Source organism: Pseudochaenichthys georgianus, chromosome 8 (assembly GCF_902827115.2).
Source record: "Pseudochaenichthys georgianus chromosome 8, fPseGeo1.2, whole genome shotgun sequence".
NCBI classification, from domain to species: Eukaryota; Metazoa; Chordata; class Actinopteri; order Perciformes; family Channichthyidae; genus Pseudochaenichthys; species Pseudochaenichthys georgianus.
In genome coordinates, this window is record NC_047510.2 from 34,079,080 (window position 1) to 34,151,168 (window position 72,089).

Genomic DNA, 72,089 nt, shown 5'->3' on the forward strand with positions numbered 1-72,089 from the left:
GTCACTTTGGGTAACCGCACCACTGTCGGACGTCTCCCGAGAGTGGACGTCCATTGCTTCTATATAGGGGTAAAATTAGGTCTGTCACTTTGGGTAACCACACCACTGTCGGACGTCTCCCGAGAGTGGACGTCCATTGCCTCTATATTGGGTAAGGGTTAGGCATGTGTTGGTTATGGTTAAGGTTAGGATAAGTCTCCATGAAATGCATGTAAGTCAATGTAATGTCCCCTGAAGTGATGTATACATGGTATGTGTGTGTGTCTGCATCGCTCCCTCCACCTGTGTATTCTCCAAAGAGCCGTACTGCTTTCAGGATCTTCTCTCCTTTTCCATATTGTAAAAAAAAAATGCTGCTTTTTCAGGACTCTGCGACACAAAGATCTGCAGTCTGAAAAATATGTGCAATATACTGACCAAGTGCTCTGTTTGAGGGAATATAACGGGAGGAGCTGCAAACATATGCTCACACACTCCTTCCCATACGCTGGATAAATGAAGCTCCTTCACTATAACACAGGTTGATGCTCTGCAGGACGCCACCTGCTGGCAGAATCGCAGCATGACGAGAGGTGACGAGAGGGAATTATATTTGAGTGGTGATATACAAAGGTATTCAGATCCTTTACTTTGCTCTAGAAGTGATTAAATTTCCTTGAAAAAGTCAAAATTCTGAGAAAAGTCACAATTCTAAAAAGAAAAGTGAAAATATTGGAAGAAAGCTGGAAACCTATATAGAACAAATCTCAAATTTTAGAAGCAAAACAGAAAGAATAGCACAACAGTTAAAAGGAGAAATGTAAAAGAAAAAATATGTTTATTTGTTTTTGGGTGCACTGTCCCTTAAAGTCAAGATTTCTGAAAAAAAGTCAAGATTCTGAAGAAGTTTAACATTCTGAGATAAAAGTAAAAAAAAAAAAATAATCTGAAGAAAATCAATTACATTCTGAAAAAAGTCAACATTTCTGAAGAAATTCAACTTTGCTTGAACAAGCCAACATTCTGAAGTAATTCAAAATTCTGAGAAAAGTAAACATTTTGAAGAAATTCAATTTCAATTTTAAGGACTCATTCCCAACTTGGAGTGGACAGTCCATCGGTTTCCTGCTGAGAACCATGGCCTCAGATTTGGAGGTGCTGATCCTCATCCCAGCCGCTTCACACTCGGTTGCGAACCGATCCAGTGAGTGCTGAAGGTCGCGGACCGATTAAGCCATTAGAACCACATCATCTGCAAAAAGCAGTGGTGCAATCCTTAGTCCACCGAACTGCAGACCCCCTCCCCCACGACTACGCCTCGAAATCCGATCCATGTATAATATGAACAGGATTGGTGACAAAGCGCAACCCTGGCGGAGGCCAACCCTCACCGGAAATGGGTTCGACTTACTGCCGAGGACCCGGACACAGCTCTCGCTTTGGGAGTACAGAGATTGGATGGCCCTGAGTAGAGACCTTCTCCAAGTCCTGAGAATATTCTGAAGAAATTCAATTTCCCTTGAAAAAGTTGAAATTCTGTGAAAAATAGTAGAAAGGAAAAATGTAAAAGGAAAAATATGTTTATTTGTTTTTAGGTGCACTGTCCCTTTAAGACTATTTTATTTTCAACACACATCTCTAATGATTTCTAACACATAAAATACACCTTTTGACATGTGTCATGAAATTGAACTACAGGTTTGAAAAACAATTTCCGACTGCTCAAAAAACACATATCAGAACACATTTTCAATGACCACCCACTGTACACCCCCCCCCTACACATTTACATTACATACAGGATGTTCGGGTTCACTGGACCCGGGGCTAACAAAAGTGAGGAAGTTGTAGTTCCTGTGCACCTGTCTGAGCCTTTTGTGTGTGTGTGTGTGTGTGTGTGTGTGTGTGTGTGTGTGTGTGTGTGTGTGTGTGTGTGTGTGTGTGTGTGTGTGTGTGTGTGTGTGTGTGTGTGTGTGTGTGTGTGTGTGTGTGTGTGTGTGTGTGTGTGTGTGTGTGTGTGTGTGTGTGTGTGTGTGTGTGTGTGTGTGTGTGTGTGTGTGTGTGTGTGTGTGTGTGTGTGTGTGTGTGTGTGTGTGTGTGTGTGTGTGTGTGTGTGTGTGTGTGTGTGTGTGTGTGTGTGTGTGTGTGTGTGTGTGTGTGTATGTATGTGTGAGACTTTTGTGTTCCTGCCCCTGCCATTCCCGCACAAGGTTGCGACATTGTTGATCAATTCAAGCACCGACACCTGTCTGCTCTCACATTCCCACATTATGTTTTGCGGGAACCAATCTTTATTTACACTCTATCCCAGCTGCAAATTTGGGGCAAGACAATAAAAAAAACCTTCGCCAGTTTGGGTCCTTATCACAACTAATCAAGATGGCCAAATGATTCTCTGCTGAGAGGGCCTTGCAAATTATTTTGGAAGAGAGAGAACCATTTGATGATGATGTAGACAGGAAGAGAAAGAGGTTTCAGAATGTGAGGATAACATTTCTGAGAATTCTTTGAAGAAGAGGATGAGATTGAGCATCAGCTAGTTACAAAGAAAAGTGAGCCACAGGACCAGCCGGTCAGCGGGCAAAACAACAGGTAGCACTAATTCATTAATGTGATCTAACAAATGTAAACGTGCAAATATTAACCATATATGCTGTTTATATTGCTTGTAATTGAGATGAAGTAAACATCTGTTGAGTATTTTAACATAACATAGTTTGATTGTGTTGAATTGAAGCCCAAAAAGGCAGTGGGTCCACCAGAACCAAGAACACTGGCTGAGTAACAAAAATATGAACACCACACGGGTTACATTCTGCTGTGATTAAAGCCATCATGTTCCAAACCACATCAAGGATTATTTCTGAAATAGTATAGAGCTTAAATGCTTTTTCTCTTGCGAGTTTTTCACAAGGTGGGTTCCTTTTTTCACATTAAAGAAGCAGCACAACGGCAGTGTTTGTCCCCAGTTTGTACTCAGTTTGTACCTACACTGAAAACATTACCCAATACCCTAATTTAAAGACACTAAAAGCTAAAAGACTGGGGAAACAACTTTAAGCTCACCTATTAGGCTATATTTGAACAATATATTATTGGGCCATATCGATACAAAACATGTCTATGAAGTGTTTTGCTCAAAATACCAAACAGATCACCCATTGTAGCCATGCCTCATACACCTCTATGTCAGTCCTGTTACTAAAGTGCTGATTCTGGGTCTGTAGCTTCAAGTATAAACCTTGCTAATGTAAACACAGACCATATTACTTCCAAAACACGTCGCACATTGTTTCTGATACAGAGACGTTTCTGATAGGGAACGTTGCCAGGACTTCAATGTAAAGCCAGCAAATCTGGATCAGCTCCATGGTGCACCCGTATTTAGAGATGTGGGTACTGAGGAAAAGAGAGAGGGTTTTATTTTCTGACACGTAAGTCTCCTTACACACCGGGGACAAATATTTATTTAGAAAATACATCAAAAAGTGCATTTTGCATAATAGGTCACCTTAAACATTATAATACAATATTGACTGTCAAAGAACCAATCTATCTTCAAAACGTGTTATGTGTAGTGCTCTAAAGTGTCTGTTTATTGGGAAAGATTGATAATTTACAGAAAAAGAACATGGTTGAAAGGCAATACTTTGTGTAATATTAAGAGAAAACACTTTAATCGTGTAAAGCATTTCATTTATAATAAAAAAAACATTTATGAAAAACTAAAACAACTGTATATACACATCTATGAACTGTACACATATTTTAAAAGCAAAGTTCTTAATGGCGAGCATTTTCTTTGGGCAGGCCAATGATCATTACATTAGTTTCATTTCATTGCTGTTCTTACAACTGCTGCAGTTTAGCTAACATGCATTATTGAGCTACACTGTTACTAAACATCTATTTATCTCTTTACACATTTTTTAGGTTGTAGGTTTTGCTTTTAATGAAGTAAGTATTATGCTCTATTTCTCAGGAACATAGTCATGGTATTATCAATGTTATCATGAAACACCTAGAAGCTAGTAGGATATGATTCACTACGACTGTACATTAAGATAATAATTGATCATTGCACGCCATTGATTCAGAGCACCACTACATTTCACACTTCAAAATAAAATGTAACTTCAAAGTTTCATTCACAATGTTGTGTCACTCTTGCTTTCCTAGGGCTTTGAATAACGGAACAGTACCTTTACAATGCAAACGTCTTTTAATGCTGCCTGTAGGACCTAAACTATTCTGAATTCAAAACTAACCATGTCTGTTGCACCATCTCTTACAATATCATCCCAGTAAACTGCATCGTTTCTGATTATGTGCTGAAAATCCTATAATAACTGTCAGATATTTTGAATAAATAGCCCTAAAGAAATAAAGTGTACGGTTCCATGCATTGATTTAGATATTGGAGAATCACTCTGGCGCACCAGCACTGCCCGAGTTTGCAGCTTCTGACGTATGGTAGACGTCTGAAAGACAAATAACAAATTGTTAGTCGGGAAAATATATCTCAGTAAATGAAAATAACTGCTCAATTTAAAATTAAAACTTGCTTCTTCTTCCACGCAGTCGATGGAACCAGTTCAGTCCAGTGGATGAAATGCCACCACTTGTACTCTAAAGTAGAAAACAAATGTTATATGGTATAAATAGGTGATTGCAGGATGTCTTTGTTATGTAATGGGTAGAAACATTATGAACAAGAAAAACTGCATACACTTTAAAATGACTTACTCTGGTTGTATTGGAGCCTGTGCTTGTTGTAGGTGATTTTCTTGCGAGGATAGAACGGATCTACAGGAAAATCAAATTAATCTCCATCAACTTATGTGCGATTTAGAAAACATTCAGGAAGATTAACATTTTTAAACAACATTTTAGAGAAAATAAGCTTACTTGCTTTATAATTAGCAATAACACTCTAGTGAGCTTTAGAGCATATTCGCACAGCAGGCTACATTGTCTCCAGCACTGCCCTTGGTTACACTTTGTTATCTGAACTCTTTCCAACCAATCCATTACAGATATAAGTATTCAACAAATATGCCCTTAAATCCTCTATACACATGTAACAATTACCAGTTTACCTTAAAAACAATGGATTGCAAAACAAAGCTTGAAGCAGTAAAAACAAACTCCACCTATGCCGAACAACAACTGTAATAATATTGAGTTCTCTGAGGTTCTCTGAGTAGCATGAATGGATGTTTCAATTTGGCAACATCTACGGCGTCACCTCATCAGAATACTTTTTGCAAGTCACGATTGGCTGGAATACAGCATGTCATCATTGTCAAGGAACCATTTGGTGTGTTTTTAAGCTTTGAATTCTAGCTCTTAAGTGACATGAAGATAGTTTTAGTGATTCTAAAATGGCGTTTGTGCTCCAGTGAAGCTGATGCATGCTAAACCTGTGCCATCCTTCGTTCATAGCCCTTGAGACGGCATTACCTGTACACTTTTTTGTTAACAAAGTTGTCAACCTGCTAGTTTTATCTTGCTAACATAACAAATGCACACTCAACGTTATGGTGTAAATGTCAATTACAATCTTTAACTTGGGGCACTAAATCACAAAAGGTACAGAAATCTCTATCATTTTGTTTCAATGCTTCATGATAACCTCATTATGGAATATAAAATATGATAACAATAATGCTAAAACTGATATGACTAATCCTTTTTCATTGGATGATATTAAGTTATAATCTGGTATTTGAACCTTCTGGCAGGTTAAAGGATTTGAATACTTCTACTACTACTATAAAAAGAGGTATCAATCATCTATCCACAATTATTAGTTTAAAGACAACATACCTTTGAATCGAATAGTGTCCCAAACACTAAAAGGAAGAAACCCTGAGGAAAATGAAATAACACACATTTTTCTTTAACATCAAATAAATTGACAAAAGTAGGTATTACATAAAAATACTGCTATGTAAGAACAAGTTGTTATGTTGTTATTTTTAATGGTTGCAAATACCTGTAGTGAATTGAAGAGTGCAAAGACAATGTGGAGTCCTCTATTTGTCGAATCTAGCATGGTCCCCACTCCTAAAGACCAGGTCAGTCCAAATAAAGGAGTTAAAATGGCCACACACCTTAGAATGACCACCAGCGTGTGCCTTTCCTCTCTTTGGGTGGTGTCTCCCACGCCTCTTCTTAGCATTTTGAACAAGACCACGATTACGATAATGATGTTGATACAAACTATCGTTAAGGCAGGTATCACAAACGCCAACAGGGCCCTTGTTTGCTCCCAGTTAAGCCAACAAGCCTCTTTGCTCATGATGTATCCTTCTCCTGGTGCTGTGGCGGCAACAGTAACAACAGCTATGATCAGAGGGCAGCCGTAGCCTAATAAGAAGCCAATAGCCAGCATGACTGCCTTGGACATGTGGGAGAAGACCATGACTGTCCGGTAAAATAGCAGAAGGCCTGAAACTAGCATCCAAAAGAACACCGCAAGGTAAAACAAGTGCATAAAAAATGTTGCTGTGCTGCAAGACTCAACTGGAACATTATAGTTATTCTTCTCCGGGTTTTCAGCTGGGTTGTCGGCAATGGAGGCACCAATGATAAAACAGATGTCAGCGATCAACAGAGAGAGGGCAGTGTTAATGAGGGAAACATGACGCATGAAGGCAGTGCTGTTTTTAGTTATTGCTTTCCAAACGTATCCTTCAATAATTAAACATATAACTAAACTTGCCAAAGAGATCCCAACTCCAACGTAGGTGATTATATCCAAGAGTTCTGCGAATTCTTTAGGAATACCAGTTGACATCAGAATTGAAAATGAGGTGAGATGGTCGCATCTGCAGGTTACTGTGTCATCTATATCGGAAATAAACTGACACCCCTCACTATCCCAACCACCCCTGTAGTCAAACAGTTTAAAGTTCCAGAAGACACACTGAGGATCTTGCGTCGGAGTCGTGTTTAACTTGGTGTAGCTTAAAGTAACGTTCCGAATCGTTTCATTTACTTTTATCAGCACCACAGCTGCGTTGATGGCATTAACGGGGTCAGTGTTATTGGTGTTGAAGAGGCTGGTGTTAAAGCTGGAGCTCCGTACTGGCATAACAATATTTAGGGTGAAGAAAGTAATAGTGGTGATAGAGACGTTGCGAAAGCCGGTGTTAGGAATGTCCAGGACAACGCTGTTGTTCAGATTTGCATAGAACGAGTTGTCAAAAGTGCTTCTGTCGAAGAGGATTGCATCAGTCTCAAAGGTAAATGTCCCAACTATTTTATCAGAGAGGAGTTCCATCGAACCCAGTAAATCAGAGCTTGCGTTGTTGCTTTCGTTTGCATTCAGAGCTGTCCAGGACTCTCTTGAATCCTCACCAATAATGACATCAACTGTTTGAAGGACATCCTGCAGATGAAGACAGATTTCATTGTGAGGTTACATCCGCATCAAAAAAATATACGTGAACTGCTCTATAAAAATCAGTCACATCGACTCCGATACACATTTTGAGTTATGTACATAACTGGAAAGAGGAGATTCTTAGCTTTCCGAATATATACTTATTGTTTTAGTTTTGCAAATATTCAACGAAATATCAAGATTTTTTAAAAGGCCTTCAAAGTTTGCTGACAATATTTTAGCTATAGCTATTTAAAAGAGGGGGCTCAAGTTCAGGACAAAAGTGCGAACGAAAGTTGGTGTGTTTGTGTTTTCTGTATAAATGTATAAATAAATGTATTTATTGTATACATGTGTTATAAAAGATTGATATTCTGGAACAAAAGACATATCTAAACTAAGATAATGCTGATGCGACGGTTTAACCTACCTCTATGACACGTTGATTGACTTCCAGAGTAACATCTGCAATGTTGCCCAGGATTTCCACGATAGTTGATATGGTATTAGGTGACTTTGTTACATTGTTCTTTATCTCTTTGACCTCTTTACTCAGATTCCTCACAAAATCTGGGACATCGTCCACCTGCAACTCCTAAAGGAAATATTAAAAACACATACATTTATATAATGAGAGATTGTAAACCATGACAAATACAGAGATGTTTCTTTTCTGGCAACAGCTGCACATTTTAAGCCACAAAAGTACAGAAGAGGCTAAAAGAATGTGATTATGTGAGGGATGGCCGTGTGCTTTGAAACAGGGTACTACCATTTGGAGACCTATCCTATATTAACTTTAATGTTGTTTGTTTTGAAACATTGTAATAACAAAAATATAGTTTTAAAAATATTTTATCGATTTTTGTATTTTATATATTTATTATGCATAGTTGGAGTAGCCTGGCACTTAAGATGTTCATTGCCAAAACTACACTGTAGCTACTTTGCACATAACAATAAAGCCTTTGAATCTTTGAATCTTTAGTCTACTTAATCTGAGCCACCACAGTTTTGACAAGTTTGTCCATCTTTGTTGAAAAAGTATTGATATTTATGTGAATCCTGAAATGTATGATATACTAGAGGGGAGGCGTATTACTTTTAAACAGTTACAGCTGATATGCAGTGGTGTAAAGTTACTAAGTACATACTCAAGTACGAATTACTGTACTTAATTACCATTTTGAGATACTATTCTTTACATTTGATGCTACTTTGTACTTATACTTTTATTTGAGTAGAATATACTTGGAGTATATTGGAGAGAACTGAAGATAACATTAGGATTTAGCCTTTGCAGACCATTTACATGCACCAAAACTAGATAACACATTAAAGGAAAGGGAAACCCTCAAAAAGCATAATAGGGCTCCTTTAAAGATTAAAGAAGTGTTGCTGCACAGCCACACTTTATATAAAAGCAGTGGTCAGTTAGTTACAATAAGTTACTGGACAGCAGAAGCCGTGATGGAATGTGCTGATGTTGGTCGAAAACGTGGGTCTTTTACAACAATACAAAATATTATAACAAATTAGCTTAGTACATTTTTTCTCACTTTCTCACCCAAATGTACTTCAGTTGAAATAAAATACATACTAAATGAAACTTCTCACAATGTCAGTGGATTATTTTGAGCAACTGCACTCTAAAAACGAATTCAGGCGACCTTTCACCTCCACTTAATTAAATGCATGGTTACAAGATAAAAATGTGAGTTCATTGATTTAGATAAACATTTGAAGTTGCAAACATTAGTTTATAAGTTGTGTTGACGTAATAATGTTGGTAATTACATCAACTTAATTTCTTTCTGATTGTTTTGTAAAAAAAAAAAAGATTAACATGACAAACATGTCGCTGATGACGATGACCTAATGTTTTATAAGAAAAATATATGTTAGAGGGGGTAGGACCAGAAAAGTTTTTTTAAGCTTCTTCTTGCCCCTGTTGAACATAAACAGAGACTATCTGAACATTTTTTTTTTTTTTTTTTTTGGTTTGTTATTATTTTTTTGTTTGGTACTTTGTTATAATTATTAATCTGAGTGAAAAAAAGAGAATATATATATATATATATTATTGTTATATTTTTTTGTTTCTGACATGTTCAATACATTGAATTAAACTAAACTAAAAAAAAAAAAAACTTAATATTGTGTGTAATTTGAACTCTGATTTCTGCGTTAATTGACTTAAAACTAAATTCAAGTTGTAGTAAGTAATGCAATTGGCTTGATAACTTAATTGTTCTACACCTTGAGTTAAGGATTTCAAGTCCACTCCCACTTAACATGCCTGGACAAGTTCCCACAGTTAAGACAAATATAAATATACAAAGGACATTTTAAGGTGAGTGGCATCTTTTGTCATTCAAATACAGTAGATAGCCTTGTAGTTGCACTGTATAGGCAAATTGCTGTTTGACCAAAATTAGCAGCCTTTGAACTGTGAATAGTTCTGTGAGAGGATACAAAGTAGTAGAGGCTACTGTGAGAGTACAAACACTTTGGTTACTATTGTGATATGGCTTTTTATTCAAAATGAATCTCGTGAAGCAGATCAAGGATGCTTCTTGATGTAGGATCGTTATTTAGAGTTGTCATTGAAATGCAAGTTGTTGGCAGTCACCCATTCAGAATATATTCATTTAGGTCATTTCTCTTTTTTTCCTTTTTCAAAAATAGCACAATGCAATTGAAGTACGCAGAGAACCATAGCCATCCGCTGCCTTGTCGTGTACCTTGGAGAAAAGGAAGAGGACCTTTTCAAGTAGTTTAGGGATGTAATTAAAAATCTTGAAATAAAATAAAATCCACGGGCACAGGACAAAAGCACTGCTCTCTGTCAGTTACATTTTGAAGAATATTGCACTTTTGGCCACACCCCAATCAATAATATCTTAGCAACGTTCAGCATGGATAGGTGTTGACAGCAATGGCATGGGAAAAGGATTGTGTAACATTTGAAAAGTGGCTTCTGCTCTTCTGCTCCAGTTCACATATTGTATGGAACCTGCTAAAAAGATAAGAAGATACACTAAAACTTGCACGGTTGTGATTGACAAAATCTGTCCACATGCATTTAAACACTAGGCAAAGTACTCAAAACCACCTCTGTGTGTCTTCAGGACCACATTGCCATGACGACAGGGGTGTAACGGTATCCGTATTCGTCCCGTACCGTTACGGTTCGGACGTCACGGTTCGGCACATGCAGTCACACGACGAATACGCCTTTTTTTTACGAGTGGGAAAAATGTCTGTCCTTCAGGGCAGTATCCACTACACTATTTATAATACAGGGGCGGTATTGCGCCTAAAAGCTGTTTGCCAGCCGCCCTTAAACAACAAATGAAGAACAAGAAGAAACACAACAACAAAACGAACTAAATACAAGAAGAAGAAAAGTTAGTATGGCGATTTCAGATAACACACAGGAGCTAGAACCCACCTGCTTCTTTTAAATCAGCTGTGTGGGAACATTTCGGGTTCCCTGTGGACTACAATAACGATGAAGTGTGCGAGTGGTGGATCCGACGAGGACGGTGTGTCGGCGTTGTTCGATAGCGGTGCGGTATGCTAATGGGAACACACGCCAAAACATGCTAAATCATATCAGAATCAGCATCACCCAGATTTGCCAATCACCGGAGCCCGGCAAAAGACAACAGCAGTTCAACAGCTGATCCCCGCTGTTTTTAAGAAGCCAAGAGACATGAGAGCCGTGAAACCAAAATAAATAACGGAAGCTTTTGGCATATGTTTTTCAATGACTTTGCGCTCTGGAAACACTTATTATTCTTATTATTTATGATGTAAGACATTCTTTTTAGTTTTACAGCTTGATGAAACCTTTTTGTTTGACATCAGCCATTATAGATACTATGGCCATCTGAGTGTGTGTGGTACTGTTTGTGGTTTGTTTTTAACTGTTTAATACAGTTAATTATTCAAAATGTCAGAGTTCCTTATTTTTAAACTGAAACTTGCACTACTGTTCAAAAATAAATAACAACAAACCTGGAATTATGCATTTGGGACTTTTTTTTGCTTTTTCTTGTTGTACCGAACCGTACCGAACCGTGACCCCCAAACCGAGGTAAGAACCAAACCGTGACTTCTGTGAACCGTTACACCCCTACGACACACACATGCAGACTCAATAGGTGAAAACAATACCAGCGTAAGGCACTGCCTTTAGCAGCTGGTAATAATGGCTCTGAATTAGCTAAGAGTGACAGTTTAAACAGTATGCAGTTACCTAATTCATTATCTCTGATGCGCTAACCTATTATTTAATGTGCTTCAAAAGGACATGAATATCGCCTTCATCAGTGACCGGTCCACCCAGGATCTGATTATACGATGGCAACCATCGTGGTCGAGGGAAACAAATGAATGAGCAAGCATTCTGCGTTAAATGTGTTCATACTGTTTGAAATAACGACTGTCGGCAGTGCAAACATCTTCGTTACATCTTTTGTAAAATGGATGTGTATGATCTGCAGGTTGGTGGCCATTGAGAGTTTGTTTCTGTAGCTTTACAAAAACTTTACAGATTTGACATATTTGGCACTGGTTTTAAATATGCAAAGGCCTATAACTTCGTTGTGATGGCAGCATGTATTAGCTGTGTCCCCATGTCCGATGGTAATATGGCTAATGCGTTTATTTATTATTTGTGGGGCAATTTCAATTTGTGTTATTTATCTTTTTTTTCAAGATTTAAATGAAGCTCAGCGCAAGTTCTTTCAGTATGAGTGTGCATACATTCACTCCGCAGCTGCATATAACCAGCTCATCACAGACGTTCTCTTTAACCTATTACATTTCACCTCATTTTCCAGCAGCCAATCAACTTGCTGCAGCCAAACTATACAATGGTTCTCCTCTCTCCTGCAGTCAGCTGTGATTTCAGGTGTTCATGCACCTTATCATATGGCATGTGTCAATAAATGTTCAAACTAAATGAATTCTCTCCTGATTGAAACATCATGTGTTGAAATAAACAACTGCAGCTCAAAATAAAAAGTGAATTGCCTGATATTGTTGTTGTGGAATCAATTAATTTCTTTCTTTAAAGGCAAAAACATGAAAAAGCTAAGAAAAAAAACTATTGAATACAAAATATTTGGAGCAACTTAATTTATAAATGGTTGTCAACTTAATAAAGTGTGTTCACAATGATGGTAATTAAGTACATACAACTTAAAATTCCTTTTAAGTCATGCGGTAAAACTAGTTGGAACAACTTCATTTTTGGAGTAATCAACTTCAAAACTTGTGTTTATGCTACCAATTGTAAGTGGTAATTAAAAACACCTCTGATTGTAGAGGAAAAGCCTTCTCCCCTAACTCAAATAACTTTGTTGCTTTAAGACAATTTCATTAGAAGTTGTCTTAACTCAATAAACATCGATGCAAACTGTTGCGTTGATTTTCTTTGTTGAGCCAAGGCATTTTTTTTTAGAGTGTGGTAATGATTTCTGCTGTTGAGTTGATTTATAAGAAACGTGACGTTTAGATTTTCTTCATGCTTTTGTTGAACAGATGGTGTCTCAGAGTTGACAGGTGTAGTTTGTTAGAAAGAAAATAGTTCCTAGATTCAATTGTTGCACAACATGGAATGTCTGGTTACGTAGAACTAGTGAACATAGGAGAGTTTTTTGAATAACTTTATGGTATACTGTGTGTTTTATAGATTTAAAATGGGGATGAATTGTTATCCCCAGCTGATCACTTACCCCTGAAGAAACAAGAAAGTCCTTGATTACTCTGATAACGCAAGTGTCCTCTACCAATATCCACTTTCCATTTTCACACTTCGCCATCTTTTCCCCCACTTGACCTGGAGGACATTCTGTACTAGATTGTTCACCTTCTCTTCCATCCCCATACTCATCGTCTTCACATGTAAAAGCTTAGGAGATAAATAATAATCAATTAGTATTACACAAAATATTGGAGAAAAAGACTGCAAAGGAAAAGCATTGTCACTTTTGAAACATTGCACTTACATTCTTCGGAAATGCTCAATGTTGTTACCCGTCTATAATCTAAATCAACGACCTTACAAGTAAATGTTGGTGACGTTGGTTCACCGCAGGCTACTAGTGGGTATTCATATGTGAGACAGAATGAGGTTCCATTTTCAGTAACAACAGCATCTGCGAACATTTAACAGTGTTGTTAATAAAATAAACTGCTATTGGATGTGTGTTTTCTGTATGGTCGGATTGAGAAGTTTTCTGAAACATTGTAAACTTACCAAGAGTAAGTGAGTCTTCAAACCACTTCACCTTAAAACGGGACTGCACACAACACTTAAGTGGTACTGTTTGTCCCTCCGTCCCCAGACATCTAACAGGTATGTGAGACTTTGATACTATGATGGGAGCTTCTTGGATATCATCTCCAGTCACGTCCCTTTCTTGTCTGAACTGCAATACGTCGCCCATCAGAGTGCATTGGTAAATTCCTGTGATTAAGATAATAAAAACAATGATTACATTGGTATGCTGTAAAAAAAGTTAAAAGAATGATACCATTAGTATATTAAATAGTGAACATTCCAGTCCAAGCAGCAAATTAATCTGTCTATTAGCATCAATTAAAAAAGTTTTTTTTTGTTTTTACTTGTTTTTGCTTACCAGTATCCAGCACAACATCGGCCTTCTCTATTGTTAGAACAGACGTTGTGTTAGAATTTGTTATTTTTCTCCTTCCAGTCCCCTCAATTACCCTTTCACGAAATGTCCACTCGACACTACTTATTTGTCCCACATTAATGCTGGGTTCGCACACCAGTCTCATGCGATTTCCATTATAAATTGTGGCGTTAATCCTTAATTCATCTTCACCTTTGGAGAAAGAAGAACACTTCAGTTTTGTGTTTATACAAGTTAATCCAAATGTAATTACCTACTAGCTATGTTGGACTTACTGTTGTACAATGCAGTGACAGAGCCAATGACAGGGGCAATAGTAGAGGTTACTGCTTTTGAAAATGCTTTATTTGCTTCAGCCAATTCTGCAGTTTTAACCTCTGTAGTCTCAACAACAAATTCTGTAAATATGCTTCCTTCTCTGTAAGAACAAACACAAAACAAAATGGTGGTGTCAAATGTGTATGGATGTCCTGCCTCCATATGTCTTAAATGCCAGAATTACCATACCTGAATCCTGTCACAGAAACACCAATAAACCCTGTGATTCCTCCATACTCCGTGTTTAACTGTGGGAGAGATACGGTTCATAACATTACCAATTCAACTGAAAATACAAGTTACAATTTGATATGGTATTTATCAATGCACTTACCACTGCTTCCATGTTGTCTTTAAGATTGTTGTATTCAGCACTTGTTGGATCTTTCAATGCTTCTGTGAACGTCTCGTTTAATTGCACTGTCATTTCCAAATTGAACCCTGTTTATTTGAAAAGAGAATAAAAACAAGATCAAACAATTCAGTTTGTTGTGATTTAAAGAATATACTAGCTAGACACGAGAAGAGAGGAAAAATTGTGAATAATTTTTTTATTTGGTTTGCATGACTTGCAGATCAAGGGTATAAAACCATGTCTCTATACAATGCAAATATCCTTTTCAGAAACAGTGTTGAGATGTCATGTGGAAGGTAGCAATTAAATAGCCTGACCTATATTCAAGCAGAACTGCAATTTATAATTCATCAATTAATTTTTGAATGAATGACATATACGTCCATTTACACCCTGAGGTCAAAGCCTTTTAAAAAATGAACCCTGTGCTGCATATTAAAGTAATATCATAATTTAAGACAAGCTTACCTATCAGCATATGTAGGCTGCAGGGTTGTCACATGAATGTTATCATTCAGAAATATATTCAAAACCCACAGTGAAAAGTAGTTTACAAGACTGTTGACATCAGAAAATAGTTTATTTCAAGTCTTGGTGACCAAGGGGAAAAGATACAAATCTATATGTATTTACCAAAAAAAGGTAATGGAGATGTTATAAAGCAATGAGCTACATAGAGCCTGATAACTACATTTCTGTCAATAAAAAAGACCTTTCCCAGGAGCAGTCGTCGTCGTTGTTACTGCAGGTGTAGCCTTGGTAGCAGCAGCGCTTGTGAGTGCTTTGGTTGGAGCTGGAGTCGAGGTAACGTCTGATGTGGAGTTAAGGGTGGTATTGTGGCTGGTCACACTAGTAGTCCTTCTAGAAGCTGTATCTTTAAATGAGAATTGCAAGGTTTGGCAAGAACATTAACAACCCCTTTCAACCACAATTGTAACAATCACTCCATAATTATAATATGTAATTTTCGCAATTGTTGTCAGTGTTGCAGCAGAATATATTACAGTATAATTTGAAGTCATTCTAGTTAACAAAGGGTAATAATGGAAAAAACATGTGTATAAAACATATGTCCATTACTCCCATCCCAATGTAATTACTGAGCTGTTTCCCCATCACGTAAACCTGGTGGTAACAATAGTTGTTGGTTGAGTTATGAGTATTGTAAACATATTTGGTTTCTTTCATTTCGTCTGCTTTGTTATTTTGGTTGCATTGTTATTTTGGTTGCTTTGTTATTTTTAACTTAAATAAAATAAGATCATCTGTAGAGGGAAATACCTTACGTGAAAGTGAATTACAGAAAATGTTCTACAAATAACAACCAGCGACGAGTTATCAAAACGCTTATTGCTAAATACAGGTAATGATGGTGGTTGAAAGAGATGTTGGCGTTTGAAAGACTATTTTATAGAAGTGTGTTACTGTTGACATGATTCGAGTTATTATAGCCCTCATCACTTGCTTTAAGACATTTAAACTGCACCAAAAGTATGTGTATCTCAAATACAATATACCATGGTGTGACTACATTGTTATAAGCAAGAAGATCATTGGAAATATTCCTGGATTAGGTGAGGTGTTGCAGTGTTAAGATGTGTGTTGTCAATAGATGTTGGGTCAATTAATCAATTCAATTTTATGTTATTCTGATGACTCAGGATTCCAAATATTCTGATTAAACTTGTTAAACATTTTAACACTTTTTTTGGATCTGAAAAAATATAAATGCAACGTGTACGTTGAGATCTCCCATTAGGAGAGATTGTTGAGACTAAGAAAACTATTTTACAATCATTTGTTGTTAAAGGTGGGGTAGGTAAGTTTCAGAAACCGGCTCGAGTGCACTCAAATTTGAATGTACACAGCTGAAAAGAATCCGCCCCTTCCTTCAGACTTCCTTACAGAGCACCTCCTCCAACACAAACGAACGCGCACATGACGTCAGCAGACTGGTGAAAGTGGCCGCCTGTTGCTGGTGAGTCAATGAAGTACTGCTGCAATGCACGCCCAATGACGGCACGCCCAATGAGGGCACGCCCAATGAGAGCACGAGATACATTTGTGCGTGCACGAGATGGAAGGCTGACAGACAGGGCGGCAATCTGGCTAAACGGATTGGTTGTACTGTTTACAGTATCACGGGTTCCACAGATGACATTTTTTTATGGATTTTTTGTCAAAGCACTTCAGATATTCATTGCTATCGGGATGTTAAGAGCATTCCATGGAATATAACAAAAAGTGTATCACGAGCCGGTTTCTCAAACTTACCTACCCCACCTTTAAGCTGAAGAATGAATCTGACAAGACAACTACACTGAACAAAAATATAAACGCAACACTTTTGTTTTTGCTCCCATTTTTCATGAGATGAACTCAAAGATCTAAAACATTTTCTATAAACACAAAATAACCATTTCTCTCAAATATTGTTCACAAATCTGAAAGAATCTGTGATAGTGAGCACTCCTCCTTTGCCGAGATAATCCATCCCACCTCACAGGCGTGGCATATCAAGATGCTGATTAGACAGCATGATTATTGCACAGGTGTGCCTTAGGCTGGCCACAATAAAAGGCCACTCTGAAACGTGCAGTTTTGCTTTATTGGGGGGGTCCGAAAACTAGGCAGTATCTGGTGTGACCACCATTTGCCTCACGCAGTGCAACACATCTCCTTCACATAGAGTTTATCAGGCAAGCAAGCAACCGAATTGTTTTTTTATATTAGTTTTTCAATTTTATCTGAATAGTGAAAATAATAGGAGCAATGTGGGAACATCTGGGGCTAAGGCAATTATTGGCATAGCCTACAGTTCGTTCATTTATTTTTCGTTCCTCATTTATTTAAATACAGTTTACTGTATCGGTAACAAGTGTTACACTGTTAGGGCTATGTTATTAAAAGTATTATTGTTATAACAGAAATATGTGTTATAGACGGAATTTGGGTCCAGATTTGGTCCCCGGGCACTGCACTGCGGCTGGGTTAAATGCAGAGGACACATTTAGTTTTAATGTATGGGAGTACTGAGACAATACATAAATATAAATCGTAATAGTAGGCCTATGCTCTTTCTGCGCTTCTGCTTAACAGCGTGTTTTCAGGTGTCTCGGATTCGGAGCGTGTTATGAAACCTTTTTGGAAAAAAAATGTTTATTAAAAAAAAAAAAAATCTCTCAGCACCGAATATTCGCTGCTGATTACTACCGAATATCCGGAGCCCGAAAAATGGTATTCGGGACAGCCCTACAGGATACTAGCACTGAAACCTTACACCGTTTGCCGTAGACTGTTGAGGAAAGCATCATTGCACTCAGCAGATAATTCCTATTTAATTGGGGATTACATACTATTACTATAACATGGAATTCCATTACCACAGCGCCATTTTTAGACAATGGATATTCAACAAGAAGATGTTGTAACTTAAAGATACAATATCCAAACTGATCAAAATGAATAAATGAAATACTGTCTTTTAAGTCTTACTTGTTGGTGATGGAGTTGTTGAAGGAAGAGTTGTTGGTGTTGGAGTTGTTGAAGGAAGAGTTGTTGGTGATGGAGTTGTTGTAAGAGGACAAAGGGTAAAGTCTGTAAGAAGTAAAAGAGAGAGGAGCTCTTAGTTAATTGCTTCTGCATATGATAAGATGCATATTTTAAGAACTACAGCTATCAGAATTTTTGAAATTCCCCATACTGTACGATTGATGTGACCCAAAGGTGCTTTTCGTTTTAGTTTGAGAACAAAAGTTGTATATCATAATTGGGACCACCGGCACACAACAACAAAAAATCACTTTTGGTCATCATAAGTGGCCCTAATCCTTTTTACTTACATTTGAGTTAAAAACAATGAAATACAATTATAGATTCTCTACAACATATGGCAGTGTTTCCAAAGTTGTCCTTCTGACTCAGGCCAGCTCCTGTCTTTCGACAACCCAAAAGCAAGCAATAACATAGTGAGACACATGGATTGTCATGCAATTAAGGATAAAGATGTTGACTATAAGGCACATCAAATGCTGGCCAGAATGCAGTGATTACTGAGGACCAACTTACTGTTTTGACCAGAAGGCTGGCAGTATTGTCCATCAGGAGGAATGGCATTGATGCATCCACATGTGGGACCAGATATGTTGTAACAGGGTGTATACTGTAAACACTGGTCACATGACCAACGATGTAATGTAAAATGTAAAAGAAGTTCTTAGATAATTGCTTCTTTTTGTTGTATGATGCATATTTTAATAGCTTGAAAAAGGGCTATCAGAATATGAAAATATGTTATACTGTTCGATAAATGTGACCAAATGAATTAGTGATAATAATATCATGATACCTATAGACATTTAAAAAAAGAAATATAACAATATTGCGCTTTAGTGGAATCTATCTTTACATTTGATTATTGTGCTTTGTATCTGCTTTACTGCTAATAAAAATGGATGTACAAGAAAGATAAAGAAAAGTCTGTTCCCATAACCAAAGTGAAAAAGAAAAATGATGGATTGCTTACATGACATTATCATTTGTATTTATTAAGTAACCAGAAAGTTTGAATATCACTCACTTCATGTTCTGGATATAACAATTGAAAAGACTTGAGTCACCTTATATTTGTATGGAAGAGGACCAGGACCACATAAGAATGACAAGGCCATATATAATTTCTTTTTTAGATCTGACCAAAACTGAATTTGTTTTTGTTTTGAGAAAAAACTGTAATATAAGAATAGTGACTTTAATCGCAGTGATGTTGTTACAGGATGTATACTGTAAACACTGGTCACATGACCAACGATGCTGATCCTCACATCTGCACTGAGGACAAGCTGTTAAATCTGTCACATGGGAGAGAAAGTGGAGTTGCTGCTGAGTAGAAACAACTATAAAGGGTGAGGCTAATAAGATAGTTACTACTGTATATTGGCACACGCACATTTTAAAAATTTGAATTACGGCTGTCACAACTTTCGCAATAAAAATAAAGAACGCTGAATTATTTACATCATATTATAATGTGGTTTATTAACATGATATACATACTTACTTATATGTCGTGACATCGCTAGTCTGAACAAAACGTTCTATATATTTCTGAATATTATATTTAAAAGAGTCATCTTACATTTTTACATCTCACTATTGTGTTTTGTGGTTTCCCCTTTCCTTTAGTGTGTTATCCTGTTTAGCCCCACGGATCCGCCCACGGGGGCAAAAACACAACATCTGCAAGAAACAGCGTCTGAGGGCTTCTTAACATTTAAAATCCTATTAATGTGTCATACCCACTTAACAGGAAGAAACTCAGCTAACTGACGATATGAACATTTTTACCGAAAGTCTCACAAGAAGCGTCTAAATGAGCCCTGAGCGAAAACATGCTAACACACTTAGCACAGAACTCACGGTAAAATACCCTTATTACTTATCGGATCTGCACAAACAAGATATCGATTAGCAAGCTGAGATTTCACAGATTCGAGAAATATGAGTATCATCACTGAGCGATCAAAACACGGCACGGGAAGCAAAACCAGACATCACACAACGTAGCTTTACGGAGGAAACACAGGAAATATGTCTTGCCTTTTGCTGTCTCTGATCAAAAGTCGTGTTCAATGGCATTAAAACGATAAAAACTCTGCTGAAGGTTAATCCAATGTGTCTGTGTCACTTTGACCCCCCGCCTGAAACGTCTCCATTTGACTCCTTTGTTTGCTTCAGTAACACTTGTGCTTCTATAGGCTAGCGTTCTTACATTGTCCGTAAAAGGCTAAGGGGCGGGACATTTCAACCACATCTCCAAGCGCCTGACCAATCCCAAAAACGGCAAGCTAACCAATCAGAGCATACTGGGCTCTGGTTTCAGACAGAGGGTGAAAAGAGGTGCTGCAGCACAGGCAGTATGAGGTAAATAAAGAGCTTTTCTACATTAAAGCATGGAGACATGTTACAGTAGAGGCAGAAAATAGAAATACGATCCTAAAAGTAAACAAACCTGCAAACCAACTTACTGTTTTGATCAGCAGGCTGGCAGTATTGTCCATCAGGAGGAATGGCATTGATGCATCCACATGTGTTGACACATTTCCCACCATAGGTGTCACACTTATCACACGGCCAAAGATAGTCATTTTCACAGTGGCACTGAAACCCAGTGTTATCTTGGCTGCAAACTTTAAAGAGAATAACATATTTTCTCTTGTGAAAAAGGCAGAAGTTGGAAATAGATATTAAAAAAGGATATAATGCATTTGTTCTTACCTGTGGTGATATTGGCATCTAATATGTTAACTGAGGAGCTGATCTGGACAGGAAAAGTTAAACTGTTCAGGACGTTTCTCAGCTGTTCCTCATCGCTGGTATTCACCTCGATAATAATCTGGTATTCATAAAATACTAAAGGTACTGTAGAAAAAGAGAGTCGAATTAGAGACAATAATTTGTAAGTAATTTATTCAAATGCTCGGTCATGTCATGACATCTGGGAAAAATGGTGAAATGCAATTATGGTCATGAATAGGTATTCATATTTCTCTCATCCTCATTCTTTTCATCTTGTCATATTGTTTGATATTTTCTGTTTGCTCATTTAAATTTGCTCATGTTTGTAATCCTATAGTAGGCCTATTAAATATGAGGTCACCTTGAGTGAGAGAGAATTGAAAGGACACAAATACATTTTTTAAATATCCAAATAGAGATTACAGTGCCGAAAAAAATACCAGTAAATATTATATCCATATGTGTGATGTTACTTTAAATGTAAAAGTGTATCACCTGTCTGTGGCACGCAGTACTGTCCAGTGGTAGGAATATTGTTGATACACCCACACGTGTTGTCAATGATGTCATCACAGGCTCCGTATGTATCACAGTTGCTTAATGACCACACATACTGTTCCTCACATCTGCACTGGAAGTGTGTACCATTTGGGTAACAAACTACATTAAAAAGAAAAACAATTAAACAGACATTATAATCAGTTATAGTCTTACCACTACTCAACATTCCTCTGCCTTACATGTCAAGAAGATGTATCCATTCACACACATTTATAAACTGATAGCAGGGTTAACAAGTTGACAACCTGGACTCATGAGGATCTATCTAATGCTTATTTCCACATGTTGCTGTGCCTTGGGCGATACTTTGCTATGGTTTCTTTGCCCAATGACACTTCAATGGCATCCACATGTGTTGACACATTTCCCACCATAGGTGTCACACTTATCACACGGCCAAAGATAGTCATTTTCACAGTGGCACTGAAACCCAGTGTTATCTTGGCTGCAAACTTTAAAGAGAATAACATATTTTCTCTTGTGAAAAAGGCAGAAGTTGGAAATAGATATTAAAAAAGGATATAATGCATTTGTTCTTACCTGTGGTGATATTGGCATCTAATATGTTAACTGAGGAGCTGATCTGGACAGGAAAAGTTACACTGTTCAGGACGTTTCTCAGCTGTTCCTCATCGCTGGTATTCACCTCGATAATAATCTTGTATTCATAAAATACTAAAGGTACTGTAGAAAAAGTGAGTCGAATTAGAGACAATTATTTGTAAGTAATTTATTCAAAATCTCGGTCATGTCATGACATCTGGGAAAAATGGTGAAATGCAATTATGGTCATGAATAGGTATTCATATTTCTCTCATCCTCATTCTTTTCATCTTGTCATATTGTTTGATATTTTCTGTTTGCTCATTTAAATTTGCTCATGTTTGTAATCCTATAGTAGGCCTATTAAATACGAGGTCACCTTGAGTGAGAGAGAATTGAAAGGACACAAATACATTTTTTAAATAACCAAATGTATTACAGTGCCGAAAAAAATACCAGTAAATATTATATCCATATGTGTGATGTTACTTTAAATGTAAAAGTGTATCACCTGTCTGTGGCACGCAGTACTGTCCAGTGGTAGGAATATTGTTGATACACCCACACGTGTTGTCAATGATGTCATCACAGGCTCCGTATGTATCACAGTTGCTTAATGACCACACATACTGTTCCTCACATCTGCACTGGAAGTGTGTACCATTTGGGTAACAAACTACATTAAAAAGAAAAACAATTAAACAGACATTATAATCAGTTATAGTCTTACCACTACTCAACGTTCCTCTGCCTTACATGTCAAGATGTATCCATTCACACACATTTATAAACTGATAGCAGGGTTAACAAGTTGACAAACTGGACTCATGAGGATCTATCTAATGCTTATTTCCACATGTTGCTGTGCCTTGGGCGATACTTTGCTATGGTTTCTTTGCCCAATGACACTTCAATGCAGACAGAAGGAGCAGGACCATTGATCTTCGGATTAGTTGACGACCAACTTTACATCCTGAGCCACAGCCAACCACGTAAATGATATGCAGCAGTTTTTTACATCCATAGACTAATTAATTTATAGCGTAGTGCTTATTGTATTGAAGGCCAGTCATTCCAGAACGCTGCATTCTCATGATACACGGGAAAACGACTGACATTGTGTTTCTATGGAGAGAGCGATGCAACCTGAATAGGCGGAATAACTGCCTTCTGTGTTGTGCATGGCTCCAAATTGTTGCTAGGTTGAAATTATTTAGAGTTTTACCTGGTTTGTCATCTGATTGACCTTTGGACTCACAACCAATCAGATGACAGCTGTATGTAGCGGCATAAGCTAGCACGGGAGGTCACCATACTGGCTGTTTTCACTGCAAGGCTCTGCGCCCAACCACGTGGTGAGAAAAGAGCAGATTTATTCCTGCTAGCATAGCACAGCTGGCATTTGATTGGTTGCGAAGGTCAGCGTTAAACAAGGTCGAAATTTAAATGATTTGACCTTTGAGCGCCGTGTTTGGCGACAATTTGAGTGATGTGCTTCCGCCTAGTCGGGCAGCACTGCTCTCTCCAAAAAATACACCACGTGAGCGCAGAGCCGTTTCTACGTGAATCATGTGAAAGCAGCTTAATGGTCAGAAAGATGTCCATGACCAATATTTCCAACAGCACATTACCCCCAAAAACCAACCACCTATTGTTTGAAGGCCCCTTCGCTCCGAAGATAAACCCTCCCTGCGCAACAAACAGAAGCAAATAGATTATTGTTATGCAGACTGATGGACCTTCATGATATGTTTCCTGTTGGGAAAGGCATGACCTGCTCTACTCCACCCTTTGCCAAAGTAAACTTGCCAACATAAAAAACTCTTCGCAGGCCCAATCTGATGACACCACTCTGCCTAATAATTAGCCATGTACTTCTGTTCCTTGGACTGAGACCAGGTGTTTGGTTTCTAGGTAACAGGCTGCTGGACGAATAGGCATTAGGTCCAATGGGACATATTTTAGATGATATTGTGTTGAGGAGTAATGGTCTATTCAAACATTCCTTACTCTGGACATACTGTCAACCAGGCCCGTGAGACCATTTCATAAGGCATTCGAGGTAATTTATAAACACAGGCAAAAAAGAAAAGAATTAAAGAAATCTAGACCGCAAAATAATTAAACAAGCGAGTGCCTGTTTTTCCTGGCCAAAGTCAGGGTCCTTGAACACAACACGAGCCTAACGTGTCATCACGTGGTATATGTCTCGTCTGACAGGGGTGCAGTTCTGATGGAGAGCATCTCTGGCACTTCACAAATTGCAGTACCCATAAGGCAACCCAGTCTCACGGCATTTCGTGTTCACCAACACGATTTTTAATCTATTGATTCGTGTTCACCATCACGATTTGCCCCTTTTTTTCGTGTTGCACAGCACGATTTTAAAAGCAATGTATTTCTACTGGTAACGTGTTTCATGCCTGCAGGCTGCAGCACGTCTTTTTCTACGGTCGGGTCGTGGAAGACCGGAAGCTGTGTGGTTCATAAAAACATGTTCTTACTCAATATCAAGCCACAGTTATTGCTTTTATTTTAAATCGTATAATTTCGGACTTATGATGTAGTCTGTGAGGAAAATAAATGGGGCTCAGAGCCTCAGGATACTGAAATCTGTATTTTTTAAATCTTTTTTTCCTTCTAATTTGTTATTCTTTTCAAAATAACACACTGTTATTTACTCACCAATAACACACAATTATCCTTGCTTTTATTTATTGGTTTGATTCCATAATCTCGGGCTTTTTTGGCGTCCGTCAGGAACTGAATTTAAAAATAAATATAACCGGAAACAGACGTAGGCATTTTGAGCGATTACCCAAGATCCTCAGCTATGGTTTTAAGCTCGCTGATTGGATGTGTTAGCCGCAATGCATGCTGGGAGTTGGTGTTTATATTATATGAAATCCGGAAAACATTTTAAAAGTATAAAATAATACTTAATTCCGAGTGCTCTTGCTTTTCTCTTTGAAAGTCATCACATAACGGCATTGTAATACACGGTTCGGATGCATTACATATTACAGATCTGCCGTAGTTCTTTATTTAGAGAGCCCTGATGAGAAGACCTTTGGAAAAACTGGAAGAAATGGCGCCGAAACTGAATACTTGACGTGGATCATAAATATATCAACAATTAAACAACATCTTCAATTTCTCTTCACACAATACGTCTCCTTGCAGTATCAACACTAATTCGGCTGACTTTTACATTTGATCTAATTCATAGATAGGTTATATTTACACCATAACGGTGCACAGCTGATAGAAAAGGACTGTAGTTTTTAAAGATATTACTGATTTTCTTTGAATGTAAGAATGTAAATACTGAGTCTGAAATAGTATAGCAATATGCTGTAAAATGATGTGAAAGCATGCATAAAACTATACATCTTCAGATGTTGTACATACACACTAATAATACAAAGTTACTATGGCTGTGTGTACCTTGTGTGCACCTCCTAGTGGTTAAAGCACGTTATTGAATTATTGTTTTTATGTGTTATATTTGATTACAAAAATATTAAGAGTACATACTTTCATAGGGGGAAAGTAGAAATATAGAATATAAAAAATCAAGAAGATACTATAAGTGATCTCTACAATAAAACAGTTTAGTGCAGGATGTACAAAGATATTAATAGGAGGAGGTGCAAAACAGAAAAACGGATTAACCTTTATTTAAACATTAAATATTAAATATTTAGCCTGACAAAGTAATTAACGTCTAATATATTGCTTTCCTGCAATGTTAACTATGTTGAAGCACTTATTTTAACTGATATTATACACATTAATTATACTCTTATGTATGTAGATAGAATAAGAAATGTGCAGAATATGACAGTTTAATGGTGGAGGTACACACATATTGATAGATGTCTTGTAATGCACTGTTGAGGAACCTGTGACCCAAGTTTTTCATTCATTGCATAACTACACCGTAGTTGTGTATGATATGTCAATAAACCTTTGAAAATCTTGAAAGGGATGTGCAAAATAGCCATAATATACAGTCTTTAATGAACTATTAGTAGAGAATAACGAGTAATGAATATACTTTATTACTTGTTTCCATTCATGTCAATTGCAGATACATGTTTAGTCTTCTCAAGCACCAACTATCAAATATCTCTCCTGATTGTTGGCACTTGACAATCACCTTACCTGAATTTTACTCAGGTGTAACTAAAGTCTGATTTAAGGGTTGTTTATATATTTCACATAATTAATCAGAATCTGCAAAGTAACTCAAATAAATGCAGTGGAGTAAAAATACCAGGTTAACCTCTGAATTGTAGTGGAGTAGAATTACAAAGTAGCAATGAGCTGTCATGTGGGTATATATTAATGCTGCGCATTATGGACACAAGTGATTTTCACCCATTTATTAATTATATGTTTTACATTTGATAACACCAATGTGTTTAATAATGGCAACTTCTAATTGTGGGAAAAACGAAAACGTTCAGTAGAGACGTCCCATAGAACATTTTGCGAAACACAATAGCCAGCATGTGTAGTTCTGGGGGGGTGTTCGATTCCAGTTTTGGATAATCTGGCGTGGTTTCATTCCATTTCACACAGCTGTTTGACGCTCTGCGTAAGGACTGTAGTCCTAAACGATAGCTGGGGATTATGGGTAGTGTAGTGTCTTCGGCCATCCTAAACTCAGAAATGTTGACAATCGCAATGATGTTCAAAATGTCCCTTATAGGCCTACGTCTGTTTCCGGTTATTTTTATTTTGAAATTCAGTTCCTGACGGACACCAAAAAAGCCCGAGATTATGGAATTAAACCAATAAATAAAAGCAAGGATAATTGTATGTTATTGGTGAGTAAATAACACTGTGTTATTTTGAAAAGAATAACAAATTAGAAGGAAAGAAATATTTAAAAATACAGATTTCAGTATACAGATTTGAGGCTCTGAGCCCCATTTATTTTCCTCACAGACGGCAACAAAAGTCCGAAATTATACGATTTAAAATAAAAGCAATAATTGTGGCTTGATATTGAGTAAGAACAAGTTTTTATGAACCACACAGCTTCCGGTCTTCCACGACCCGACCGGAGAAAAAGACGTGCTGCAGCCTGCAGGCACGAAACACGTTACCAGTAGAAATACATTGCTTTTAAAATCGTGCTGTACAACACGAAAAAAAGGGGCAAATCGTGATGGTGAACACGAATCAATAGATTAAAAATCGTGTTGGTGAACACGAAATGCCGTGAGACTGGGTTGCATAAGGAGCTGTACACATGCCGGCAGTTTCTGCGTGGCTGTGTCTCTAGCTGAAAGCCCAGTGGTGATCTGTTCATCTGTCATACTGATCATACAGTCAATAACTTTGTTGTTATTAGCATCTGGTTAGCTAGCTATGCTAACGAATATAATGCCCCTTTCACACCAATGCGTTTTCAGCTCCGGCTCGGAGCTGGAGCCTGAAAAGTACCGTTTTTTCCTGTTCACACCGCAGAGGCGCCGCAGAGGCGCCGCCTCTTAGCTCCGGAATCCGGTTCACTTCCAGCCATACTTGCCAACCCTCCCGATTTTCGCGGGACACTCCCGATTTCATTGCCCTCTCCCGGTTTCCTCCCGGGGTCATATTTCTCCTGCAATTCTCCCGATTTCTGACCAAATCAGATTTACTCAGGACTGTTTCCACTCGGACTTTAATACAGCTACACCATTGTTTGGTTTCCATGGTAGCGCGTCTCTTTAGTAACGTGCGCAACTGAAAGTCTGAGAGGGTGAGGCAGATAGTCACATAAAACAGAACAAGAATCGACAACTCTACCCTCTGCTCACTCATTTCCTGTAAAATACAGGTCCAGCCCGCACATATGCTCCATCAAGGATGGTGCTACAGGCCGCAAGGCAGTGCACTTACCACTACAATAAGCATGTTAATGTTAATCTAATACAGCTCCGGCGATCCACTACCACCCCCACCCCCCCACCCCCGCGGTGGTTTTCAAATGCTCCCGATTTCTGAGGTCTCAAGGTTGCCAGCTCCAACATTTTTTCGGTCTAGAGGCAAGAGCTTCAGAGATAAGAGACGGCGTCGCTTACGTCTCTCTTACGTCGAGGTGGGGGCAGGGGCATGTGATGTTTGTAAAGTTCCAAGTAAAGTCGTCCCTTGTAAAGTCGTTCGTTGCCTTCCATTTCGTTTCGTAAGTGGATAACCAAAGCGAACAGCGCTTCAATACAATCGGCCATTGTTGTCGATGTGAGGGATTTCCGCGCGGTTTGGATTTTATGAAGCAGGCACGTAAACGGTGACGTCATGATGTAGCAGCGGCAGCTCTGGGCGGTGTGAACAGAGCGGGAGCAGAAATGGGAAACCGGAGCTGAACCAGAAAAGCTCCCGCTCAGAGCTAGAAAGGGTAAAGCGCTGGTGTGAAAGCGGCATAAGAAGCTTTTTCTCCAACCAGTGAGGTAAAGGCACATCTTTATATGATCATTATAGTTATAAAACAATAAGAGAATAAAGTAAACAGGTATAAAATACTATATGACAGTAAAAAAAGTTGTTATCAATAAACAAGAATACAGTTTGAAAGGGGAGTGATTTGTAAAATATCCATAAAGAAAAAGTAAATCTGCTTCCAGTTCTGTTTCATCTGGGTGTTGAGAGATGTCTCCATAGATCTCCTAATGTTGCTCTCAAAGTGCACCAGATTGATGCTTTTAACTTCAACATTTAAAAACAAATCTTCCCGGGAGAGCATGCAGGTTAGGTCCCCCCCCCCCACACTTAAATCATGTTCACATGGATAGGGAACTAATTTGCACACATCTTCTGTCCATATCTTTCTGTTTTGGTGGTCATGCCACAACCGTGCACGTGCATGCATGCGCGAGTCATGGACAGATATCTGGATTCAGAGGTTGCTTTTTCTTTGCACAGCATGAAAGAAAGGTCAAATGAATGGGCTGTGATTGTAGTTGTTTTAAGTAGAGGTCAATCATTTGTACAGCCCTCAGAGGATGTTGAGAAAATTGAAATAGCCCTTGAGAGGAAAAATGTTCCCCACCCCTGCTGTAAACAGTATGTATTTCAGACTTGGAATTCTAAAAAATGAAACTTGTATTAGATTAATAATTGTAAAGAATATTATTGTTTAACTTGTGCACACGCCTTTCTAGTGCCCTGTCTGAGAAGCCCTGGTGGATTTTTTTTGTTTACACTCAAAAGTATGTGGACATTCTTGAACTTTCCAAACTTGCTTCACCTCAATGAGAAGGGAAAGTCCCAATTTTAGAGAAGGACTATATAGTAGTTTATAATAGGGCTGCACGATTTTGGGAAAAATCTAATTGCGATTTTTCTGACAAATATTGCGATTGCGATTCGAATTGCGATATTTGTTTTTAAGCAACCCAACAGAAGTTTATTGTAGAATGCGGCCATATCTCCGGCTAGGAAGGTCGTATCAACGTGCTCCCGTCTCTAGCACCCCCGCAGCCCGAGCTACGAGTGAAAGAACTAAGCTTACATGAAACTTCCGTTGGGTTGCTTTAAAGTCAAGCTTCAGTTTAAGATTCACCCTGTGATAGAAACATGTGATGGAGCGTCACTACCCTGACTCAGAAACCATCTAGGAAAGCTCCATTGGAAGCCATTTGGAAAGGGCAGGCACTTTCAAAAGCACTTGGCAGGTGATTGGATCAATCTGTCTATCACCTTCTATCATGGGCTACTTCTGATTGATTAACAATGGCTGGTACATGTGGAGCACTTATGATTGGTGTGGATGACTGACATATAATACAAAAAATAATAATAATGTTAAAAAAAAAAAAAATGTAAAAAAAAAAATCGTGATTTCGATTTAAAATCGATTAATCGTTCAGCCCTAGTTTATAATGGTTTAGTGATATGAAGGTCACGAGAGCATATTCTCGCATTGCACTTTGTCCACAGTTAATAAGTGAGCCATTACTCTGTAAACACTTGAAAGAAAATATAATTGATTTAATTGAATGTATCACATAGTCAAATGTGGGGAAAAGGACACAGTACACTTTAATACCCAGACGCCCTTTGTCTTGTCTAACAACATTTCCCCCCCATGCTTTTACCACCATGCTTACCTGTGGTGATGTTAATGTGTGTGACGTTCACAGTTGGACCCAAGGCTAGGGAAAAGCCACCTGCATCCAGGATGCTTCTAAGGGCGTCCACGGCCCCAATATCAGTCAAATTCAGGTCAACATCCACATCGTACTCAACCTGAGCCAGAAGCGCTGTAGTAAAAAAAAAAACATGATTTAGGGTCTCTTTTGGTTAAAGGACATATCAATGTAGAGAAATCACAGAAATTAAGCTGTAGTCATTTAAAGTAATACTTAATAATGTGTTCTATCTTAGAGCTAATGGTCTATTTAACAAAATATGAATGTTGTTTTAAATCATTCACACACAATATACATGTTATTAATAGTTGGTATTTGGGGAACTACATTTTTGAGTTCAATGAGATGAGTCACTGTTCTGTTACAGCTAAGTTTAGTATTGTTTGCATTTTCTGGGCTATAGGGTTAGGGTTAGGGTTAGGGTTAGGGTTAAGCGTAAAGCTTGTACTCACAGACATTTCAATGATCTGTTCGACAAAGTTAGGTTTGGAAACTATATCATTATTACTCTCTCAACCTTCAAATCCTGCCTGAAACCCCATCTTTTAAAATGAACGTATTCTATATCATAATTCCTCTAAACTGATTGTTGTTAAGACTTTGTTTTTTAAGTCTCGAATTACTGTTTGGCCTTCTTTGTTGCTTGTTTTTAATTATCCTCTGTAAGGTGTCCTTGAGAGCTTTGAAAATAGTGCAAGATAATGTTGCAAATGACCATCATATATCATCGGCATGCATAATAACACGGCATAATAACACCGGAACCCCGCAGCGGGGAAACTTTGGTGCTGTTCTGAGTTTATTCTAATCTGTCAAAATGACGGATGGCTTTCAGATTTTTCCGTCATTGTTAAAAAAAAAATGTCATAGACGGAAAATATTCAGTTAACGTGACCTCTGGTGTCAGGTGATCATTAGAGAGGAAATAGGCAAAGCATGGCTCTGTGAGCAATGTGCTATTGTTTGTAAAGAAATCTAGCTACATCTGCATACGTCTTCATGCCTTTGATTGCATCGTAGGAGGCGTGTGGGTTGTGCGTTGGTGTTTGGATCAGGGGGTCACAGGTTCAAACCCCAAGTAAGTTCGAGTCACTTCACCCCAAATGTCTCCTGTGGGGATTGTCCACAGTATTGTGTATGTAAGTCGCTTTGGTGAAAAGCGTCTAATAAGTGACATGTAATGTAATCGTATGTATTGTTATTGGTGGGTGCTAGTGGAGCCTCAGTTGAGGCTCCCTCCGCAAGATGAGGCTCCCTCCGCAAGATGAGACTCCCTCCGCAAGGTGAGACTCCCTCTGCAAGGTGAGACTCCCTCCGCAAGGTGAGACTCCCTCCGCAAAGTGAGACTCCCTCCGCAAGGTGAGACTCCCTCCGCAAGGTGAGGCCCCACACAGTCTGGGTGATCTGCCTGTAGGGAGGGTTGGCCCTGCATTTTAAACACCAAGGCCCTTTCTCATTTCATCAAATCCCCCTCCTCGACTCCTCGGTCCTCCGGTAGTGACCCGGAAATGAATTTTAGCGTGCCATGTTGAAGGACATCTCATTTCTCTTAATGCACTTCGAGGAACGAGGATCGAGCGCCGAGGAGGCTCTCTGGAGGAGCTCTAACCGAGGAGACACTGATGGTTCCTCCACGGCTCCTTCGTGGATGCATTTCCGGGAACAGAGATGTGACGCATGGCCAGACTTATCTCAGCCAATGACAGCTCTGCATGCATCCCCTGGATATTATTTTATTAACTGCTTTCATCGCGACGCGATGTTTACAGTGAGAACAGCTGTGAGGTCCGTGCAGAAAGCAGAGCAGTGTCTATACTCTATATCACTCAGTATAACAGGCCTACTCTCTGTATTTGCTTTAGTTTAGTAGATAACTACAAACAAAGAGTCGATATTTTTCTAAAACCATTTAGTGCTTCACATAATAAAATACACAACGGCTGTAGCCTGTTTTAGGAACTGTATGTGCATGTGTGTGGTGTAGGTGCGTGTGGTACAGTGTGTAGGTGTGTGTGGTGTAGGTATGTGTGGTGTAGGTGCGTGTGGTACAGTGTGTAGGTGTGTGTGGTACAGTGTGTGTGTAGATGCAGCGGACAGACAGGTCTCAGTTGGTTTGGTGTCCTCTGCTTACTTTTAATACTTGTAAATAAAACTTTTGGCCCGTAATTTATTTTCCTCATTGTAGCGACCAGAGAGGGGGGGATATATCCAGTCTCTGATAGTGTTACGTTATTATGAGAGTGCTCTGTTTGATTCTGAAATTGTATATATTTATGTGTGTTTGTGTGTGTATGTGTGTGTCCGCATCTGTAGCCTGTTGTCTCATTATACCGCACTGAGAATGAATCAAAGTAAATATATAAGTCGTCATGAACACATCTGTCCATCAGACAGAGGGCTGCTGTGCCTCCTGTGTCTCTTTAAAATGACCGCTCAGAGGAGAGGAGTTCTCATTTCTCTAACCGCCTGCTGATCCCCTCCTCTCTCCTCGGCTCCCCTCCTCGGCTCCTCCGCGCGCATCTCCTGTGGGCGGAACTAAGTCTCGAGGATAGGAGTCGAGGATAGGAGTCGAGGAGGGGAGTTCGAGAAATGAGAAAGGGCCCAAGAGTCTAAATCAACACTTAGTGAAACGTGCTAACGGGGCTAAATGGGCTAACAGCTACTTTAGCCCATAAAGTTCTGGTAAAATCGATCTTTTCTACGGCATGTTATCTGCACAAACTACATATCACATGAAAGCTGAGATTCCACAGATTCCATTGGTATAAGTCTCATCACTGTACGACCACAACTCACTGAACTAGCAACCAGGAAATAGCAAGAAAACGACTTCACTTTACGTAGCCATGATGATAATTAAGTCTTACCTGTGCTGTGTTGTGATCAAAGGTTGTGTTCAAGGGCATAACAACGGTTAATCCAATGTCTCTGTGTAACTTTAAAATGATTACTGATAATCCATCATTACAATTATAAATAATAAACGCAATAAACGGATCGTAATGATTAGCCAACCGGAGCTTCTGGTTTAGGAGGTGTGCACGCAGCGTCTCGTTGTAACTGAATAATGGTCATATTTACATGGATTTATGATATTACCGCCCCCCTTCTAGAGACACACTGACAAACCAGCCTGTCCTCCTACAAAAAAAGACCATATAGGTCGATTGTTCAGCAGCTAAATACGACCCAGAGTCACGTTTTAAAGTGTAGCACCTCTAGTGGTCGTGTAAGAAACAACATGCTCCTGTCGATTGCAAACGCTCCGGAGGTTCGTTTATTCACAAATAACCCTCTCTGGAAAATCTTAAATTGTGGAATAGTTTGGCCATTAAAATGCTTTTTTATTAGATTTCTAGCGAGAAGTGTATATTGTACTATTATAATCTACGTCCAGTGGATGTGTAGGATCTACAGTTTGATAGATATACGAAGATGATTTGAAGTCTCGCCAGGAGAACGTGTGGGGCAGCTTCCATGTAAAGTTAGCGTGGGTGAAAACAGTATTTCCGGTCTCGAAGTTTTCATAATAAAACCGGAAGTATTCCCCACACTGTCAAATGATTACACAGTGATATCTGCATTACTCATCCACTAACAAACATCAGTTTATCCTTGTTAATTACACAATATTGATTGGTTTAAATTGTGTACAATGCTTTTGTGTTTTTAATAAGTCGTAATAAGGGCTTGAACAATCGACCCATTTGGTCGTATGAGTTGGAGGATTTGTTGTGTCAAACACACTCATACCTGCTTGGTATGACATTGAAAAAGTTACATTAAATAATAAATAAAAATAAATTACAATAAAATGACTGTTGTTTAATCTTCACATCTTGTAATCATGTCTAACATTTTGAGCACCAAATTATTGAAAAGTATAGAAAAATACCGGTATCGAAAAGCAGTATCGGTATCGGTATTGATAAAATCCTAACGATACCCATCCCTAATTAAAGATGATTTTTTTTTTGAAAAGGTTGTATTCTGTGGTGTCTAATGCTGGAGATCTTCCGAGTTGTCTCAATATTCTGCAAGGTTAATGCAAGGAGAGTTAAATGAATAAATGTACAAATGGTTGATTAGATGTTTAAAATATGATGCCATTTATAACTGTTTAAGTTCTAGAATTAAAATAATTACATTAAAAAGCTTACAGTAAATATAACGAGGCAATTGTATTCATGTTAAAGCTGTGTTGATATATATCCATTGTGCATATTTGTGCGTTGAAAAATGATAATAGAATTGATTACATTTTGTCTTGTTTATTTTTGTTTCACACCATCCTAATACCAATACACCTGTGGGCAAAGGATTCACGTCTTCGGAGTCTTGGTGTACGGAGGGAGTTTATCTGGCTGTTAAGCTATGTACACTACATATTCCGGGGAAAGCACAGTCACACCTCTCATGTTTTAAATCTTTTAAACTAGCTATCAGTTATAAAGTGTTATTATTCCAATATTCTTTAATATTTAATAATGAGACTTACCACTCCTTTTCCCCCTGGTGTGAGGTATACATGATTCTTCTTCATTGTGTTCCTGAGACAACAGATAGGGTTCAGGTTCAAATAATTGCTTTGTGTATTGAAGGCTGTGATCCCATATGTTCTGTACAGTATTGTAATCACCGTTGACCTACCGGTAAAACCTGACTTGAAGATTCAATGAAGTTCCCTGTTTCCAAAATGGTTAGTGTCAGGAGAAGGGCACAGGTGGAAAAGCATGTCTTAAATATTGCCATTCCTTTTAAGAAAGTGGGACAGAAAAGAAAAAAACATTATATAATCATACCACCCAGCTTTACATTGTTTATTACATAGATATTGAACACTGTCATAATTATACCTTGTTCTTATACCACAGAACAAATAAAGGTCAAGCACATTGTTGAGGGTTTCTTAACCTAATAATTATCTTATTACATCATTGGATTCATCTGTATAGGCCTATAAAGATGCATTTCCAATCATGGCTTAGGTTTGGCCACCATTTTAAGAAATGTGTACAAGGTATATTTAAGAAGAACTATATTTACTTAGCCAAATAAAGTTTAGCTGGGAAACCAACAGATTTATATGGGTGTTTGTTTGACTTTTTTTTTTATCAATTATATAAATTACATTTGATGAATTTATATGTAATGAATTTCCAAAATGTATTTGTCTGGGGGATTGAATTTCTGGTTACTATTGGAAAAATTGGTACCGTAATTTGATTGGTGCAATATCTGTGAGGACAGGTTCTTTTTTTGTTTTACAAGTTAAAACACTTTGCCCATGTTACGGTTGAGTGAAGGAAGCAGGACCCAAATGCAGATAACTCTGATTAACCTTTATTTCAAGGATAAATGAAACTAACTCAGACAAAACAGAACAGTCACCAGTGAACTCAGTCACCAACAAAAGACGAACCAACACTGAACACAGGAAGAGACAAGACTAAATACAGGGAGGGGTAATCACGAGACGAGAAACAGCCGGGTAGGGGAGGAGAAACACAAGGGCAACAGGTGAACACAATCAGACAAACCAGGGAAACTAACGACAGGGAGGAAAAACACAGAGAGAGGGACCAGACAATACACAAGGGAGACAGGGAGAACCGAACAGCAAAATAAACCCAAACTTAGACATACAAAAGTAAAAACGTGACATAACATGAGAATCGTGACAGCCCAGCTACTGTTAAACCCCTGGGTTTTTTTTTCACGACACTGTGTCTCAGGGGATCTTAATATTTAAGATCCTATTAATGTGTTTTACCAGATTAACGGGAATAATCTCAGCTAACTGACGATACAAACCATTTTTACCAAAACAGAACACAAGTCTCATAAGAAGCATATAAATGACCCCTTAGCGAAAAAAACGGACATTGGCACAGAACTCAAGATAAAAGTACCCTTATTACTTATCGTAGCTGAACATACAAGATATCTGATTAAAGCTGAGGTTCCACAGATTATGTAGGTATATAGTATCATCACTGAGTGATCCGAACTCGGACAGGGGAAGCAAACACAGACACGTACCTTTACAGAGCTTCTAGGGAGATCGTCTCACCGTAGCTGTCAATCTGATCAAAAGATGTGTTCAATGACATTAAAACGAGAAAAAACGCGGCAGAATCGGTTACTCCATAGTTTTTAACGTCTCTCTATAATAAAATTATTTCATTTATAATCCATAATTCCATTTTTATGTAAAAATCGCAGAGCAAAGGTTAGCTGCTAATGGTAGCCACCAGAGTGGCTGCTGCTTCCGGTCTTGGCTATGCGGCAGTCTAACACACACACATTACCAAATAAGGACTATGTGTGAGTTTCCCTCGATTCCATTGGCTCTGACGGTCAGAAAGAGATGTCACATGTCAAAATCGAGCAAGGGGGGCCAGAGATATGGAAAATCCACCCAAATGGCCCCAGAAGAGGTTTTTTGCTAAATCTGTCTAAAAAGGTCAAATATCACTTGTTTTGCATCAATCTTGATACAGGGTACTTAGTATATGTTTTACTTTGGATTCCTAAAGCTTTTAGTCTACATCAGGGGTGTCAAACTCAAGGCCCGGGGGCCAAATCCGGCCTGCGACTTCATTTCATGTGGCCCCACAAGAGCTAGCAAATAATATAATATGTTTGTTATACGGTTACATTCCGATTTACAGAAGCACGTTGCCCATAAACTACATGTCCCACAATACTTCTAAATATACCTTATTTCTCAGAATTTACTTTTTTTCAAAATGTTACTTTCTTTTTCAAAATGTCACTTTTTTTTAATTGTGCTTATCTTTTAGAATCATTTTGTGACATGCGTACTGCAGAGACTTGCCATTATTTGCCCTAGACTTCTGCTTCCAGACGTAGTTAATTATGAAGTTATTACCCTATCCGATAATAATCCAATGCAGAGGCAATAATGTAATATAAAACATTATTTTAAATATATTAAATATTTATATATGTATTTTTATATAGTCTTAAAGTTACACCCGGCCCTTTGAGTGCAACCATAATGCGAATGTGGCCTGTGATGAAATTGAGTTTGACACCCCTGGTCTACATCATCCAAGGTTAGTTTTCACTATAAGTACAAAATATGTTTTGGACAGACACTAGAATTTACAGTTTTTTACTATGTTCAATCTGGATTTTCTTTAAAATAAAAAACATCTATAGCCTATTGATTCTGACTTTTCTACATCCAACTCACAGGTTTATCATTACTTTGAGGAAAAAGATTATTAATTTAACCCTTTTAGAAGGGAAGATATGGTCATTTGTTCTGGGAATGTCATTTTCGAGCCTGAAACCTGAAAAACAGGTTCGGATTTAACAGGCTTTAACATGATGGTTGTTGTTGCTCTGTTGCGTGTGTAATTAAAGTACTTGTTCGTGATATTAGTTACTCATGATTCAAATCTCAGGTCGCTTTATTGCTGAAGTTAGAGCTCTACTGACAGGCTGGTTATTTGCCATTCCCCCAAATAAAAGCCAACTAATGGAAAATGTTAACAGTGAGGTGACATGTTATCTACCTGCTATACTATGTCATGTCAAAAGTGAAATAGATAGTGTAGTTTTTATTCACAGACAATTTGACACAACTTCACGTTGTTTTCAAGTAAACATACCTTTAATGACTTGTCCTCTTCAAGTTAACTGCATTGGACAGAGACACTCCCACATAGTGTTGGCTGGCAGTCAACAAGATCCAGTGTTGCTGGATGGCACAACAACAGAAGATTTATTAATTGTAAGAAGATTAAGAGACTAGTTCAGAATTTGAAGAGTGTGAAATATATTGAAGCATTTTAACAACAAGGGGAAAAAAGCAGGAAAAGGAATCTAATCGTGTGTGTATTTCCAGTGGCACACTAACTAAGAATTACCGATTTCTGATTTCAACATGCTGATTTTGGACAATATGGTTGAAATGGGTATGGAGTAATTTAAATTGACACAAATGTACTCAGAATTTCCTAGTATATAGAACAGTAGGTAGCTAGCTATTACATATACTGTGTATACAATGCCCAAGAAGTGGTATGGGGTCAGATGCCTTGCTCAAAAGCATGTAGACAGTGCCAAGGATATGAAACTTTAAATATAAATTGACGATGGAAGTTCCACACAATCATAGTTATTTCTGGTATTCCATTTCAATAACTTCCCTGTCATTTTAGATCCTGCCTTCCTCCTGGTTCTTGCAATCCGCTCGTTGCACTCACCTGGTTTGTCCGGCCCCTCACCTGAAACTCACCTCATTTGACCCACAGTATATACACCCGCTCACTCTCACATGTTCCCTGTCAGACTGTCTGGTGTGGACAGCCAAGGTCTCCGAGGTCTGTTTGTATTTACTCAGTTATCTGATCTACCCATTTCTGCATTCTACATCTGCAGAAAGAAGTCCGGTCGATTGCACTGTATACAGTTTGGCCTTCAAGAAAACCTTCAAACTGGGACAAGAACACAGCGGAGAAATAACGGGGCAGAAACCCTCCTTTTTACGCAACGGTCATGTAATAAGCAGGATATTCCTGATCAAGATCCCTCCGCTTTGCGTCGGGCTCCTGATCTGCCTGTCGGGTGTTCATGAAAGCCTCGCTGCACATTATCCCTTACACAGCTGTCTCTAAATTGCACACACATGCACTGAACCAAGCCATATCCATATAAGGAGACCTCCATCATAATGAGCATTTGAAAAACGGGATATTCGGTGGGGAAAATACGAAATATTGATTTGAAAAAATACAAAAGAAAAAAGAAGTGCGGGAAAACGTATGCTCGCAAAGCTTAACAGCCTGATAATAGCTCGGCCTGACAGGAATGAGAAAAGGTGTCATTTTGTTCAATTTTTGTCTTTTTAGGTCAATCATGTTGCTGCATTCTTTACTAAATTCCCCTGAAGGAAATAGATCTTGAAGCTTAATGGTATGAAACAGGTACTTATAGGTAAGTAAAAACTATAACTTATTCCCATAGCACAATTGCTTTCCGATATCACAATAAAACATCTTCATAATAAAGAGTTAAATAAGACAAGTTGCTAAGAATACAGAAGGTATGCCTTTCTCTTTGGCTCTATGTTTCCTTTTTAGTGCCTACAGCTCTTTTCATTAGTCAATGTTGATGTTGGTGGTTTGGAATTAAAAAAATATTTTCAACTTCTGTTGATTATTCAAATAAATGTATACATTGTTTTATTCATGAATAACAATTTTGCAGAAGATAAAAGAGCCATCAAGTTTTAAAAGTACAGATGTTAATACTATGAAAATGGCACCTTTTTTGTTTATGCAAATGAACATTTTACATATTAATATGTTCATATAAAACAAATCTTGATCCCTAAAGATGGATAAATGTGATATATGTTGACAGACTTAATGTGAAGGAATAATTGTATCTGATTCGTATTTTCTTTTCAGTCATTAAGAGAACATCATGTCACAGAAAACACTCAGCAAATACAGCAGCCTGAGCAAAACACAGATGCAGATCAGCCAAACCAAACAGAACTCAGGGGACGTGATTTCACCGCAACCGAAATCCTTTCACACTAACACACACATTTACTAAGCTATGATCTGTTTAAAAGGCTTAGAAAAGCACAGAAAAGAGGTGAAACAGTGAAATTCAAGCTCAGATCAGTCCTGTGAAACACTAAAAAAATGTGTACAATAAAGTCTCAACAAATATGCATTTTCAAAGTCATGGATAGCTTCTTACCATGCTCTTTCTCTTCTTGCTGTGTGTCTGTTAAAGATTAGACAATACCCAAAACACCAGAAGTGACTCAGTGCTCAGCACAGTAACACCTATTTAAATCTAATTTAATTCACTGTAGGAGGTGCAGTAGCAGCTGCCGGTAAATACACAGGTGACTCACTTTTATTGTGTACAAACATAAATATGGATTATCAGAAAGGAATTACAACATAATGCCTGCACCAAGTGGACACAGCCAACAATATTGTCGATTATGTTTGGATGAACAAAAAGTCAGTATTTGTACTTAAACGGCACTAGCTTTATGATTACATCTTAGGGTAGTAATTGTTTCCCACTCAGATACCTAAGAAAGGCGTATCCCTAATTTGTAAAAACATGTTCACATCAGAACTGGATCTAAGTGCCCAACCCTTAATTATCAAGCACAAGTACGGGCACGAGCAAACAATAGGATTCAAGAGCACAACCAGGCAATAAGGTCTTTAGTCAAGCGTTTAATCCAAAAGGTAAAAATAAAACAGGCAATGATCAGTACGTATCAATACGTATCCAATGAGACCCTGCAAGTCATTCTCAAACCTTGTGGAGACAAAAATGTCCAGGTGCTCATATGAACTCTACTTATTTAACTTGTTAAATGTCCACCGTTATGGGACTGTAGCTCAGGCCAGCTTTGTCCCTCAGCCTTGTTTCATACATCACTGCAAAGCTCAGACTGAGACCTTTCCATAGACACCATGAATATCAATGTCAGACCTTGTTTAGAGAAACAGTGACCAATAAAGAGATGTGAATTATGTTTTAAACGCCTATTGCAAAAAACACAACTGGTGGTTTCTAAGTTTTGACCTGCTTCAAAATGTCCATCGCTGTTCATTTCACCATTAATTAGTACAGGCCAAATGTAAGGGGAGAGAAACACAGCAGAATCACTGCAGAATCATGTCTGTGTGCAGGCTCTCACACTCACAGACACCCAGGCTGATGCAGCTGGCTTCTGGAGCCAGCAACACATTCATGTGCGTTGATATCTGGTAATAACTAACACGTGTGTCAGTTAACCCGAGATCTCAACATTCACACACAGTCGGGGTATATTAGTTGTTGTACTTCATTATTGGATGAACATGGTTCAAATTGAACATATTATACATTTCCCGAAAGCTTGGATCCTCAGCAGTCATGGAAGCTCGGTTTCATATTTTCAAAACAAAGTTAGGGCTATGAAAATCCTCTTTGAACATTTTTAATATTCAACCTTTCATAAGAGCAGGAATATGTTCACTGGCTCTGGCCCGTTATCTCAGGATGAGAAGGGCTCTCATAGATGATGCACATATCAATGCAGAGCTTGGATCCACGTTAGCCAACGTTTCAATAACAGATATTTTAGTAGTTTAATATATATAATATTCCTCATATTTGCATGTGTAAGAGAGAGACACTGATTTAGTTGTAGAACATGTTCAACTTAAACCATGTTCATCTAATAATTAAGTCAAAACACGAATACACGCAGACTGTCTGTGGAGGGTGAGATTTCAGGTAAACAAACACATGTGTTAGTTATTGCAAGATGTCAACGCACATTAATGTGTGTTCAAAACAAGTATTTACAGCTTTATTTTAGCAGAACAAGCAACATGTAATGTAATGTAATATGACAAACATGATATTATATAATATGAATATATTGTGGAGTTGGTTTAACCTGACTTTCTGTGTGTTTATTGTCTCACAAACACTGTCGTTTAGTCAACGTTTCAATAACATCTCTGTGCCTACAGCTCAGTGTGACTGAGATACAGACATGAACATATCTCCTCTCCTCACACACCAGAGTGGGGGGTGGGACACTCAGGATACTGAGAGGACAGAGGAGAGAAGCTGAACAGATATTTTAGTAGTTTAATATAATATTCCTCTGCACTGTTGTTTATACATGGTTAGGTACAGCAAATAATATGTTCAATCTGAACCATTAGGAAGGAGAAGAAACATATAACTATCAATTCCAATGAATACTTTGTAACCTTCACTTTGATTGTGTGTCTTGTTACTCTGTGATTAAAATTAATACATATATTAATCTAATATCCTGTTGCAGGCATCAAGCCTTTAAGTATATCAAGTACTTTTCAATATTGTGGAGATTGTTTAACTTGACTTTCTGTCTGTTTATGGCTTTAGTCAAACTCTCTCTCTGTGTGACTTTCCTCCCCCTCTCAGGTAAGGGTGTGCATTGTGGGTGGGGGTCCATGAGCTCTCTGAGAAGTCACTCACATGCAAATATCCTCCAATCAGTGTGGTGATCAACACACACTAAGGGTTATGCATTGTGGGTGGGGGTCCATGAACTCTCTGAGAGAGTGAAAGACAATGGAAGTCACTCACATGCAAATATCCTCCAATCCCCATCTCAGGTGTTGTGGGGGTTCTGGATTTGGAGGTATCAGGTATGTTCTGAAAGTATTGGACCTTGTTGATGCAGCTGGCTTCTGTAGCCAGTAACACATTCATGTCGTTGATATCTGGTAATAACTAACACATGTGTCAGTTAACCCGAGATCTCAACATTCACAGACAGTCTGTGTATATTAGTTTGTGTACTTCATTATTGGATGAACATGGTTCAAATTGAACATATTATACATTTCCCGAAAGCTTGGATCCTCAGCAGTCATGGAAGCTTGGTTTCATATTTTCAAAACAAAGTTAGGGCTATGAAAATCCTCTTTGAACATTTTTAATATTTAACGATGAATCTTCCACGCAAACCAAAGTTAGCCATGGAGTGCCACAGGGCTCAGTGCTCGGACCTATTTTGTTCACATTATATATGCTTCCGTTAGGCAATATTATAAGGAATAATTCTGTAAACTTTCATTGTTATGCGGATGATACTCAACTATATTTATCAATCAAGCCTGATGAAATTAATCATCTAAATAAAATTCAAGACTGCCTTAAGGACTTAAAAACGTGGATGACCTTAAACTTTTTGATGTTAAACATGACCAAAACTGAAGTTATTGTACTTGGCCCAAAGAATCTACTAAACAAACTATCTAAAGATATACTAACTATCGATGGCATTAATTTGGCCTCCAGTGAGACTGTAAGGAATCTTGGTGTTATATTTGATCAGGATTTATCCTTTAACGCCCACATAAAATCAATTTCAAGGACCGCCTACTTCCATCTACGTAACATTGCAAAAATCAGGCATATCTTGCCTCAAAACGATGCAGAGAAACTAGTCCATGCATTTGTTACTTATAGGCTGGATTATTGTAACTCTTTATTATCAGGGAGTACCAAGAAGTCAGTCAAGTCGCTTCAGCTGATTCAAAATGCTGCAGCTCGTGTACTAACCAGAGTTAGGAAAAGGGACCACATTACTCCTGTTCTGGCTGCCTTACACTGGCTCCCTATAGAACACAGGATAGAATTTAAAATTCTTCTTCTCGCCTACAAAGCCCTTAATGGGCAGGCCCCATCTTACCTTAAAGAACTCATTATACCCTACTGTCCTACTAGGGCATTGTGTTCCAAGAATGCAGGGTTGTTGGTTGTTCCTAGAGTCTCTAAAAGTACAATGGGAGCCAGAGCCTTTTCTTATCAAGCTCCACATTTGTGGAATCAGCTTCCAGTTTGTGTTCGGGCGGCAGACACCCTATCCGTTTTTAAGAGTGCGCTTAAAGAGCCTGTGACACGGTTTTCCCCCATCATCCAAACCCATCAATTTGAGTACATATTGTCCCCTTGAAAACCGTTACTGAACTGATTTTGGATATTTGTACTTTGATAACCATTAATCTGCCTTCAATGTTGACAATTTTCTGGATCTTCTCGCGGATTCTTCAAGTCCCGCCAAATGATGGGTGACGTCATTGCGGGCACAGCGCTCCAGCTGCACCGTCCAGGATCCCAGCATCTGCATGTAAACCTTTATATATATACAGTCAGATGTAAACGCATGACGGCGCACACAGCAGCAAGCTCAGACAGCGATGACAGGTTAATGTTGAACGTGTCTGAGAGCTCATATGAGGCTGAAGGATCGGTTTATGTTGTATCTTCTAAGTTTAGGAATGAGGTGCGTCAATATGGGCGATCATATGGTCATGTAGCCAGTGGTGGAATGGGACTACAAATCATCCCGGGACTCTCGACCGGCCCACTTCGGTACCGCTAGTAAGCTGAGTGGGGGGTGTAAAATACAAATATAATGTATAATGTCTGTGTCTTTGACATTAGCGCTGCTAGCCACCTGTGCCCTGTACTACGAAGCCAGTTCAACAGACCCTGGATATGTTTGAGTAACAAACAAACTAACAACAACAAACTAACAAACGAGATCTCGCTAAGCGGTCCTACGACGCTGGTTATCAACTCGGTAAATCAAGCCAGGGTTTCTCTCTCCAGCTGAGAGCGCGTTCACGTCTAAGACACGAGTGGATCTGACTTTAATTACATTTGTCTCGAGTGTTTCGTCAACATAATGTGTTAAATAATACTTCTGCATCCAGTCTGTGACACTGTGAGTGTTGCACGGCCAGATGAGGCTGGAGAAGCTGACTCAGATAAGGAAAGATATGATATATTATGATATTATCTGATCGATGATCTGATTGATGATGTAATATGAATGATAAGTGCGACACGTCGGCGTCTTCTCTGCATACGGCAGTTTAAACTGTATTTCCTTTATCCTGTAATATGACTTGAGAGATTTAAACTCCGCACACTGAGTGGATCTCTTTTCTATAGACGCCGGAGGCGGGCAGCGTCAGGTAAAAGAAGTTATTTAGCCTTCTCAAACCTGAGCCTCACGCGCCGCCTATGGGGGATGTGCTAGTTACTTATCTGACCGGCCCACTTCGGTACCGGCCCATCGGGATTCGTCCCGATGGCCAGTCCGCCACTGCACCCAGCCCACGTAAACTGTCAACGGGGGGAGCCTCGCTGCGGGGAAACGGTGGACCTAGTGTCCCGATCGGAGTGGGAATAATAATAATAATCCGTGCATTTTATCCATTAATTTCCCCAACATTGTGGTAAAAAACCACACGTTTAATCCACGTTGTTGGTGTACTACAACTACAAAAAGCATCGGTTTGTTTTCTCATCAGTAAATGCAGACCGGCTCAAACAAACGATTTTTAATCATCATCCTCACTCATCATTTAATGTATCATATGTTCGCCGAATTGACATGAAAGCACTAATAAATGTAGTTTCATCCACTTGAGTTTATAACCACAAAAATAATCGATTTATTTTTATATCACATCCGACGGGAGGAAATTCAGCAGCTCTCACTCCCGATTTTTAATCCTAATGTAATCATCATCTTCACCACGATAATTTATGTTTATGTCACCGAATTGACATGAAAGCACTGACAAATATGAATATACTGTAGTCAACTTCATTAAAACGTTATTAACGTGCCTAAACTCAGTAATTCACCATTTCTACGCATGACACAACACACTTTGTCCGTGTTTGGCTCTCGAAGCGTTCCCGCATTGACGTCACTTCCGGCTTCCCCCAAAACTTCAAAATGAGTGAAGGAATTTCCCCGCGATGTTCGAAATTATTGATATTTAACGAAACGGTATCGCTTTTTCTTTTTTAAACTGACGGTTCGAGATTACTAGTAGCCCAATATTTCATTGCACAACAGTTGTTGGGATGGTGTCACAGGCTCTTTAAGACCTTCCTTTTTGATAAAGCTTATAGTTAGGGCTGATTAGATTCAGCCCCTAGTTTTGCTGATATAGGCTTAGTTTGTCGGGGGACATCTTACTTCTTCCTTCTCTCTGTCTGTACCCGTGTACTCTCATGTTCCGATTAACCCAGCGTCCCCAAATGTCTTTCTTTTTGGTGTCTATATACGCCGGGATCCGGAGTCATGGATGATCCTGCGGTCCTGTGTCCTGGATCGCGAGCCCTGGATCGTGAGTCGTGGCTGTGGTCCTGGATCATCGGTCCTGGATGGATATCCTCGTGGATTCATCTTCCTATTATACACACATGCATTTCCAAACATTTGGACTACCTATGTTGCAAATGTATTATCTTTTCAATTTACACACGGCATCTATTGCACGTCTGTCCGTCCTGGGAGAGGGATCCCTCCTCTGTTGCTCTCCCTGACGTTTCTCCCATTTTTCCCTTTAAACTGTGGGTTTTCTCTGGAAGTGTTTCCTTGTACGATGTGAGGGTCTAAGGACAGAGGGTGTCGTATTGTCATACTGATATTCTGTACACACTGTGAAGACCACTGAGCCAAAGGTAACATTTGTGATATTGGGCTATATAAATAAACATTGATTGATTGATTGATTAATATTCAACCTTTCATGAAAGCAGGAATATGTTCACTGGTTCTGGCCCGTTATCTCAGGATGAGAAGGGCTCTCATAGATGATGCACATATCAATGCAGAGCTTAGATCCACGTTAGCCAACGTTTCAATAACAGATATTTTAGTAATTTAATATATATAATATTCCTCATATGTGCATGTGTAAGAGAGAGACACTGATTTAGTTGTAGAACATGTTCAACTTAAACCATGTTCATCTAATAATTAAGTCAAAAAACGAATACACGCAGACTGTCTGTGGAGGTTGAGATTTCGGGTAAACAAACACATGTGTTAGTTATTGCAAGATGTCAACGCACATTAATGTGTGTTCAAAACAAGTATTTACAGCTTTATTTTAGCTAAACAAGCAACATGTAATGTAATGTAATATGACAAACATGATATTATATAATATGAATATATTGTGGAGTTGGTTTAACCTGACTTTCTGTGTGTTTATTGTCTCACAAACACTGTCGTTTATGTCAACGTTTCAATAACATCTCTGTGCCTACAGCTCAGTGTGACTGAGATACAGACATGAACATATCTCCTCTCCTCACACACCAGAGTGGGGGGTGGGACGACTCAGGATACTGAGATGACAGAGGAGAAAGTAGCTGAACAGATATTTTAGTAGTTTAATATAATATTCCTCTGCACTGTTGTTTATACATGGTTAGGTACAGCAAATAATATGTTCAATTTGAACCATTAGGAAGGAGAAGAAACTATAACTATCAATTCCAATGAATACTTTGTAACCTTCACTTTGATTGTGTGTCTTGTTACTCTGTGATTAACATTAATACATATATTAATCTAATATCCTGTTGCAGGCATCAAGTATATCAAGTACTTTTCAATATTGTGGAGATTGTTTAACTTGACTTTCTGTCTGTTTATGGCTTTAGTAAAACTTTCTCTCTGTGTGACTTTCCTCCCCCTCTCAGGTAAGGGTGTGCATTGTCTTTCATTGTTATGCGGATGATACTCAACTATATTTATCAATCAAGCCTGATGAAATTAATCATCTAAATAAAATTCAAGACTGCCTTAAGGACTTAAAAACGTGGATGACCTTAAACTTTTTGATGTTAAACACGACCAAAACTGAAGTTATTGTACTTGGCCCGAAGATCTACGAAACAAATGATCTAAAGACATACTAACTATGGATGGCATTAATTTGGCCTCCAGTGAGACTGTAAGGAATCTTGGTGTTATATTTGATCAGGATTTTCCTTTAACGCCCACATAAAATCAATTTCAAGGACCGCCTACTTCCATCTACGTAACATTGCAAAAAGGATTGTGGGTGGGGGTCCATGAGCTCTCTGAGAAGTCACTCACATGCAAATATCCTCCAATCAGTGTGGTGATCAACACACACTAAGGGTTATGCATTGTGGGTGGGGGTCCATGAACTCTCTGAGAGAGTGAAAGACAATGGAAGTCACTCACATGCAAATATCCTCCAATCCCCATCTCAGGTGTTGTGGGGGTTCTGGATTTGGAGGTATCAGGTATGTTCTGAAAGTATTGGACCTTGTTGATGCAGCTGGCTTCTGTAGCCAGCAACCAACCTGATCTCACCAGAATGCGTGACTCCACCACCAGGGCCGTATCCAGGATTTCCTAAATACCGAGGTCCAAACATGCTAGGGGGGTTCGGGGGATACCCCCTGAGATTTTTGGGATTTTAATGATTTAGGTGCTTTTTAAGTCCTGTGGGGGGTCACACATTGGATAATATATTGATTTCAACCCATGTCAGTGGGCTGACAATGTCAGCATAAATAATTTTAAAAGTGTAATACATAATAATCAGTTGATTGTTACTATTAATGATCTGGACATGCAGAAGAGGCTAAAATGATCACAACACATTGTAACATTCATTTTCCATGTCTCTCTCCTTTCCATAACCTGCAGCCTCTCTTCCATCGTCTTTAGTCTCTCTGTCTTCTTCCTGTTCTTTACTCTTTCTCTTTGTTCAATCTCTCCCTCGTTGCTCACTTTTTGCTCCTCCTCACTTGTCTCCTCCTCACCTGTCTCCTCCTCACTTGTCGCTCCTGCCAGTGAATTAAAAGCAATTCAGCAATTTAGTTCATTTCACTTGTTTGTTTGCATTCTTTTTTTTTTATTTAAATCTGTTTTGTTTGATTCTCAAAAGAGAACAAAGATGTAAGCAAATTGTGTTTTATACAATTGTATGTTATTATGACATCATAAAGATGTATGTTTTAAAATTATGCCTATTGTAAATGAAGACTATTGTTATAGATACATACATAGATAAATAGATGGGCTCTCTCTCTCTCTCTCTCTCTCAGTGTAAAAAGAAAACAATACAATGTTATATCTTCAATGTTTTACTCAAATTGAAATGAAAGAAAAGCATTACAACGTAATCCTTCTGACATTGGATGAACGTAATTAACTTTAGCTCTCCAGCTAGTTTATTCACGCAATTTAAACCAAAGTATAGCCTATAGCTGCAATATAAGTAGGGTTGGGTACCGAGAACCGGTTCCGGTTCGGAACCGGTTCCAACATTTCGATTCCAACGGTATCATTTAGAAATGTGAATTTCGGTTCCGCTTTTCGATTCCTGAGGAAATGTTTCTCGCCGCTCTCCGTAGCCTACTGCATGACTGCAGCGGGGCGGGAAATGTAGCGTTGTACCTACACTTCCTACAGTGTAACTTGAGACCAGGGCCGGCCCGTCGCACTGGCATTATAAATGTTCGCCTAGGGCGCCAGATCTGTGGAGGCGCTGCGCTGACAGCTCTGGGAGAAAAAATAAATGTTTTGACCGTTGGTGCTCATCCTAATTTTCGGCCTTGATGTAACAACATTCATAATTAAGTAAATGTAACACCCTTTTCATCCCGGTTACACTTTTCATTTGCCCTGTACGATGGGCGCTGCAAGTGATGAAAATGGGGGATGTTGGCTTATCTGGCAACCGCAGCTCACGAGGGTGCACTGGAACCGGCGCTGTTGTTATTAGCATCTGGTGCTAGCTGCTCTAACGGAAGAAGAAGAAGATGTTTCTACAATGATGTGGAGGGAGAGTCCTCTCCAGTCAGACTGAGAGGCTGATAACTTCAGCTCAGTGAGGTAAAGGACTCTCAGTGTTTAGATAGTTCACTTTAGTCTAAGTTATCTCAGTGGGTCTCAAACGTTTTGATCACAATTTATGTAAACACATATTTCCAAGGCACTCCTTTATAATTATTGGGATAAAACAGGTTTGAAATCATTCCAATGTAAACTATAGGACAGTAAACCAGACATATCGTTTTAAACTGGAGAGATAAAAAAATATGCATAAATAAAATAGTAAAATAAGATATGAATGAACAACAAAAATAAAATGCATTACATGTAGGCTATTTGTTATTTAATTATTCAAATGTAAACCGATCTTTTTCATATGGGTGTTTGGAGTTGTACCCCCTAGATCTAGTCTCTAGTAATTCTGCGTGTGCACCAGATTGAAGCATTTTACTTCAAAATGTTCAAACATTTCTTCCCGGTATGCCTGAGAGGCAGATATGCTTGTTTTTCTCAACAAGAACTGTTTTTAAAAGTTGGACTGTTGTAGCTTCAGTGGTTCTCAGGTTAAAGTTACATAGCAGTGAATATAAACAGACTGATTAATGTGAATATTACTTTAAACTAACCTGTGTAAAAGTTTCTCGAATAAATGTAATTTTTTTGGTGGAAGAAGCATGTATCATTTTTTTACCCTGCCCCTCAAAGAATCGGAATCGAGAACCGTTAAGAACCGGAATCGAAAAGTAGAATCGGAATCGGAATCGGAATCGTGGAAATTCAAACGATACCCAACCCTAAATATAAGTGAGTGTGCATGTTGTCGGACGTCCACTGACTAACGTAGAGCGTTCACACAGGATCTGCTGGTCATAGATGTCCTGATGAACAGAAACACAAGCAGCCGCTGGACTCAGATCTCTAAATACCTCATCACTCCTCCTCTGCTCCGATACAAGTCCAGGGCCCTTTCTCATTTCATCAAATCCCCCTCCTCGACTCCTCGACTCCTCGACTCCTCGGTCCTCCGGTAGTGACACGGAAATGAATTTCAGCGCGCCATGTTGAAGGACATCTCATTTCTCTAAATGCACTTCGAGGACCGAGGATCGAGCGTCGAGGAGGCTCTCTGGAGGAGCTATAACCGAGGATACACTGATGGGTCCTCCATGGTCCTCCACGGCTGCTTCGTGGATGCATTTCCGGCAACAGAGATGTTTCAAAGACTCGTGACGCACGGCCGGACTTATCTCAGCCAATGACAGCTCTGCATGCATCCCCTGGATATTATTTTAGAAACTGCTTTCATCGCGACGCGATGTTTACAGAGAGAACAGCTGTGAGGTCCGTGCAGAAAGCAGAGCAGTGTGTATAATATATATCACTCAGTAGAACAGGCCTACTCTTTTTGCTTTAGTTTAGTAGATATCTACAAACAAAGAGTCGATATTTTTCTAAAACCATTTAGTGCTTCACAAGAAAATACACCACGGCTGTAGCCTGTTTTAGGAGTTGTATTATGCGTGTGTGTGGTGTAGGTGTGTGTGGTACAGTGTGTGGTCGATGCAGCAGACAGACAGGTGTCAGTTGGTTTGGTGTCCTCTGCTTACTTTTAATACTTGTAAATAAAACTTTTGGCCCGTAATTTATTTTCCATGTTGTAGCGACCAGAGAGGGGGGGGGATATATCCAGTCTCTGATAGTGTTACGTTATTATGAGAGTGCTCTGCTTGATTCTGAAATTGTATATATTTATGTAATAAATATATACACATATATATATATGTGTGTGTGTGTGTGTGTCCGCATCTGTAGCCATTATTGTCTCATTATACCGCACTGTGAATTAATCAAAGTAAATATATAAGTCATCATGAACACATCTGTCCATCAGACAGAGGCTGCTGCCTCCTGTCATCATTAATGGACGTCTCTTTAAAATGACCGCTCAGAGGAGAGGAGTTCTCATTTCTCTAACCGCCTGCTGCTTCCCCTCCTCTCTCCTCGGTTCCCCTCCTCGGCTCCTCCGCTCGCATCTCCTGTGGGCGGGACTAAGTATCGAGGATAGGAGTCGAGGAGGGGAGTTCGAGAAATGAGAAAGGGCCCGGGCTGCAGTGGTTTGTTGATACATGTCGTCTTCTTCTTTGCTTTAATCGAGGCTACGAAGTTATGCAGCGCCCCCATCGTCAGTAAATGGAAGTACTACAAAGAACCCCGTTTAGTGCAATTATTTCACAAGTTTTGTTCTACACACACAGCTCGGAAAATATTACCGAGGTCCGGACCTCAATGGTAGATACGGCCATGTCCACCATGACTCCTTAACACCGCATTGCGTGGTGGACTCACGAACTTTGTTACATTTACGTGTCGGCACCACGCAAACAACCCCAATGTAAAGTGAATGAGGCTCTTTTGTCGTGGTGCACACACGCATTTCTACAACGTCCTGCAGTGAGCTTTTATTCTATAAAACGTTTTCAAAATCTACTTTATAGCTTGTAGTAACTCACGGGAGGCTTCTTTTATTTTATTTGTATTCATAATCATTTTTATTTTTCGTCAGAATGTATTATGGTGCATTATTTACGATTTTTTGTTCTCAAAAACAGTGCATTGTGTGTAATACAACTGGGATTTTTATTAAATTAGTTTTTAAGGAAGGCCAGAGCTTCAGCTGTGTCCAATAGATTGTTCCCTAGTTAACGTTTTTTAAAAGAACATTATATTCCGATTTGATAATGTCCCCTTTATTGTATTACGGAGAGCAATGTGAGCGTCCATTCCCATTGGACAACGGAGGATTTTACACCCGGAAGTAAGTACTCTCCTTACTGTCGATTGATTTTACAGTGATACCTGCATTACTCATCAACTCAAAAACACCAGATTATCCTTGTTGATTACACAACATTGATAGGCTTAAGTTGTGTACAATGCTTTTGTAATTTTCCCCTTCGATTCAGAGAAACAAATATGTGTTCAGTTTAGGATGGCCGAAGACACTACAGTGAGGCATATTTGAATAGAGAAACTACAGTAAATAACATGGAGATCAACGTGTCTTCGAAAACCAAACGCATGGATTACGTCACGTCCGGGAAATGGCGGCGCCCACAGTGTTGATGTTATTTCGGTATATAATCAGTTTAAAATCACTGATAATGTCATCGGACTAAAAAAAAAAAAAGAGAGAGAGACTGGCAGAGACTGGTCTGTTTTATCGGATGATAATTATTTAAAAATGAGTGTCATGAGCATACCATTCCTTTAATAAGCAGAGGATGTCCAGCAGCGTGTCATTGACATTTTCGCTTCCAACCACAACAACCGGCGGATCGTGCTGCTTTGAGAACGTCAATAGTGAGTTTTGAATATATTTTGTAATAACGGGTCATTTGAAAAAGTGGCCACCTGTTGTGTGCTGTGTCTGTCTCTCTCTGTTTACCTGTGTCTCTCTCTCTCTCTCTCTCTCTCTCTCTCTCTCTCTCTCTCTCTCTCTCTCTCTCTATCTGAGTCAGTGTAAAAAGAAAACAATACAATGTTATATCTTCAATGTTTTACTCAAATTGAAATGAAAGAAAAGCATTACAACGTAATCCTTCTGACATTGGATGAACGAAATTCACTTTAGCTCTCTAGCTAGTTTATTCACGCAATTTAAACCAAAGTATAGCCTATAGCTGCAATATAAGTGAGTGTGCATGTTGTCGGACGTCCACTGACTAACGTAGAGCGTTCACACAGGATCTGCTGGTCATAGATGTCCTGATGAACAGAAACACAAGCAGCCGCTGGACTCAGATCTCTAAATACCTCATCACTCCTCCTCTGCTCCGATACAAGTCCAGGGCCCTTTCTCATTTCATCAAATCCCCCTCCTCGACTCCTCGACTCCTCGGTCCTCCGGTAGTGACACGGAAATGAATTTCAGCGCGCCATGTTGAAGGACATCTCATTTATCTAAATGCACTTCGAGGACCGAGGATCGAGCGTCGAGGAGGCTCTCTGGAGGAGCTCTAACCGAGGATACACTGATGGGTCCTCCATGGTCCTCCACGGCTGCTTCGTGGATGCATTTCCGGCAACAGAGATGTTTCAAAGACTCGTGACGCACGGCCGGACTTATCTCAGCCAATGACAGCTCTGCATGCATCCCCTGGATATTATTTTAGAAACTGCTTTCATCGCGACGCGATGTTTACAGAGAGAACAGCTGTGAGGTCCGTGCAGAAAGCAGAGCAGTGTGTATAATATATATCACTCAGTAGAACAGGCCTACTCTTTTTGCTTTAGTTTAGTAGATATCTACAAACAAAGAGTCGATATTTTTCTAAAACCATTTAGTGCTTCACAAGAAAATACACCACGGCTGTAGCCTGTTTTAGGAGTTGTATTATGCGTGTGTGTGGTGTAGGTGTGTGTGGTACAGTGTGTGGTCGATGCAGCAGACAGACAGGTGTCAGTTGGTTTGGTGTCCTCTGCTTACTTTTAATACTTGTAAATAAAACTTTTGGCCCGTAATTTATTTTCCATGTTGTAGCGACCAGAGAGGGGGGGGGATATATCCAGTCTCTGATAGTGTTACGTTATTATGAGAGTGCTCTGCTTGATTCTGAAATTGTATATATTTATGTAATAAATATATACACATATATATGTGTGTGTGTGTGTGTGTGTGTGTGTGTGTGTCCGCATCTGTAGCCATTATTGTCTCATTATACCGCACTGTGAATGAATCAAAGTAAATATATAAGTCATCATGAACACATCTGTCCATCAGACAGAGGCTGCTGCCTCCTGTCATCATTAATGGACGTCTCTTTAAAATGACCGCTCAGAGGAGAGGAGTTCTCATTTCTCTAACCGCCTGCTGCTTCCCCTCCTCTCTCCTCGGTTCCCCTCCTCGGCTCCTCCGCTCGCATCTCCTGTGGGCGGGACTAAGTATCGAGGATAGGAGTCGAGGAGGGGAGTTCGAGAAATGAGAAAGGGCCCGGGCTGCGGTGGTTTGTTGATACATGTCGTCTTCTTCTTTGCTTTAATCGAGGCTACGAAGTTATGCAGCGCCCCCATCGTCAGTAAATGGAAGTACTACAAAGAACCCCGTTTAGTGCAATTATTTCACAAGTTTTGTTCTACACACACAGCTCGGAAAATATTACCGAGGTCCGGACCTCGGTGACCTCAATGGTAGATACGGCCATGTCCACCATGACTCCTTAACACCGCATTGCGTGGTGGACTCACGAACTTTGTTACATTTACGTGTCTGCACCACGCAAACAACCCCAATGTAAAGTGAATGAGGCTCTTTTGTCGTGGTGCACACACGCATTTCTACAACGTCCTGCAGTGAGCTTTTATTCTATAAAACGTTTTCAAAATCGACTTTATAGCTTGTAGTAACTCACGGGAGGCTTCTTTTATTTTATTTGTATTCATAATCATTTTTATTTTTCGTCAGAATGTATTATGGTGCATTATTTACGATTTTTTGTTCTCAAAAACAGTGCATTGTGTGTAATACAACTGTGATTTTTATTAAATTAGTTAGTTTTTAAGGAAGGCCAGAGCTTCAGCTGTGTCCAATAGATTGTTCCCTAGTTAACGTTTTTTAAAAGAACATTATATTCCGATTTGATAATGTCCCCTTTATTGTATTACGGAGAGCAATGTGAGCATCCATTCCCATTGGATAACGGAGGATTTTACACCCGGAAGTAAGTATTCCCCTTACTGTCGATTGATTTTACAGTGATATCTGCATTACTCATCAACTCAAAAACACCAGATTATCCTTGTTGATTACACAACATTGATAGGCTTAAGTTGTGTGCAATGCTTTTGTAATTTTCCCCTTCGATTCAGAGAAACAAATATGTGTTCAGTTTAGGATGGCCGAAGACACTACAGTGAGGCATATTTGAATAGAGAAACTACAGTAAATAACATGGAGATCAACGTGTCTTCGAAAACCAAACGCATGGATTACGTCACGTCCGGGAAATGGCGGCGCCCACAGTGTTGATGTTATTTCGGTATATAATCAGTTTAAAATCACTGATAATGTCATCGGATTAAAAAAAAAAAAAAAGAGACTGGCAGAGACTGGTCTGTTTTATCGGATGATAATTATTTAAAAATGAGTGTCATGAGCATACCATTCCTTTAATAAGCAGAGGATGTCCAGCAGCGTGTCATTGACATTTTCGCTTCCAACCACAACAACCGGCGGATCGTGCTGCTTTGAGAACGTCAATAGTGAGTTTTGAATATATTTTGTAATAACGGGTCATTTGAAAAAGTGGCCACCTGTTGTGTGCTGTGTCTGTCTCTCTCTGTTTACCTGTGTCTCTCTCTCTGTCTCTCCCTCACTCTCTCTCACTCTCCGTGTCAATTCTATATGTAACTTGTCTTGTTTCTGCCGCTGCGTAGCATGCTGTAACAACGTGGAATTAGCAGAATAGGCTATTGTATTGTTTAACTCACACCTGTTGCTCTCGATGTAATTTAGCTGATAAAAGGAGGCTAATAAAAGCCTCCCGCGTGACGTTTCACTGTCAATGGGTGCGATATAGCGTGTATGTAATTACACTAGGCTACAAATACTGAATTGAGCCCCACCACTGTATGGGTTAGCCCTACCATAGTCTACCCAACAAAAATACTCTGGCGCCGCCACTGGATGTCAGTATTGTTTATGAAGCAGGGTATAGAAAGTACATTATTGAAATGAAAATACTATTTATTTACTTTTACAAACAGTGAGCAGCTGCCCAGCTGCTCACTGTTTTTAAAAGTAAATAAATGCGTGCAAGCGTCTTTGAGTTGTAGAAAAGCGCTAGGCCTATAGGCTATAAATATAATGTATTATTATTAGGCCTATGTGTTGGACATGTGTGGTTGGACTCTGTCTCACAGGTTGCAGTGTAACATCAGAGGAGACTGGGCGAATTGTACATTCTCAAACTGCACCACTTAGAACTAACTAAACAATGCAGAGATTATTTTTATATAATTGTATTCAATAACCGTAAGAAATTCAACAGTATGAAGTGATTTGTAAATAGTAGGGGTGTAACGGTTCACAAACATTTCGGTTCGGTACGTACCTCGGTTTTTAGGTCACGGTTCGGTTCGGTACGTTTTCGGTACAGCAGAAAAAATTATCACAAAACATAACATATTTTTTTTAAATTATTATTAAACTGTGAATAATGTATTCACTCAAATAAATACAAAATATAATAAAATAAACATTAAGGTGCAGCATTTCGATAAACTGAAATAATCTGTATTTGAACTTTACTGTACTAGTACTCACAAAACATAAACTATTAGTTTAGGGTTTTTAATTATTATTAAACTAGGAATATTCACTCAAATAAATATAAAATATAATCAAATGAACATTAAGGTGCAAGCTTTTCGATGAACTGAAATTATCTGTATTTGAACTGTACTGTACTAGTACCTAAGCAGCCAGTTTGACATTAGGACTTGCTTGTCATTGTATTTTCATGTTGTTTAAAGAAAGATGTACTTGTCCACATTGCTTGCCGAAAGGGCAGATCTGCTGGCACTAGCAATGTCTCCTGCCGTGGAGAACACCCTCTCGCTAGGGACAGAGGTAGCAGATACAGCCAGGTAGCGCTTTGCTAACATGGCAACATAAGGATATTTGGCGTTTGTAATAGCTTTGGCTCGGTCTGAAGTGTTTGCGAGTGGTGGAGGCTTAAATGCTAGTGGGAGTTGGGTTTGCACTTCAGTCTTTTGGTACCGGTGATATTCACGTTCGGGTGATGCCTTTTCAAATGAGTGTGCAAGTTTGATGTATTGCCAGCCGCGTAACCAATGTTAGTTGAACAATGGCGACAAACAGCTTTGGTTTGGTCCACCTGTCTTTGTCCGTCATCCTTGTACGTAACTGCGAAACCAAAATGTTCCCAAACCGGAGACTTCAATGATGCTGGAGGATTTTCGAGCTCAACTTTATCTGCGTTCGCCATTTCGACAGTTCCTCAAATTACTGATTACATTTGAACGCATCCCTCTGACCAGCTCGTCCAATGAAATGACTTGCTCGCTCTATGACGCGTTGATCACAATGGGTGCAAATTACTCTGAATGCTGCGACGCAGCACCTGAGATTACTTCCAAAAAGTTGTTCACGTTCTCAATTTTTTACGTTTAAAGTTATATGCGTTCGGTACACTTCGGTACACACGTGTACCGAACCGAAGGGCCCGTACCGAATAATTTCGGTACGGGTACCGTTACACCCCTAGTAAATAGGAATACAGATTTGACTTAATGTTTTCATAAATATATTTTTCTCCCAGTTTGTCAGGGGACTTATTTACCCTCTCAAAGAACCGGAACCGAAAATAACCGGAATCGAAAAGCAGAACCGGAATCGTTACAAATCCAAACGATACCCAACCCTTTGTGTGATGCAGTAAAATCTTACCGCTCACTTACGTTAGCGGTGTCATAAAAACCGTGGGGAAATGTAAAATACGATAGCGAAGAAGAAGATTCCAGTGGCCCCAATTTTTGTCCATTCTGGACAAGTGAAAAATGTATTCGGACAAGTAAATTGCCAAACTCACTTGTCCATGGACAAGTACTCTCTAAAAACTTTTTCTCACACTGTTAATAGATTTATATCAAAAACCTCTATCCACTGACACGAGTTAGGTGGCTAACGGGAATAACAGTTTATAGAGCTAACAATGCTACCAAACAATTTCAGGAGCATCAGTCAGTACCAATATTATTGTTAGCCCAGTCCTGAAGTGCGCTATTAAGCTGCCTCTAGTGTCAAATGTCTCACAATGTGTCCGTTGTAGTTTCCATGTAAGACTGGCACTGGGACATTAGGGGAATATGGACCGATAATTGTCTCGAAATGCTTCAGTTCATCGACCACCCAATTTATCGAAGGTACTCACCGGAAGTGTTGGCGATCTGTCATGTTTGTAATGCCGCTGGCTTTATTCATTATATAAATTGCAGTTCCACCTTTTGACCACGAGATGGCGGTAAACTCTCGATTCTAATGTCTGCCCCAACGAAAGGGTGAAGATTACGGTTAAAAAAAAGTGCTAGCTCGAGTACCCCAATTGCTCACGTGACGATCACCTAATCCCCATCATGGCTCACAAAAGAGTCTTTAGAATAAACCTTTATGTTACATGTATATTTATCCATGCAGAACATGTTTTTTTGTGACCATTTCAGTTGTTACGCTTGTGATAAACCTCTGTACATTGTTAGTAAATGAACTGGTGTAACTCCACTTATCTTTTCTTGAAGGCCAGAGAAAACACCATATTGTAAAAGTATTATTTTAATCAGAACAATAACAAATCCCTGCTGTTCAGCAGATGAGGCTTCATTACTTCAACAGAATCAATACTGCTTTACAAAAACAAATCTATTAAACTTCATACACTGATTTTAGATTTTGTAAATTATCTACCATACATCATGCAGCATAAAGATATGATTTAAACAAATCAAATACCTCGGTCACTGCATACATCATATCATGGTGCAGTAAAATACATTTCCTGTAGAAGAATAAAAGTAACGTATATGTAAATTACCGCAACAATTTGTCAGGGATGAGCAGAGCAGGTAGGACCCAATTGCTGGACAGTCTAGAGTAGACAATGGTTTGAATGGAAAATACCTTTATTTAAAGGCTCAATACCTAAAACAAGAAACAGACCTGACTCAAGAATCCCACCACATCCACCAACAGAAAACCAGAACTTAAATACATGCAGAACTAATCAGAGGACAAGACACAGCTGGGCAGGGTAGGACAAACCCAAGGGCACCAGGTGAAGAGAATCAAGACCTATAGTTAGGCGGGTTTTTTTCAAACACATCGGTGGTCCAGAGGTCTATGCCTTGGTTTTTCATGCAGGTGCTTGAGGTTCAGCATCCAGGAGAGGGACATATTTTGTCTTCTGCTATGCTGATGTTGACTCTGGAAAATCGTCCCTACCACTTTTTCTAACAAAGTGACGCCCATGCATTACACTTCAAGTTATTTCCATCAATTCATACTATGTTTGCATGGGTTTTATAGGAAAGTAATGTCAGCGTTGATTTGTTGTCTCATTTGCTGCTCATGAGTGCACTGATACTGCATTTCTTTAGTTGAAAAGTTGGTTCAAATATTGTTTCCAAACCCAGAATTAAGCTACAACAATTCAAAGAAAAAAACCAAAAGATCCTTTGAATTTAAACATTTTATTTTCTTGTGCACAACGGGACATTTTCCAATAAAGATATATTTCAAATTCACATTGAAGATCTACACCCCTTAACAATATTTCTTACAATAACTGTCTCAAAGTCTCATCTTTATGTGTCTTTTAGCAGATCTTGAAGGAAGTCAGTTTGAAGTCTCCTGCGATTCGGACGTAGTTGATGACGTCCACGTTCTCACGGTTTGGAAACTGCAGCTGCTGTCCGTCAGGAAGCTCCACCACAAACACGTCTCCAGCCAGCGTCAACTCCAGCTGAAATAGAAAAGATTATAAGAAAGGAATCTGAGAAAATCTAACAACGCTCCTAAAAAACCTGAAATGGTTGATGTAATCTGGTTTAGGAAATGCACTTCAAGAGAAAACGACTCCATTGGACTCATTAATGTCACTATGTAACTCTGGCTTTTATCTATTGGGCTAGTGCTCCAACACATTGTACATCAGTGACCACCAACTGGCGGCCCGCGGGCCACATCCGGCCCGCCAGACATTCTCATCCGGCTCGCACGACGGGGGTGACTGTGGCGTTCACCTCCCACCCATTATTTTGTTTTACAACGTCGTGAGTAAGATGCAGTACCGGAGTCCAACAGAGAGGCAGCAGCTGCGGGACAGTAGACTGCGTACTGCGAAACCTTCCCTGCCAGTGCCTTCAAGAAGAAGTGACCCTTCCTCGTGAAGAGTCTGCTTTGTGCGCTCCGCAGCAGTAGCCCCGCTGCGACGGAGTCCAACAGAGAGGCAGGAGCTGCGGGACAGTAGCCTAGAAGCAGGGTTGGGTTGTAACCATAGACTGGTTGTAACGGAATACATGTAACGGCGTTACGCAGAATATAAAAATCAAGTAGGCTAACTGTATTCAGCTGGCGTTACATTTCAAAAAAGTGTAATCTGATTACAGTTACTTTCGTAAACCTGAAGTGAATACATTGTGGAATACTTATTGGAATTATTAGTGGAAAAGTTTCCTCACAAAATGTAATATTCATTACCGGCAGAACTGTGCGCACACTGCACAGCGCTGCAGCATGTCTGTGAGCGAGAGAGAGGTGCAGCGTGTCTGTGAGGCCCCGCCCCCGCACGCAGTGAGAGAGAGATCTCTTTTAAAATATATTGAAAGTTAGAAACGGAGATGGTTGGATAAAATGTGCAAGATAACGTTTATGTAGCATTTCTTTATTGTCGAAATGATGACATTTCATAACGGGATCAAATCAAAGTGAATGGCCTGCTGCTGCTGAATGCATGGGGCAAGTGACTGGAACAAGTTTTAAAAGTTATTGCATCGTTTCAGATAATAAATTAAAGGTCCGCAGTACCTGAGCGTGCTCCACTAGCATTGTGGACTATATCAAAATCACTGTCTATTGGATACATTTTGGCCCTTGGACAAATGTAGTTGGTGATCCCTGGCCTATACCATAATGAATAGAAAAACAGAACTTGGAAATATAGCATTTTGCAAAAAATTAAATTAAATGTTTTTTATCAGGTGTGAAGACATATTCTGGTAATTCACATTAATTACTGGAAATATTTACATGAATGATGTGACCGGCTGTGTTTCCTGTAGATATTTCATTTCTCTTTGTACTGCACTGTTAGTGTACAATTGTACTATTATGCTGCTGTGGTTATTGTATTTTGTAACTCTGGCACAACAATTTCCTTCGGGATGAATAAAGTCTTATCTATCTATATTCTGACTAGATATTAGACAAATATACCTGGCAAGATTTCGGGTTTTTGTTGTGCATATCTTTTTATTGCATTCATTAGTGTAGTGTGATTCATGCAAAACGTACTGTCTCTCTGAGTGTCATTATCATATATGTACTGTATATACAAGAGAATGTGAAATATGTGTTGATTTACTGTTTACTTGTGAAAAATGCTGAAATGATACAAAAAACAATAAAGCACTTACAATATATGTCAAGGATGTCTGTTATTGTTTTATTATTAAGAGTCATGTTAGATGCATCAATAGACTTTTTGTTGTCATGGTTATGAAACACCTTATTTTGAATTTCCTCAGTTAAATTATGTTGTATAGCTTGTTTTTCAAGCTATAAGCTATACGAAATGTGTTTGTAATATCTGATCATTAGACGGCGTATTAAGGTCATTGTAAGTTTGAAATATTAATAATATTGGAGCAGGAGAGGGGCTACATTTTCTCATAGAATAGTTTTTTTTTTAAACTCTGAACAACAATTATTGGAAAACAAATGTTTTGTTTGTTTTCCAAAGAACTTCATTGTCTCACTTTGCAAAGTACATCACCTTGATGTATATAATGCCTGCCGTGGATGATGTAATCAAATTAAACTTTGCAATCAGTGGGAAAACAAACTCTCAGAATTGCCATAAGCAAGAACATAAGACCATTCCATGGAATATAACAAAAAGTGTATCTCGAGCCGGTTTCTGAAACTTACCTACCCCACCTTTAACTACTCAACTGAGCAAAGTGCACTTCGCCAATGTTGGACATACCAATTACATTTGAGTTTGGTCAATGTAGTTCTAAATGTTTCCAAAAAAAATACTGGAACAGCCCCATGTCTTCATTTACGACCAGGTTAAACAAGTGTGGTTAAAACAACCCTTTCTTTTAAAACACATGATGGAAACACCAATTAGAGTTGAGTTTGGTCAATGTACTTTTGTAATGTTTGAAACACCTCACAACACCTGTTGTATTGAAGAAGTTTCAAAAGTTGTCATCCCAAAGCCTTTAAAATGAAATGATCAGTACAGATGAATGCTGCATGGGTAAGGTCAGAACATATATTTATTTGACAGCAATCAACTCAACTAAAATGACAAATATCCGCCTCAAGGCTTTCTGGACAAGCGTGTTGACCACACCATAGTATCCATGTGTGTGTTGCACTGTTTACAATATCTTCCCTGTCTTTTCAGAGGACATCATGCTGGAGGACCTGGAAGACAAGGAGGGATGTTTAGATAAATCAGATCTTGTAATCAGCTGGGAGAACTCATGTTGAATTATATTTGACCAGAATCAGGACATGTTGTGTTACAATATGAGCCGCAAATGCTAAAAAGTCTGTTTTCTGATGTTGGTGATTTTCTAATAGATATGCGTTTAATCTGAGATACGACTCAAAATAAGATTGTTTTGACTTAACAAGATGATGCATTGTCTAAAAACAAGACCCGACTTCTCACTGCAGTGTCACTTCTGAAGTTATTATGTCTTATATCAGGTGTAAAGACATTCTGGTAATTCACATTAATTACTGGAAATATTTACATTAATTATGTGACCGTCTGTGTTTCCTGTAGATATTTCATTTCTCTTTGTACTGTACTGTTGGTGTACAGTTTTACTATTATGCTGCTGTGTTTATTGTATTTTGTAACTCTGGCACAACAATTTCCTTCGAGATGAATAAAGTCTTATCTATCTATATTCTGACTAGATATTAGACAAATATACCTGGCAAGATTTCGGGTTTTTGTTGTGCATATCTTTGTATTGCATTCATTAGTGTAGTGTGATTCATGCAAAACGTACTGTATAGTCTCTCGTCATTATCATATATGTACTGTATATACAAGAGAATGTGAAATATGTGTTGATTTACTGTTTACTTATGAAAAATGTTTTGCACACCTGCTGAAATGATCCAAAAAACAATAAAGCACTTACAATATATGTCAAGGATGTCTGCTATTGTTTTATTATTAAGAGTCATGTTAGATGCATCAATATACTTGTTGTTGTCATGGTTATGAAACACCTTAATTTCCTCAGTTTAAATGAAATTTAAATGTTTACATTTTGGGAATATTTTCATAAAGCTCCAATGTGAAATAAAATACATATAGAGATATGAAACCTATAATCACAACAGTACATAAGGAAAATACATGAAACTACAACTTGTGAAATAATGTAAGACTTAATTAAACTTAACTCATTATCATAAACTGTTATTTCATCCTTCTTATTTATATAAAAACAGAAGTATGGTAGGAGTAAAATATGTTAGTTCTCAAAAGTCCGTTTTTTTGTCATTTGGCCTTTTACCAATAACAGTATTTCATGACACATTAATTATTTTGTATTTGATATGTTCATTATTTCCCTACTTGACAGTTGTGCCACCTACAATCACTTACATCTTAAACTAGCAAGCTCAACAACTGCTGTCACAACTAGCCAGTAAGCTAATGTTAGCTACAGTACAGTTAAGCATCTGTAATGTCAAAGTAATCCTGAATCAAATATCTACCTGCCTATGCTACTGCATACACACAGTACAAAAACATAGAAACTAATATCTGTTGTTGCTTAAGCTAACAGGCGATAGCAAACGATGCTAACAGACTATTCTTTTTGTTGCTAAGTGATAAGCTCACAGCTAGCTATGCATGTAGCATTAGTAGCTATTAGCTATATGGCTTGTTAGATACGTTGTTTAGTTTCTAAAGACTTTAGTTATTTAGTTTAAGTTTAGTTACTTCGTTTTGTGTCTGGTTTTATTTATAGAAGCAGCCTTTCAGCTAGTTAATTCAGATCATCTGTTGTTTAACAAGCTAACAAAAGCTAACAGGCTAAATCTTGTAGGATTTGTTGAGCTTGTTTTGGGAAAAGTTGAAAAGGTGACGTCTGCTTAAAACAGTCTTAAAAAGTTATAAAATTAAATTAAATATGGCAATATAAAATAGAAGTTGACATAGGCCTATACCATAATGAATAGAAAAACAGAACTTGGAAATATAGCATTTTGCAAAAGATTAAATAAAATGTTTTTTTAAATAAATCCAGTTATTATTGAAATTGAATTATAAAATAAAATGTTAATAATTTCTTTAACTTTTGGTTCATTTATATAATAAAAATGTATTAATGTGATTATTACATTATAATGTCTATTTACAGATAATTAACTCATTATTTCACTACATGAAGCTGACATTTGTAATTATCTTATGTATTATAAGTTAATACATTTTTTTTCAGATTGTTTCAGATTTTTAGAATTGCATTGTTGTTGTTTACATACATATAGGTATATGTATATATATATCCATATATAAGCTGCTTTTACCAGGAGTAGCCCAAAGACTGACAAAGCAGAGACATTTAACATGAATGGTTGTCAGTAAAGTATTTCGTTATTCCTAATGCTTCCCTAAAATGTAACTCTAACTGTAACATCTGCAAACACTTTAATCTTGGGCGCACCTTTATTTTGAATGTTGCCTCAAACCTGTTTTACATTTCTTCTAGGAACAAGGAAGCGTCGCCTATTTTACGGTAAAACCCATTTCAAGTTCATTCAGAGTTTGTTTGTGGGGCCGTTCATTGGTCCAATCTTACTGCTCTATTAATAGTTGAAGGTACTTGTTTGTTGTAACTTGGTTTCGATATAAAGATTGTTCAACTCCTCCCTGTTGTTTTTGGACAAGTAAAGCACTCTCAGTGTTGTTGTTGGATTATCTCGCTGTGAAGGACTTCTTGTATTTGCCAAGTAAAGACAACAATAACCTGCTGACAGTCAAATCTTTGTCCAAGTCTTAGCATTGGGTGTCAATCAGGATGAGGTCCAAGCTATGCATGTCCCCCAAATAACTCATGCAGCAATAATGAAGCAACAGGTCTCCAAAATGTTGGAAATGGACCTCAGCTCCTATAATATTTCTATAGTAAATACAAATAAACGAAAACAGACACTCAGAGTCAGAGTCATGACCGAAAGAACGAGATCGCGGATACAACATTAACATATGACATTACTACTATTTTAGATAATAAGCAGAGTTGTGCAGCTCTGTTTATTGACCTTTCCAAAGCGTTTGACACCGTTGATCATCGCATTTTAAAGCAGAGGCTACTCAGTATTGGCCTATCCAGCCTTGCAGTGGGTGGTTTGTGAACTACCTCTCTGAAAGGTCCCAATGTGTTCATTTTGATGGACTGTCTTCTGAGTGGTTAAACATTTCTAATGGTGTACCACAAGGTTCTGTTTTAGGACCACTTTTATTCTCCATATATATTAACAGCGTAGGTGATAATGTGGATGAAGCTACTTTACATTTGTATGCGGATGATACTGTGATGTACTGTGCAGGTCCCTCCATTCAGGAGGCTGGTATTAAATTACAGGCTGTTTTTAACACTATTCAGACTCAGCTCTCTGAGCTTAAGCTTCTTTTAAATGTGGATAAAACCAAGGTAATGCTCTTTTCAAAAGCTAAAGAGACACCAGAGCCTGTTTTAGATATTGTAACTACGCAAGGAACAAAACTTGAAGTTGTTGCCTGTTACAAATACCTTGGTATCTGGCTTGATGATTGTCTCTCTTTTAAACTTCATGTCAATAACCTGCTTAAAAAGCTGAAGGTTAGGCTAGGTTTCTTTTTCAGAAACAAGTCCTGTTTCTCGCTGGAGGCCAGGAAAAGGCTAGTCACTGTGACCTTTTTACCTGTGCTGGACTATGGGGATTTGTTGTATATGAATGCACCTGCCAATTACCTGAGCAAATTGGATGCTGCGTATCACAGTGCTCTGAGATTTGTCACAAATTGTAAAGCGCTTACACATCACTGTACGCCAAGGCAGGTTTACCATCACTCTCTGTACGGAGGCTCAGTCATTGGTACACGTTTATCTATAAAGCTTTGTTGGGTAAACTCCCGTATTATATCTGCTCTCTGATAACACAGAGAGTTGCAAGCAGCTATTGTCTGAGGTCACATGATGTAGTCTTGTTAGATGTGCCAAGAGCAAGGACTGTCTTCGGTAAGACAGCTTTTATGTGCGCAGCTCCACTTGCTTGGAACAATCTTCAGCAAGAATTGAAACTGAGCAATCTCATTCCTCTGCATGTTTTTAAAGCTATAGGCAAAATGAAATGCTTGCTGATACATTGGGCACTTGTAAATGTCTATAACTATGTATCCTGTAAATATAATGTATAATGTCCTTTATTGTTTTATGTTTCATGTGGAACCTATATGCTGCAGGTCTCCCTTGAAAAAGAGATCTATGATCTCAATGGGACCAATCTGAATAAATAAAGGTTTGAAATGAAAAATGAAAAACAAGCGGCCGAGATGGGTTTTCTCCGCAGGGTGGCTGGTGTCTCCCTTAGGGATAAGGTGAGAAGTTCGGTCATCAGGGAGGGACTCGGAGTTGAGCCGCTCCTCCTTCGCGTCGAAAGGAGCCAGTTGAGGTGGTTCGGGCACCTAGTTAGGATGCCACCTGGGCGCCTCCCTAGGAGGCGTTCCAGGCACGTCCAGCTGGGAGGAGACCAATGGGTAGACCTAGGACCAGGTGAAGGGATTATATCTCTTCTCTGGCCTGGGAGCGCCTTGGGACCCCCCAGTCAGAGCTGGTTGATGAGGGAAAAGAAAGTTTGGGGCTCTCTGCTGGAACTGCTACCCCCGAGACCCGACCACGGATAAGCGGGAGAAGATGGATGGATGGAGACACTCAGAGCCTTAATTTGCCCATTGAACCAACAAACATACACACAATGATTTAATGTATTATAAAAGCATAGACATCTAGGGCCTAGTGACCTATATGTGACCTATGTATAAATCAAAGCACTTCCATAGTATTTACATCTGTATGCTCTCGCATCGCAGGATTTTAACTTTGGTATCTCAAGTTTTGCGGATAATAAGTGCCTATGTTTGCCTATAGGTCAACTGTGAACCCAAAACACATATTTGAAAGGCTTTCAAATACTTGGATTGGGAGGGAAAGAGAAAAAGGCTTTGTTGCTGAAACTCTCTGAGGCTCTTAACACACATGGGGACACCTATGTATGTATTAAAGACGTTAAAAATGTCGTTGTCTCTATTTTGAACTATGTTTCTGTTGATAAAATTAAATGTCCATCTTTTAAGCTCAATGTTTTGAGGAGTAGAGTCCAATAATATTTGACCAGCTTGTATGAAATAAACACATTTGATAAAAACAACAATAATGGGATTGAACGTGTACAATGAGACAAATATAAAAACACTGAGAAGTATAAATACATACATCTTCCATTTCATACCATGGGTTATTTTATTTAAGAAATGCAGTGTTGATTAAAACATCAAATGAACAGATACCAGTTCTTTAATAACCAACATGTCATACAGTAATTAATATATACTGTATATGTTTACAGTGATCCAACCCAACACGATTTAATTCATATATACATTAAATAAACCCTGATAAACACATTTGAATACTTGAACAGCTCTTATGAAATCACCACATTTTTGAAAAACAACAAAACAATGTAATTGAACCCAAAAGTAGAAACACCCAGAACAATCTGCACACACATCTTCTATTGTTGTTGTATTTATTAAATTCAAAGTTGTTTAAATCACAAATAGAACAGATACCGGTACTTTAGTAACCAACAAGTCATACAGTAATGAATATATACTGTATGCGTTTACACAGTGAGGCACACACAGAATACATTTAATTAACATTTTATTATAAAATCAACTAAAAAACACTAAATATGAAAAAGGGAAATGGAGGGGGTGATGTAGGAAGAAAGAGGTGAGGGAAATGGAGGAGGGAGGTAAAGTAAACAAAGGATGGAGTAAGGGGAGAGAGGGTGAGGTAGCAGGAAGTACAGTAAAAGGGGGAGGGACTTAATCGTGAGTTTTTTTACATCTATTATACAGATTGTGGGAAAACCTGAGCTCCAGGAGAAAACCCTGAGTATGAAAAGGGGAAGGCAGTAAGGGGTGAGGTAGGAGGAAGGAGGTGAGGGGAAAGGGAGGAGGGAAAGAGGAGAGGAAAAGACAGCTACTGACATCCAGCCTCCTCCTTCTCCCCCTTTGCTTCCTTTCTACTACTACTCCTAATAATACTAATAATACTACTCCAGCCGATTACGGAATTTGAAGATGGAGGTAATTGGCCTAAAAAAATGTCAAGGCTGCCTTCTCTGTCGTCGTCGGGGACATCTGAGACGATACGAGAAAGGGAATTCATGAATTTTCTCCACCGTGATGTTTTCAAGGCGGCTATCTCCTGAACACAACGTTCTTTCAGTTGTTGGAGTTCACGGATACTCTCGAGCAAAGTGACTATCTCTGCATCCTTCTCCTCAACACAACGTTCCTTCTGTTGTTCCAGTTCGTGGTTTCTCTCATGCAAAACTACTATCTCTGCATCCTTCTCCTCAACACAACGCAACTTCTCTTGTTTCAGTGTCTGGTTTTCCTTCAGCAAGGCGGCCTCCTCCTCAACACAATGCTCCTTCAGTTGTTTGAGTTCCTGGTTTCTCTGACGCAAAGCAGCTTTCTCTACAGATTTCTCCTCAACATCACGTTCCGTTTGTAATTGGAGTTCCTGGTTTCTCTGACGCAAAGCAGCTTTCTCTACAGATTTCTCCTCAACATCACGTTCCGTTTGTAATTGGAGTTCCTGGTTTCTCTGACGCAAAGCAGCTTCTCAACAGATTTCTTCTCAAGACAACGCTCCTTTTGTTGTTGGAGTTCTTGGTTAGTCTTTTGCAAGGCGGCCATCTTTGCCTCCTCCTCAACACAATGCTCCTTCAGTTGTTTGAGTTCCTGGTTTTCCTTTCTCAAGGCAGCCATCTCTGCTTCGACCTTCTTGTGTGTCCTCTGGAGCATTCCGTATTTCATGTTCAGGTCCTCATTGTTGACGCGCAAGACGTTGTGCTCCATTTTCAGGGCTTTCACTTTCGCATGATGCTTAACTATCTCAAAGGCACGCTCTCTATATACTTTCAGCTTCGCTTCCATCTTCTTAGCGCCTTCAACCTCAAGCTTATTCCTCAAAGTCCTTTCCTGCTCCAGCAACAACTTGATTTCCTGATTTTCTTTTCGCAGAATCTCGAGGTTGACTTCCATCTCATCTCTATTGTTCATCTCCATCTCTACTGCGGTGATGAAATGACCTGTTGTTAAGCAAACTGAATATAATTGTTCAACTGAATGAAAGCCACAAAAATGGTGTTCACTTGGATTATCTCGTTAAAATAGACCGTCTCCCTGATGGTAGCTTCCTGCAATGATCTGATGCACTGATGAACTCACCTGCAGACTTCCCACATCAAGGCAACTCTGTCATCGATCTGAAGGTTCCATTTGTGATGTCAGAGAATGACATCAGCTGACGGAAGTAAGAATGAACCCATGCTGTTGCCTAGCAACGTGATTGCTAGTAAACATGATTGAAGGAAGGCAGCTAACTTTGTAGCTCAACCTGATACTATTTGCACCCTGATAAAAATCATTTTGGCAGGGCCTGAGTTCAAATCTGAATTGTGCATGTTGTCCCCTCTCTACCCCCCTTCCTGTATTTATGTTTCCTGCTATATCCAATAAAAAAAGTCCTTTTCTTTTTTTAAAGAGAAAGATATTGTGGACTTCAAGAAGAAACATATTATTCATTATTCCTGAAGGCTCCAATACCTTGGACCAGCTTGGTATATTTATTAAACCCTCTTGTGTTCAGTTTTTTTTTGTATTCCTTAAAACGATAAATAAAAAGTAATTTTAGTTTGCCATCACAAAAATAAAAACAGTCATAGTATGTTATAGAATATAGTCAAATTAAAACCTGCAGCTGCCAGGGTTAAACATAAAAACAAAGGCACATATAACTGACCGTTTGTAATGGACTGTCTGTTATAGGTGGTGAACATGTAGTGAACATGTCGTATAGGAATAGTTAATAACATGTGTTACAGGTTAAATTATGTATTCAAATCAAGCCACATCATTCACTTCTGCTTACATCTTCACAACATAAAAGCAAAACCCAATGTCAGATGGAGACAATCCTCATTTCATTACATAAATATACTCCAAAAAGTAGGATAACAAAAGACAACTTTAATATAAAACAAATTCAGAAACAATAGAATTCGAGGAATGTAATTCTTTTTTTACATAACAAGGTCACGCAACATGGCGGAGTTATCTCATTTCCAAAAAAGGGGTAACAACAGTACATATAACAAGAGAATCAAGTTCATCCAACACATGTGTTCATTTCTCTTGGCTTTGATAAGTCCTATTCTTCATGTCAACACAAAACAAAAATCAAAAATGTTGGAAAATGAAGTTGGTCATTGTGGCTTTGGTTATACGATAAGCATTAAGGTCAGCACAGAACTCACGAGTTCCCTTAAGGACAACATTATACCAAACGGAAGAAGAAAAAATCCACCTCTTTTCAATATCTTTTCCCCGACAACTAAGTAGCTACATATTTTTCATTGCCCATAAATAACCTTATGATCACTAAACTGATCTGCAGTCAGAGAAACCTTCACACACATGCACACATAAATACACTGCATGGCCCTTCTCATGCAAGCCTAATATTCAAAGTCCTATCATCAGCTCTCACGTGTGAACAGCTGGTGGTTTTATCAGGAGAGAACATCACTTTGAAACAACTCTGTTTTGGGGAATTCTCCAAACAATAAAGGACTCATTTATCATGTAGAAAGTGAGATTATTTGAACGTTGATATGGCAACAAGTTAGCGTTGCAGTGCGTTAAGACTGGCCATTGTTGAGCATCCATGATGTCAGGCAGCAGAGGTGGCACCAATGATAAACATGCAGACACTTACACTAAATCAAAATGAATCTTAACAATCCATAAACCACAGGAATAACCAGGAACCTCAGCTGACGGGAAATGAACATAAAACAATCAACCATACGTACTATCAGGCAGCGAAGTCCAAATCAAACTAGGAACAACAATCTTTATGAGTTTCATATAGAACATTAAATAGTATGCATGTTGACCTATAGATAATAGAAATAAACACTTGCACCAGAAATATGTGCTTTAAAATCTGAGCAGGTCCCCACATGTAAACCTCATATCAGACTTCATGTACAACAAAAAGGAAAATAAAACAACCCTGTGATCATGTGGCTATCAAATCAGATGTTTGGAAAATCAGATCGCAGCATACGCTGCTCTTCAACCATCCTTATCATCAAATTATAATGTTTGACAGAACAGAAGAGGGTGGAGTGTTTTGCAGCAGTGGTAAAGTCAGAGAGGATAAAGGAAGCTGCAGACGTGAGAACATCGCACCGCCTCCTCGCAGGTCCCTGATCCGAGAGAAGGGTGCTGCTGACGAGGGGGAGGTGGGTGGACAGAGAGGGAAGTCAATGTTCTTGAAAAGGGACAAAAGTTATCCTGTGTTTCTTAAATCTTTTCATCCCAGTTACAGAGAGACACTGACAGTCTTTAATGAACTATTAGTAGAGAATAACGAGTAATGAATATACTTGATAGGGATCCTATTAATATCTAATAATAAAAATAAGGAAATTCAATAACATGCTTTA

The 72,089-nt window shown here is 38.8% G+C and overlaps 1 pseudogene; it reads right to left on the minus strand.

Annotated features, from left to right (window-relative positions):
• Window positions 1-3,779: 3,779 nt before the first annotated feature.
• On the minus strand, window positions 3,780-35,010 carry LOC117451753 (adhesion G protein-coupled receptor F5-like; annotated as a pseudogene).
• Window positions 35,011-72,089: the final 37,079 nt, after the last annotated feature.